The sequence below is a fragment of the Taudactylus pleione genome, unplaced genomic scaffold, assembly GCF_031769625.1.
Source record: "Taudactylus pleione unplaced genomic scaffold, aTauple2 ptg000479l, whole genome shotgun sequence".
Lineage (NCBI taxonomy): Eukaryota > Metazoa > Chordata > Amphibia > Anura > Myobatrachidae > Taudactylus > Taudactylus pleione.
In genome coordinates, this window is record NW_028284881.1 from 1948081 (window position 1) to 2020169 (window position 72089).

The following is a 72089-nucleotide window of genomic DNA, read 5'->3' on the forward strand; positions in this document are numbered from 1 at the left end:
TTAGACTTCTACGTCTAATGGGCATGTCAGCATCTGAAATTCATTGGCAACTTGTTGATGTGTACGGTGATAATGTCATGTCACGGAAACAGGATTGATAATGGTAGGACAAACGTTCAAGATGAGTAGCGATCCAGATGACAGTTAGTACTGGACCATCCTCCCTACAGCCCTGACCTGGCACTGAGTGATTTCCATCTCTTTGAACTATTGAAGAAGCAACTGGGTGGAAGATGATTCTCCTGCAATGGTGAAGTTCAGCAAGTGGTCATGCTCTGGCTTCAGGTGCTTGACATTAATATCTTCTGTGCAAGGATAGATCTCTTGGTGTACTGTGGGAACTATGTGGAAAAATAATCTGTACCATGGTCATATTATTGAATATACTTATATGTACATGTTGAATAAATTGACAAAATAAAAGGTCTTGTTACCTTATTTATTGAACCACTTGTGTGTGTGTGTGTGTGTGTGTGTGTGTGTGTGTATATATATATATATATTATAATATACCACTCTCTGTTGTGTGGTCATGCTCTGATATATGCATGTCTTTGTGTGAGTTGTGACCACAAAGTCAACCACCCAAGGCGTGCAAGAGTGGTATATCTATCTTATAAAATGGCCCCTGTTGTGACTAAATAGTTCTAATTATTTTTGTTCAGTATAAACTACTGAGAGAGAGGGCAAGGGGCCACAGTTAAGTTGCACGTGTGATCAAAAAAATGAGGTAGGAACAAGCACATTTACAGAGGAGAAGATCCTAACAGAACTCTCAAAACTGAAAGTGGATAAATCAATGGGGCCTGATGGGATACATCCAAGGATACTAAATGAGCTTAAAGGGGTGCTGGTTACACCATTAACAGAATTATTCAACAAGTCACTAGCTACTGGAGTAATTCCAGAGGACAGGAAAAGAGCAAACATTGTCCCATTGCACAAAAGTGGAAGCAAGGAAGAGGCAAGCAACTACCGACCAGTGAGCCTTACATCAGCAGTAGGGAAATTGATGGAAACACTCTTAAAAGAAAGAGTCATAGATTATCTCAAATCCAGCAATTTTCAGGATCCCAAACAGCATGGATTTACTGGGGGGAGATCATGCAAACAAATCTTATTGACTTTTTTGACTGGGTGACTAAGGAAATAGATAAAGGGGGGGCCATAGATATAGCTTATCTAGACTTTAGTAAGGCTTTTGACACTGTTCCACATCACAGACTGTTAAATAAACTGGAAAGCACGGGATTGGATACAAAGATAGTTGAATGGATAAGATCATGGCTGCAGGATAGGAAACAGAGGGTTGTAGTAAATGGAGGGCAGTCTCAAGAGGGAAATGTGGAATAGCCTCCCATCAGAGGTGGTAGAGGCTAAGACTGTAGAGCAATTTAAACATGCATGTGATAGACATAAGGATACCCTTCAGGAGTAAGGATCAATAAGGGTTGAGGTAACAATATGATAGATGGGCCAAGTGGTTCTTATCTGCCATCAAATTCTATGTTTCTATGTTACATGGAGATGATGTTCTGTGAGAGATTCAGCTGTGGCTTTGTGATGAGGTTTTGATTACAGTGAAAGGGAGATCACACGTGAAATGTGCGTGTGTGTATATGTGTATATATATATATATATATTTATATTTAGCAATGTAACACGGCACTCCGCAATGTATGATATACTTGCCCCTCAGGAGGCTGAAGAACCCACAATGTATGGTAAAGCAAACTATGGCACTCACAGGACCTAGAAAGTAAGACTCCAACAACAGGTGGTCCATGTTTGAGATTTCAGTCTAAATGACTTTTATCAATATATACGTTATTGATAAAAGTTGTTTAGACTGAAACGTTGAAAGTAGACTTGCTGGAGGCTTACACCTAAGGTCCTGTGAATGCCGCAGTTTGCTTAACCATATATAAAATATATTTTAGTACACAAAGCAGAGGCACTCACGGGTCTTGCAAATGAAGAATAGGACAACAGCGAAGTTGTTAGTTCAAAGTTTCAGTCACCAAAGACTTTTATGAAGAACGTTCTTGATAAAAGTCTTTGGTGACTAAAACGTTGAACTAACAACTTAGCTGTTGTCCTAGTCTTCATTTGCAAGACCCGTGAGTGCCTCTGCTTTGTGTACTTTATTGTTAAGGTGCTCCATACCTTTGATGGTACCAGGGCAAGTTTTTTCTGTATATTGAGGAGTATATATATATATATATATATATATTCTATCTCAATTAATCAACGTAGAACTCACACATTTTTGGCACGTTCCAGAGGCCCCCCAAAGAGTATGATACCTTTACACTCCTTACCCTTCTGCAGCCTACCCACCTCCTAGTGAAAAGAGCAGAACCGGGGGGGGGGGGGGGTGATGATGTGATTCATATATTTAAATATACAGTGCAGGGCTTAGGAGGCCACTAGCCTGTGGCGTATGATGAGGTAAATGGCTGTGGAGGCACTAGCTAGTATCGGAGCCAGATTTGCAGATACATATATGAACCTGAGGGTTCATGTGGGCATTATACAAAGGTGCAGCAGTATATAGTGCTGGTAATTTGGGGTGTTTTGATCAGGGATGTGTGGAAATGGTAGACAGGTGAGGCAGTGCCTCACCTGCCGTACACTTTCTACTCCAGAGTTTTGACTATAAAAATGATTAGAATCATACAAAGAAGATATTTATAATATTTTTGTTACATTTTTATTATAATTTTTATAGTTAAAACTCTTGAGTATACCTAAGTATGACAGGAAAGGCTCTGCCTCACCTGACCGCACATCACTGCCAATAGCATACCCTATTAAGTCAAAATACAGAATCTGACACAGGGTCTGAGAATTTTAGTGGGCGTTCCTGGGAGATAATGGGGGTGGTGACGCTGCCATTGGTGTGTCACAGAAACTGCTGCATTCAAAGACACACAGCTGACTGCACCTGCCATAGGCATACTTGCCTCCCCTGCCTCCTCCTTCAGCGGGTCTGGGAGTGGAGGAGGGCAGGGCACATCTGAGGAGGGTGGGTCTGGGGGCAACACAATCACGTCATCGTAGCCCTGGCCCCGCTGTTGCAATGACAAGATTACTGGATGGGAAGTGGTGGGCGAAGCCATGATGACTCAATTCAACGAGAATTGCGTCATCGACCGTTTGTACCTCCCACTTCACTGAGGAAGTGGGTGGCCGGGTGGCCCTAGTCCCCTGGGGCGTTGTCCACTTTTCCAGGTGCCCGGGAGTGCCACCCGATATTTGGCAGCCACCCGGCCATACCGAGAGGGTAGGCAAGTATCGATGTTGCGTCTAAAGACCCACAGTGATGGAAATGCTTTGTCTTAGACGCTGCAAATGGGCATCTCAGGTGTTTGAAAATCGGATGCAGCATTAGCATAAGACGCGTCTGTGTCCACTTCAGAATAAGGCCCATAATGTGCAGCAAGAGTTCTTAAATGCACGTTAGGCTCAAAAATGACCTTTGCTTATCTGTACCTAGTAAAAGGAAATATACCTGTTTTAGATGTTTTATACTTTTTTTTTTTTTTTTTTAGTTATTCTAAAAGTGGTCATTGCTTAAAATCATGCTGTAATACAACAGAATGTTACAGATGGAATGTAAAATAAAACAAGTTTGATGTATGATTATGTCATATAAAGGTGTATCTGACATCCCAATTTGGAAGCTTAGTTACATGACTATTTTGTGCTGCTGTAAATGCTTAGCTGCATAGGTTACATGTGTCTCGCTCATATTCACTCTCTCTGCAATTTTATATCTCTCTCCTTCGCTCATCCCAGTAATGAAGATCTAGTGTAGAGAACCCCCCCCTCTCAGTTCTGTGCTACATGGACCATGTAACCCAACCCATACAGACCAAAACAGAAACCTCTTACTAGCACATTACCAGTCTATTTTTACATCCAGCCGCAGATGGACTCTGGGAACGGTTTGTACTGATTCTAATCCATCCCAGAACACAACAATTTTATCCAAGAAACAATGTAAGTATTGTATGGTCACCTTTTGTAAATACATTTGTTATGGGTGAAATTAAAATACTGTATTTTTCGAGGCCTTAGTTTGGATTAAATTTAAAAAGGATGAAGTCCAAAAAATTAATACATTCACAGTAATCAAATGTTTCTGCCACACTGAAATAGCTTATATCAACCAATCAAATTCTAGCTATTAGGTTCCCAACCACAGTCCTCAAGGCACACTAACAGTCCAGGTTTTAAGGATAGCCATACTGGAGCACAGGTGACATAATTAGTACCTCAGTTAATTTGATTTAACCATCTGTGCTCAAGCCTGGATATCACCAAAACCAGGACTGTTAGTGTGCCTTGAGGACCGAGGTTGGGAATCACTGTTCTAGAAGCTACATAAATAAGAAGAATCTGATTGGTTGCTATTGTAAATCAGGGAGCGGATCAGAAATTATTGCTGAAGGGTTTGATATAAGACAGAGTGGGGGACGCCTCGCTTGATGATGCGCGACCCATTCGTGTCAGAGGGGGAGGGGTGGTACAGAGCAGAGGGCAGGATGGAACAGAGTGGGGAAGGAAGAGCAGGAAGAAGCAGTGAGGGAACAGACCATGGTGAGCTGGGTCACTTTACTAGTAAATACATATTTTTATAATGTTTATGATTATTTTAAATATAACACTGTACCATGGAATATATGGAGTATGGGCCTGATTCAGAGCCGGACGCTATTTGCGCTCGCTCGTTCAGAAAAAGGGTCCGGCTATTTAAATTGAGCGCTCGCTCTTTGCGGTCTGTTGACGCCTCTATGTCTGAGCGAGCGAATGAAAGATGCTCTCGCTATTTTGTAAAGACGCCCCCATGCCGCTCGCATCATACGTCATCTCCGCTATTTATCAGATTAATCGAGTACATCGAAAGGCGTCTGAACTGCTCGCAGTGCTTGTGGTTGGATTTTCCTACCGCAATCATTCGAACAGTTCAGGCTAAGAAACAACCAAGTGACGTGGTCGATGACGCTGCTTTGTTAATTATGCACACCCTTAAAACGCCCGTTTTGACCGTTTGGCACGCCTACGTTCGGATCTCCACTCCCCGTTTTTCAAGCACCTTCCCGTGTTACCACCCACAAACGCCTCATCCTGTCACTCAAATTAGCAGGCACTCACAATTTTGCGAACACACATTTTCCGACCGCACTGACTGGTTGGCGCATGCGCATTACGACCCATATGCATGCGCAGATGTGCAAACATCGCTCGGAGCGAACGAACGGCCGCTTACGAGCGGCTCTGAATCAGGCCCAATGTTTGCAGCTAGATCAATAGACTATGGATTTAAAATTCTATTCATGAGTGTAGCAGGGATATAATGTGCCCTGGGTCGTCCCTGCTCTCCCTGGTCATGTGATGTATTGACTTGACAACAAGGGGGTGGGACCACCGGGATCAAGGTGTAGCTGAGCGTGTGGACCATCCTATGGATGTTCCATTTCAGACACCCTGTTTGCCAAATACAGGTGCCATTGGGCAGCACTTTTGTAGAAGAAACTGCTTGCACAATGTGTATTTAATACAAGCTAGGATACCCGGCGTTGCCCATGTTGAAGACTGGACCCTGAAGTACACCTGCAGCCTTTATTTGTTTACATTGTCCTTGCCTATAACCCCATTCCATTGATCCCAAAAAGGACCCCACTGTTTGCTAACATGCATGCAAACAGTGGTGTTACTAACATGGGTGCAAGGAGTCCGGTTGCTATGGTGCCTGAGCTGCCTCTGTGGCCCGTCGCTCCCCCTGCACTCAGTCATGCACATAAGGTGGACTGGCCTAATCAGGACCGTTGAGGTGGGCCTGGTGTCAGCGATGTTGATTTGGTGCCCAGCCCAGTGGCGGCACATGATTGGCTGCTCATCCGCAAGCTACAATTGGTTCGCGACCAGCACCAGATTCAAATTGCAACGGTGCTGTCTGTCCATGCCTGCCGGGGCGCCAGTTGTAAATAGTTGGCTACCCGGCCCCAAATCCACACCTGCTGGCTGCTGATGGTGCACGGGGAGGTGAGAGGTTGCTGGGGGGGCATAATGTGTAAGAGGCATTACTGTGTGGCATAATGTGTAAGGAGCACTACTATTGTGTGGAATAATTTGTTATATGGGGCACTACTATATTGCATAATCTGTAAAGGGCATTACAGTGTGGTATAATGTGTAAGGGGCATTACTGTGTGGCATGTATGAGGGGCACTAGTGTGGCATAATGTGTATAAGGGGTACTACTGTGTGGCATAACCTGAAATGGCTCTGTGTGGGGGCAAATGCATGTTTTTGTTTTTTTTACCCCTGGGGGACCCTTTTAAGATCTTGCTATGTGGCCAGAAAGTTCTAGTTACACCCTTGCATGCAAACACAGAGGCTCTGGATTTAATATGAACTTGCATGAGTCATCAAGTTTGCTCGGACTTAAAAGGATACTTTTGTAGCCTTCTCTCCGGTTTTTGGCATGCTGCCAATTTACACTGGAGCCAGCCACAGAACCTATGTAATTTAAGAGTGTCCCCATTTTTAGGGATTGTGTAACAGTGTGTGGCACTGATAAAGTTCAAACCTAGGCAAAAACTAATCCTCGTCAAACTACACCACAATGCCAAATTTGGTGGAGCTAGGTCCAAAACTCTGGCCTTGCATAAAGGACAAAGAACCAGACAGACAGACAAGCTTTCTCGCTTATGATATAGATGGTGCTTGTTTCTTGTGTTTGTGCTTATTGTGTGTGTTCATGTGTAAGATGCTCCGCTAATGTACATGCTAAAAGCTGCCAGCCAACTGCTGTTTCAAATACTTTTTAAATCCTATTTCAAGGTTAAAATAATTAGTAAATTCTACATCTAAAGCAAGAAGTTTAAATCTACCTTTGCAGGGATCATCATTTAAGGAGATCATCAAAATTCAAGATAAGTTGGCTATAGATGTATTCATGGGGGCAATTATTTTCTTAGCACGCAATCTCCTTGCCATCAGCATGCTGCCTACTTCATCTTTATATTCCCCTAATTTTTATGCCTTACTCTTATTATTTTTTAAAACCTTCATACTGTCACTGCAAAGATGGTCTGAGGCCTGTAGTTGTGCATGCTTACACAGTTTATTGCATTATGCAGCAAAGTACGTGCAGTAGTTAAGACAATTGCAGTATACTGCATGTTGATGTGAATACACCAGTCTCATGTGGCTAATCACATGCGTTCATATAAATGGAAATCACAATGGCCGTCAGCTATCTCCAGTCCTGATTCAGAGGTGGACTCGGGAGTGAAGGGTGCTGTATCTTCGGTAGCAGGGGATCTGAGAAGGTATGTAAATTATGTAGGTGTTGTCTTTTGAAATGGGACACCCCCCCCTCCCGTGGCTTCTCAGTTCCACTGCATACGTCAGAAGACACAGCGTCAGATCACCATCGGGAAACATCAGCGGATCATCGGACATCTGAGTAACCCTAAAGTTGCTCAGAATATTCCTCCGTAAGTAAGCTGTTGAGGCCAGTGAGTCTGTGTCTGAAGACGCAGTCAGTGTCATCAGCACGCCGGCGATACGCCTCCATTTTAGATGCTCCTTCCCATCACCACTCATAACATTTCGCTGACAGAAACCGCAACACAGTAACCAAAACATCGATCAATAGCAACTGAGTCCCCACTTGTGTCCAAGTCTGAATCAGGCCCTCAGACACATAAATGCAGAAGACCAACAACAAAATTGTATATAGTCAGACAAAACATCACAACCCTGTCTATCACTGTATATTTCCTTCCTACTGTATTTAGATTACACAGGATTCCAAACACAAAGGATGGAATGATAATGTACAGCCTGTACGAGCTGGCGAGAGCCATCTGTGCTATAGTAACAATCTGGAGGAGCAGCTGTCTGACTATGGAATCATACATTCTGCTGAAGCTACATATGCTTTACTTTTGCCTTTCCAGAATGCCGAATGTATTTTCTCAAAAATGTTTTAAAAGACTTGGGGCTAAAAGTAATAGCCTTTGAGCCAGCGTTGCTGCGGGAATGCATGCCAGTATGCCCGGATTTTTAAAGCAGCAAGCATGTTAAAGGCTAAACCAAGCTTGAAAATGGCCGCTGTGGCCATTTTCCCGTCGTTCGTTCATGCGCAGTACAGGGAAAATGGCCGCCGTGGGGGCGTGACCTGGAAGCCGAAGAGGAAAGCCGCATGGTGTCGGAGCTCCGTCAAGACTGAGCCTGTTAAACCACTTCCGGACGTGCACGGTGCTTTTCGGCTCCCTCACCGCTGCAAAACATCTATGCCCCCTAGGGCGAGTGTTCCTGGTGCCTAGCGAGAATCTGGCCCTCGGAATCGGGCTGCCGGATCTCGCGGCCTACTGGAGCCGCGGTGCGTAGTGCCGGGTTCAGACTCTCACTTCCAAGCTCCTGCATCGCGCCTGGTCCGCTGCCGAACCCCGTGACGCCGGCCTCCAAGGCATCAGCCGGTGGATCGCGAGCAGCAAGGGGAACATATGGGGACGCCGCTGGACGGGTCCTCGCGACCGCACATCACAACACAGCCACAGAAGGCAGACGCTGGTGCCCTTCAAGGCCATCTTAAGGACGGCGCCATTTTGTAGACACAGGAGATAAGGTACTGTGTTTCACCAGTTCAAATCCTACACTGTAGGATGAATGTGCAGCTGCTTGTAGGCAGAAATTCTGCAACTCTATATTTCTTTTAAACCTGCCTACAGCTGATGATATATTTGGCAATACCTATATACGTATCCTTTACTTTGGGAAATTGTTGCAGTGCCCGTTTCTAGCACCAGATGGTGCTTTAGCCCTATTCTTCAAGTTACGTCACAATTAATTGAAATGTAAAAGACCTCCTATCTGTGGTCACAGCCATTTCTAAGCAACATGCTCTTCAGTACTATCATAACCTGGTGAAAATTAAGTCCAATCTCTACATGGATAAATTCATGGCTCCGCAACCCACCCCTAAGACAAACCGAGCCAGGGGCAGTAACAAGCATACAGATCAACCTACAGACTCTGTGGAAGACATGCAACATACACATAGTTCTGAACCCGCTACTACCCATAACACAATAGGCCCGGTTCCTGCTCCTCTCTCATACGCAGAGATAGCTAGGGCCATTAAAGAAACAGTGGAACCACTACTGCAACACCAAGCAGATAAATTCATGGGAGCGCTGGCTGATATTAAGACGCAAATGTCCTCTATCTCACAACAAGTGCGTGAAAATGAGAATAGGATTGGAGTCAACTTCCATGAGCTTTCAGAACTAAAACAACAAGTTGCCACTATGTCGACCACTCACCAACAATTATTATCTAAGGTAGACGATCTGGAAAACAGGTCCAGACGCAACAACCTGCTACTTCTGGGTCTTAAGGAAACAATTAAAGGCACCGATCTCACTAAATTTCTCCAAACCGATCTCCCTTAGTTACTCGGCATCTCAGCTGAACTAAATAATTTTGAGATCGAACGAGACAATAATTAGGTCCTTTTCGAGACTCTAACACCTCGCGCCCTAGGGCAGTTATTTTCAAGTGCTTAAACTTTCGTCACAAGGATCTCATATGGTCGACTGCCCTCTTCAGTGGGACGGCCAACGTATTCTCTTGTTCCAGGACTACTCTGCGGAGGTTGCCAGAGCACGCAGAAATATGTTCCCTGTCTGCTCTCAGCTCATCAAGTCCGGGACTCGCTTTGCTCTTTTATTCCCAGCTAGACTTCGCATTTTCTCCTCTCAAGGCCCTAAAGATTTCACAGAAGCTGCTGACGCCCAGGGTTTTCTCAATGAAGAAAAGTATCCTCAGATCCCTCCACAATGGATCATAATGACTGATCCAGGGAAGGTGTCCCATACTTATTTTGATGCTTTTATCAGGTTTCACTCTACCCTTCAAAACATGTTTATAGTCTGATTTAGGATTATAATTACATACATACTTGTGATGTTGCTTTACAGTAATTATTAATACTACTGTTTTTTCAATTGGCTGAGATCAATGACCACAGTTTTGGTTAGAGGCTCGCATTTGACTTTCAATCTCTGCATATATGTGTTTATCTTTACTTTCTTTTTATGTCTATGTCTATCTGTCTATTTGTTTCTTTACATCGTATGAATCACAAAGCTCATGACCTTTATAGCTTATTTGCAATTTACACTAAGGGCGACATTCATATTATCTTGACCACGCTTAATACCAATCGGTATTATGGGGAGTACATTAACATTTATACTATACTTTTTACTATTTACATTATCTAATTTCCACACCTTGCGATGCCTTCCCACCTTAGGTTTTGTACCTGGAATGTCAGGGGGATTCACTCATCAGTGAAAAGAAAGCGCATACTGACTTATCTTAATAAGCTTAAATCTGATGTCACTTATTTGCAGGAGACCCATTTAACTCCCACAGAACATGCCAAGCTAAACACATTACATCACCAGGTATTGGCGTCATCATCATATGGTTCTAAGTCACGTGGAGTGGTAATCCTAATACGTAAGGGTATTCAGTTTGATGTTCATTCTTCTGATGTAGATCAAGAGGGACGATAAATTCTTATGGATGTTACGCTAGATGGCACTAGATATTGTTTGTGTAATGTTTATGGACCCAATGTATATGATAAATCCTTTTTCTTAGGATTGATTAACACACTATACTCTTTTGCAGATTCTAAGATTATATTAGGGGGTGATTTGAATCTGATTGCTTCCCCAACCTTAGATAGAAAAACTTTCTCTCATTCTTCCCCCAAACACCCAAAAATAGGTTTAAATTATATGGCTACAGAATTGAATTTACCAGATGTGTGGAGAACGAGGCATCCCACTGACCTAGAATACACGTATTACTCGGCCACCCATAACGCCTTTTCTAGGCTTGACTATTTTTACTTATCTAACTCAATATCCCCAATGATTCTTGACAGATCGATTGAAACTATAGCTATTTCAGACCATGCACCAGTGTGGGTGGATGTACAGGGGAAATTCATTTTGAGTTCACACACCCAATGGCGATTTTCGGCAAAACTAGCCTCATCTCTCAAATTTAAATCGATGCTAGAGTCAACTTGGGCCAATTACGACATGAATAACCAAATACATAAAGATAACCCATGTTTATATTGGCAAACCACTAAGGCGGTGATAAGGGGGTAATTATCTCCTTTATGACAAAATATAAGGTTGAACAAGACGCCACTTATAGATCTGCACAGACGTCCTTAACATCTGCATTTCAAGCTCTAAGGGCTTCACCGTCACCGGTGACTAGAACTGCATATAATGAATGCAAATTACACTGTGACCAAGTCCTCACTCAAATGGATGATAAATACGTATATTCAGGTAAATTACGTTTCTTTAGATACGGCAATAAACCTAGCCGACTCTTATCAAATATGCTGAGAGGAACCAAGCCACATAATAATATTGCAGTGCTCAAAGATGAAAGCTCTGCCACACAATTCAATGGCAAAGATATTGCGAATATCTTTTTCCGTTACTATCAACACCTCTACTCCCAAGACCCAATAGATATCACTAAAAAAGAGGCTTTTTGGGAGTCACATATTCTGCCACAGATTTCATCTGTACAGGCTGATGTTTTGACTGGTAAAATTACACATGAAGAGGTAGATCAAGCTGTTAGATCTCTCAAGATGTTAAAGGCCCCAGGCTCAGATGGTTTGAGTGGGGAATTTTTCAAAGCATTACGTCCCCAAATCACGGAGACTTTAACCAATGTATTTAACTCTATAATGGATAAGAAATTAATCCCTCACTATTTTAATTTGGCCACTATAAAAGTTTTGCCGAAGTTGGGTAGAGACCCCCTTTTACCTTCGTCATACAGACCCATTTCTCTACTTAATGTAGATTATAAATTATTGGCAAAAATTTTAGCAGAGCGGTTGAAGTCGATTCTCCCATCCATCATACACCCGGATCAAACCGGGTTTATTTGTGGCAGAAATTCTGTCACAAATATTAGGAAGGTCCTCTTGGTGCTGCAATCTTTACAGATGGGTGAGGCGGGTGGTCCCAGGTTCTTGTTGTCTCTAGACGCAGAGAAAGCATTTGATCTGGTAACCTGGGATCACCTGTTTGAATCTCTGCGTCGGTTCGGCATACCCACCCTTTTTGTTGAGATCATACGATCCTTATATACTTCTCCCCTTACTCAGATTCTCACTAATAGATATTTATCACCTGTATTTAGTACACAGAGAGGGACGAGACAGGGTTTCCCGCTCTCTCCACTCCTGTTTGCAATTGCGCTAGAGCCACTGGCGATAGCAATAAGACAAAAAACGGAGATAAAGGGTATTACTATCAGAAATCAAACATGTAAATTGTCTTTATTTGCAGACGATATGATGCTTTTTGTATCCGATCCCCTACGATCCATCCCTACACTTCTGGATCTAATTACCACATTTGGCTCATTTGCAGGTTATCGCATCAATGTGAGCAAATCTAAATTACTCCCTATTAATACATCTACATTTCTAGCCACATATCCCCATGTAGCCTCCCTTTTCACAATTGCAACACATAAATTAAAATATTTAGGTATATTTATACCAGCCCAATTATCCTCTTTATATGCTTTTCATTTCACTCCATTGCTAAATAAATTAAATTCCCAACTCCAGAATTGGAAAGATCTTAAACTCTCTTTACTAGGACAAGTAACTGTGATAAAGAGTGTGGTGTTCCCGAAACTAGTTTATCTTTTAAAGAATTTACCCATCACTTTAACAAAGGCGGATGTACTGAAGTTTACGCAGATCTTCTTTAAATTTATTTGGCAGTACAAGAAACCTAGAATGCCACGTTCCCGAGCTTATATACCGAAAAAAAGCGGAGGGCTGAGCGCCCCAAACATCTCTGCTTTTGCAAAGGCTGCTATATTCCGATACATAACTGACTGGCTGTTACATACCGACCACTATACTAACCCTGATTTGGAGGAAGCGTTATTTCACCCATATGCCCCAGCAGCTTTGTTACACACCCCTAAAATACACATTCCTATGATATTTCGTTCTAATATTTTATTCTGGGACACTTACACTACGTGGCTGAAGGTTAACACACACCTGGGGAAGAATCCTTTTTCATCCCCGTACATCCCCTTATGGGGTAACCCATGTTTTCTCCCTTCACTTGACATTCCTCTCTTTAAATTGTGGAATCAAAAAGGTATCATGTCCATCAAGGATGTGTTTGATCCGGGTGGCAATTTGCTCTCCTTCGTACAATTACAAGATAAATATGATATCCCTCGTTCACAATTTTTTATGTTCTTACAAGTACGCCATTTTATTCAATCCTTAGATAACCCTTTATGGACCTCAGCTAACACAGACACAATGGGTCGCATCTTACTCTTATGTTGTTCAACCAAATTTAGAATAGCTCATCTATATAAATACCTGATTGAAATTCCTATGTGTGCTTGGGCAACAGTTGCGGAGGCTTGGCACACAGAGATACCCGAATTGTGGGACTTGGAGCCATTTATTGTGAATCTAGATTGTGTTTTACCCTGTCTTAAGTCGGCAAGACTTCAAGAAATTCACCTTAGAATTTTAAATCGTACATATATATCTCCTACCCAAAGGAAACATTTTGTGCCATTGGAAGAGGGAAATTGTGTGAAATGTAACTGCCCTAATGCCTCTCTCTCGCATAACCTCTCGTACTGCAGAAAAATCCATAGATTTTGGAATAAAATTTTGTACTATCTAAACACTACGATACATCTTAAATTATCCAAAAATGCGGCAGCTCTTATTTTCGTGGAATTTTCAATATGGGAGACTGAGTCCTCCTTAGACCCATGGAAACCTGCTCTAAGAGTCATGGTTACAGTAGCTAAACAACTTATCCTTAAGTACTGGATCTCGAAATCGGCACCTACACTAACGGAATGGAAAACTGCGCTGCTGGAGGTTATTTATGCGGAGAGACGTATGGCTATCTTTAATATCGAAAGAGGGGTGCGGATTTTCTCCAAAAAATGGGAACCATATATACAATGTCTGCCAACCCAGATTCAAAATAACATATGGAAAGTCTTTGATCACACGGAATGGTTTATGCTAAGAAATACCACTTAAAATAATTCCTGTTATTGCTATTTATGTGTCTCTCTCTGTGAATCTCCTCGGACAAGGTATCTCTCACCTTTTGTCAGTGATTTCCCCTCCATTTCACCTTTCCTTCTTTTGTTTCTTTTACTACTTTATTCTAACCCTCCTTTTTTCTAATATACTCCTACATTGACACAGATTATATTGATATAGCGATGGACTGATATACCGATGTTGATGTGATAAATTGTTAATTCAAAATTCAATCGCTGCTTATACTGGTTCTACAGATTGTGCAGTTTGAGTGACATTGATTGTATATTATCCTGCACTTCTATACGGTGTATTATATTGATTTCCTATACAGTATTTGTAATTTTCTATACTATAATATATTCAAGTACTTTGTTTCTTTGTACTCTGAAATAATTTCAATTTATATTTGTACTACTTTCTAAAAAAGTTTGAAAAGATCAACAGTAATTTGTATATTGTTTGTTCCAAGAAACAGACTAGTCGCTTATCAGATAATTTCATTTTATTTAATTTTATTTAATTCTTGGATTGTGCAGTGTATAATTGCTTTATTGCTGTTCAATAAAAAGATTTAAAAAAACCCCAAAGAAAATGGCCACCATGGCCATTTTGCCGGTGACCTGCGCATGCACTCTAGATTCCGGGCACACACTAGTGCTCAGTGCGCCACCGGCTGCCGGACAGAGAGGAGGGGGCCCGTGATGGAGACTGCACACGGGCCCCCTCCTCTCTAGAAACGCCCCTGCCCCACAGGGAGGGTTAGGTTTAGGGTGCGGGAAAGAGGGGTTAGGGTTAGGCACCACTAAAGGAGGGTTAGTGGGGGGGGACAGGGAAGGGTTAGGGTACAGACCCAGTTGGGATGTGGAGCGTTCGGGCTTGCAGTGTCGGTATTTCATCTGGCAGCACTACAGCGGGGTGATGGATGACTCCCATGCACATGTAATCCCCACTGTGCTGAGGGCGGTTGGGTGCTTTCCAGCAGCCTCCAGAGCGCTGGGCAAGCCTCCAAAGTGGCGAGGACAGTAGCTTGACACAGGGGCCTATTCATTAAACATAAAAATTCAATGGAGATAATTAGCTTTAGAACTCTCATGGAGTTCTAGCTAATTATAGGTGGAATTCATCATTCCACCTCTCCATAAGTATCTATTCCGAAAAGCTGTCATTTTTGCGATGACAGCTTTTCGGGAAATAGAAACTTTTCCCTGCCTACACTGCCTTATCGCATCTGGAAACAGTGCTGCGCATGCGCTGTTACATCTGTAAAACCAGCGCATGCGCAGCACTGGCTACAGATGCGTTAAGTTTCGTACCCCCCGATCCCCCCCACCCCCTCCCCCCTCCGCTCACCTTCCCCCCCCCCGACTTACCTGTCCGCGCAGCAGCCTCCGGCTCCGTCCTGCTGTTATGTCATGTGGTTTCCCAGCAGACCACATGACAGATTAGAAAAAAAATATATATTTTTTTTCTTTTTCTAAACTTTCTTGTGCTCTGCTGGGGAGCACACATGACAGACCAGCCTCCGGAGCCTGAGGACGGAGCAGAGCGCCGGAGGGACTCGTCGGGGGACCTGCACACGCTGATACAGGTAAGTGGATTCTGCTATTCGCCACCTCACAGTGGCGAATAGTAACTGCATCAAATTCCGAAAATTGATAATTTTCGGAATTTGATGAATACCATAATTTCCACATCCCCATACTAATGTATGGGGAGTGTGGAAATTAACGCAGGGGAACTTAGCAAGGAGATATCTGTGATATCTCCTGTGTTAAGTCTGTTCATGAATACCAAAATAACGTTATTTAAGGAAAATGTCCTTAAAAACGTTATTTTAGTGTTGATGAATAGGGCCCACAGTCATGTCACCAAAATGGGACACCAGGCGGCGTTACCTCACACACATGAAGCCATGCACTTTTGACCTGCACGAGGGGTCAGAGAGTGCCAGGTATCACCACACCCGGTGATACCTCTGGACACCATTATACAAAAGGGTTGATGCCTTGACAAAGCTATATTGGTGAAACGCGCATCAGCCTTTGTTACCCGCCACTTGAACATTGTGCCTATTTTTATCTGTTATAAGTTTCGGACATGTGATATACAAACCAGTGAACAGGGTGAAATACAGTGATATACTGTCACGCTGTTAAAGTCTCTCATGCAATCTAATACTGGTTGAACATGTGTTACAGGCTGATTTAATGTCTTATGTGAACAATCAAACAGTGTATGCAGCAACCAGGGTCACCATCAGGGGGGGACTGCCCGGACTGAGAGGAGACCCGTTCTTGCTGCCAGGACACCAGCCCTGAAGGGGGCACCTCCTCTACATTGTCCTGGCTTCCATTGTCCCCCCCCACCCAAAGCCGGCCCCCTGCTATCCTTCATGAGAGTGTTTGTAGGGCAGCCTGATGGGTGTGCCATATGGAGTGGGTGGAGATGTGCTGCAGTGCCTATTAACACCATTCTGATTTGTGCCTGCATGTGGGGGCATGCTGTGGGAGGAGTGGGAGCCGCGAGTGCAGACTGGGAGTGGAGGCAGACGCGGCAATGATGGATTACCCTGCCCACCCCTCATTTTTCTCCACTACCCAACAATGCTGACTATCAGGATGGAGGGACAGCTCAGAAGTTCTGAGTCAGAACTGACAGGGAGCTCCAACAGAGGCGTCCCAATTCAGAACTCACAAATAGCTGCACTCTACAGGCATAGGACTCTGGTCTCTGTTTCCATAGGGGGCACAACTCTTCCTGTGCATATGCTGTGCCCCCTGTGCTGTGCCAAGCCTGTGTGTGTGTGTGTCACTATGTCCCCCACCCCAGGTCAGTTTGTGTCACCATGTCACCCTTCCCCACTAGGCTCCAATGTCATACCCCCAGGCCGCATTGTGTGTCTACCTGTCACCCCATGGTTCAGTGTGTGTTTCCATGTCCCCCCAGACCCCTGTATGAATTTCACCATGTCACTCTCCCAGGCCCCAATGTGTGTCATAATGTCTTTCCCCCAGGCCTCAGAGTGTATGCTTACATGTCCCCTCTAGTCCTCAGTGTGTATGTCTCCTTGTCCCTTGCATTTCGGTGGAGAGAACAGAAAGACCAGCAAAAAAAGAAAATAAGTAATAAAAGATTTTAAGCATATCACAATCATAAAGAGAAATAGGAGGTTGGTTCTTGCATCCACGCCGCTCTGTCTCCTCCTCCCATCCACACCACTCTTATCTGATCTGCGCAGCTCTATCTTCTTCTCAGACCTCCGTTGCATAGACTGTATGTGTGTATTCCAATGAGCACACAATTCTGTGAATTAGCAGCTCCTCCATTTTGTGAGTGGCAGCAATCTCACTCTGCGAGAGTGCTGAGTCTGCAGTTAACCACATGGTGTGATGGCATACCATATCTGTATTGCGGAAGGAACATGTCCATTTAGGCGTCAACCTTAATGATCGTAATTTCAATGCTTTTTGAAGTTTGAGTGGCAGAAATTTAATAGGTTTTGTGAAATTTCAGATCATGTCTAAGAAACCTTAATGGGACATGTGAAACCATAAGGTTTTTAGTCTTTGGAATTTAATTGCTTTTTTAAAATGTATTAACTATCAGGGTTTGGAGGAGCAAACCAGGCCACCTGCAGGGGAGAAGGGCAACAAAATGGTACATCCACGGCTTGTGTCAACCCAGCGGCACTAGCCACACTCCAGCATCCTGCCGCTTGTGTCTTCTCAATGGCACAGGTCGCACCCCAGCGACATCCACCGCATGTGTCAACCCGGCCACACTAGCCACACTCCAGTGTCCCGCTGCTTGTGTCATCTCAGCAGCACAGGTCGCACACCAGCAACATCCACTGCTTGTGTCAACCCAGCAGCACAAGTTGCACTGTGTCAACAGTCGCTGGTGCCATCTCAGCGGCACAAGTTGCACTTTTGCGTCATCTGCTATACTGCTCAGAGACTGCAACCACTCCTGCCCTCAAGGCTGCTACACAGCGCAGTGGCTGCATCTTCTACCAGCCTTCAAGGCTGCTATATTGTCTTGAGACTGAACCACTTCCAGACCTCAAGGCTGCTACACAGCCCAGTGGCTGCATCTTCTACCAGCCTCCAAGGCAGCTATTCCACCCAGAGACTGTAACCACTTCCACCCCTCAAGGCTGCCACACAGTCCAATTGGCTGCATCCTCTAAACAGCCCTCAAGGCTGCTACACAGCCCAGTGACTGCATCTTCTACCAGCCCTCAAGGTTGCTACTCAGCCCAGTGGCTGCATCCTCTACCAGCCCTCAAGGCTGCTACACAGCCCAGTGGCTGCACCTTTCTGCAAGGGGTACCCCTATCATCTTCTTTGCTCAATCCTGAGAATCTTCTACTATTATATATATATATATATATATCAATTAGTGCATCTCCTGAGACATTGCTGAGGTCGGGGCATGTGGCAGACAGTGTATCTCCAGGGATGTAGCCAAGGTTGGGGCAGGTGGCACACTACATCTCCTGGGACATAGCCGAGATCAGAGCAGGCAGCAGACAGTGCATCTCATGGGATGTAGCCGAAGTTGGGGCAGGTGGCACACAGTACATCTCCTGGGACATAGCCGAGATCAGGGCAGGCAGCAGACAGTGCATCTCATGGGATGTAACTGAGGTCAGAGCAGGTGCAGACAGCGCATCACCTGGGATGTAGCCAAGGTCTGGACAGGTGGCAGACAGTGCATCTCCTGGGATGTAGCCGAGGTCAGGGCAGGAGGCAGGCAGTGCATCTCCTGGGGTGTAGCAGAGGTCGGGGCAGGTGGCAGACAGTGCATCTCGAAGGATGTAGCTGAGGTCAGGGAAGGTGGCAGACAGTGCATCTCCAGGAACGTAGCCAAGGCCAGGGCAGGCAGCAGACAGTGCATGTCTAAGGGAGTAGCCGAGGTCGGGGCAGGCGGCAGACAGTGCATCTCATTGGAAGTAGCTGAGATCGGGGCATGGAACAGACTGTGCATCTCCAGGGATGTAAACAGGCAGCAGACACAGCAGGAACAAGATGTTTTTAGAACTGCAGATTTTGCTATTTTTTTGTTAGTCCAGGTCTCCGTCTGATATCGTGTCGTGTCTGCTTCCATTGGCACATTGTGTTAACTTTCACCCCATTTAGGGCACACAAATGGAATGTTAGCAAAAAGCCTCTGGTTCGTGGTAGTTATTAGTTCCTTGCAGGACCAGATTAAGGTCTGTGGGGGCCCCTGGGCAACAAATGTGTTGGGGCCCCTATCAATAAAAGTTTTATATATATATATATATATATATATATAAAGTCTGTAGAGCAAGTGTGCACACTCCTAGTAGCCAAAAGACGGGTGCACAGTTCAATAAATATAGAAAAATTTCTCTGCAGCCACAAAAAAAACCCAGCACACCATGAATTCCAAAAATATTCCTTTAGTGTAGAAATTCGCGATGGTATGAACAAATACAAACACATATAACAAATGTGCTAGTGTATCCAGCAGTAGTATACAGTCAATCAGGCTCCTTAAAGCTTTTTCAAGCATTGTGAACAAACAGCGAGGTTCCCATCATATAATAAAGGTAGCTGCAGTGTTATCATGCATAGTCACCACCATGGAACAAACGTGCTGTAGTCCTAAGGAGCCAATATGTCACAGCCCGACAGCTGTTTCGGTGCTTCCTCACACCATCACGGGGCACAGAGTGATAGCACTGCAGCAAACCCAACACAAGATATACACAACAATAATACCTACACCTGTGTAGAAAATCCGCACAATCACCCACCTGATGCATCTCAATCCCAGCAAATGGCATAATGATCCGACTTCCGTCTAATCGGCAAACCAATGTGCCGGAAAAGATGTCTGCGGTTCATTCCCCCCCCCCCCCCCCCGGAACACATGCTTGCGTTCCAATTGGGGGAAACGGCTTGAATAGCTATACCTAATTTCTGGGCTGTGAAATATGTTGCTATATTAACCAAGACACTGACCTAGCATCCTGGTTAGGAGTTGATCAGGTAGAGAGTGATCCACATGCGGACTTCCCCACATGTGTGACAGATACAGACAAACAGAAATAGCTAGCACACATAAAACAATGGCAACATATCATACATAAAGTAAACAAGAAAATATTTGAAGAGAAATAGTATTAGGTTGAAGAAAACAAGACAGGTTCAATTCCTCATTTAAACCATTTGGTGACATAGATTTAAACTCATAGATCCATCTGGTTTCCCGTTGTAGAAGTAATTTCTCCCTGTTGCCCCCTCTTTTTAAAGGCGGAACATGATCAATGGGTATGACACGAAAGTCCATGATACTATGTTTCATTTGTACGAAGTGTCTTGCCACTGGAGGAGTGCTTGTGTCAAGATTATCATATGCCTTTTTTATCGATAACCTATGCAATGCTATGCATTCCTTAAGCATTCTTATAGTTTTCCCTATATATAAGCGTTTGCAAGGACATACAATGATATAAATAACATACCTGCTTTCGCAGTTTAAACAATATTGAATTTTTATTGCTCTACCAGAGTTGTCATCTTTAAATTCTGTGCCTGTTAGCATAAATCGACAGTTAATGCAGCCGGAACATCGAAATGCCCCATGTTTTAAAGATAGCCAACCAGCTTGTTTCCTCAATCCAATGTCTGAGACAGTTATTGCATCTTTAATATTATTACTGCATCTGTAACAAAACATGAGCAGCTCTTGACACACTTTACCCAATATAGGATCCGACTGCATTATATACCAATGTTTCATGACTGCTCTTTTAACTATATGAGATCCAATAGAGAATGTGGTGGAAAAAATCATGCGATCGGAATGTTCAACACTTTTTGTTTTGGCAAGCAACTCACTCCTATCAAGTTTTAAACACTTCTCAGTAGCCTCTCTAATCTCTTTATAGTCATAACCCCTTTGTAAAAATTTCTCACCCATATGTTTCAATGCTGACGGTAATTTGTCTTTGTCCGAAACAATTCTTACTGTTCTCAGCATCTGGGAGAAGGGTAACACTCTCTTGAGTGGCATAGGGTGAAAACTATCTGCAGATAACAATGTGTTCCTGTCTGTCATTTTGGTAAATACAGTGGTCTCATACCGACCTGTAGATATATCAATATTGACATCCAAATAACTTATGACCTTGTCACTAAAGTTTAATGTGAACTTAATGTCATCACTGATGTTATTGAGACTATCAAAAAATGTGAACAATTCCATCTGATTGCCTGTCCAAACTATAAAGATATCGTCAATGAACCGAACATAAAATTGAATATAATTGGCCAAAGGATGTTGCAAAATTAATCTCTTCTCAAAATCATACATGAAAAGGTTGGCATACGATGGGGCCATATTGGACCCCATCGCAGTCCCTCGTGACTGTAAATAAAAAGTATTGTCAAACATGAAATAATTTTTATGTAGTATGATATTGATAAGTAAAAGCAAATAATAAATAGGTGGCCCTACATAATGTGGATTATCAATGGCAATATTCCTAATAGCCTCCATCCCTGAATTATGAGGGATATTTGTATACAGGTTCACTATATCTAGCGTAACTAGAATAGTACCCTCACCCGGTAACGGTAAGGTAGTTAATTTATTCAAAAAATGAGTCGTATCTCTCAAGCAAAATTCCGTGTTTTGAACTAACGGCTGTAAAATAAAGTCAACGTACTGAGACAGAGTTTGACATAATGACCCACGTGAGGAGATGATTGGTCTCCCAGGTGGGTCATGCAGGGTTTTATGTACTTTCGGTAAGATGTACAAAAGGGGAACAACAGGATACTCTTGTATCAAAAAAGCTGCTGTTTGTTCATCTAACCATGAGGTAGTTAGACCCATATTGATTACATTATCTATTTCTTTTTTTAAATTAATGGTGGGATCACTCTTTAATTTTTTATAACAACCCTCATCTGCTAACTGTCTATAGACCTCTTGTATATATTTCTCCCTATCAAGGATTACTATACCCCCGCTTTTGTCGGCGGGGCGAATGATAATATCATTATTATCCTTTAGGTCTTTTATCGCATCAATTTGTAATTTTGACAAATTGGAAAATTAGGTCTTTTGTCGCTTAATGACTGGTATGGTGTCTTTCTTAACTAAATTAATGAAGGTGTCTATATACGAATTTTGACTATAGGGTCAAATGTACTCTTTGGTTTAAAGTCATATTTTATATTACTGGCAGTTCTAGAATCAAAAAAATGTTTTAATCTAAACTGTCTCTGAAACTTGTATAAATCTATCTCTAAGTCAGATGGTTTTTGCTGAAAGGTTTTAACAAACGTTAAGCCTTTGGATAGTACTGATAATTCAACATCAGTTGGAATATATTTGGATAGATTAAAAATGACGACTTCTTCTTGTTTCGGTTTCTGTTCCTGTTTAGCCCTTCTTTGGGACTTGAATCGTGTCCCTCCCCTTCTGCATCTACGTCTTTTTGTAATTTGCTCCGATTTCCCACAGCTTCCCTTAAAAAAGATTTTTTAGAGTGTGAATTGTCAGAATCACTCTGGGATGTCTGTGAATCTAGATCCGTAAAGGATCTGTGATTGCAATTTTTCTTACACCCAGTAGTCATCCTCCAGGGACATCTAACTTCATTATCGGTTAACCATTGATACACATTGTGATCTTTATAGTCCTCCCGAACCCGTTTATATTTATTCTTTTTGAACATTAGTAAATCTGATTTGAAATTGCTCACAGCTGTTTCTAAAGGTCTGTAGGGGCCCCTGGGCAACAAATGTGTTGGGGCCCCTATCAATAAAAGTTTTATATATATATATATAATATATATATATATATATATACATATATATACTGCCCTGATGAAAAAGCTGGATTAAAGGCTTTGAAACGTTGACATTACACACATGGTTGGAATCTCAGTTTGTGCCAGGAGTGCCGCTCTGCAAGCAAGACTATATATATATATATATATATATATATACACAAACAAGATAGTCCGGCACTCACAGCATTCCAAGATCCTTATACGCTCAGGTGCCTCCCACTGAAGCAAAAGTATACAACACGGAAGGTTTCTAGAGAGGAGGGGGCCCATGTGCAGTCTCCGTCATGGGCCCCCTCCTCTCTGTCCGGCAGCCGGCGGCGTACTGAGCACTAGTGTGTGCCCGGAATCTAGAGCGCATGCGCAGGTCACCGGCAAGATGGCCACGGCAGCCATTTTCCCTGTACTGCGCATGAACGAACGACGGGAAAATGGCCACAGCGGCCATTTTCAAGCTTGGTTTAGCCTTTAACATGCTTGCTGCTTTAAAAATCCGGGCATACTGGCATGCATTCCCGCAGCAGCGCTGGCTCAGGTGGCAGACAGTGCATCTCGAAGGATGTAGCTGAGGTCAGGGAAGGTGGCAGACAGTGCATCTCCAGGAACGTAGCCAAGGCCAGGGCAGGCAGCAGACAGTGCATGTCTAAGGGAGTAGCCGAGGTCGGGGCAGGCGGCAGACAGTGCATCTCATTGGAAGTAGCTGAGATCGGGGCATGGAACAGACTGTGTATCTCCAGGGATGTAAACAGGCAGCAGACACAGCAGGAACAAGATGTTTTTAGGACTGCAGATTTTGCTATTTTTTTGTTAGTCCAGGTCTCCGTCTGATATCATGTCGTGTCTGCTTCCATTGGCACATTGTGTTAACTTTCACCCCATTTAGGGCACACAAATGGAATGTTAGCAAAAAGCCTCTGGTTCGTGGTAGTTATTAGTTCTTTGCAGGACCAGATTATGGTCTGTAGGGGCCCCTGGGCAACAAATGTGTTGGGGCCCCTATCAATAAAAGTTTATATATATATATATATATATATATATTGCCCTGATGAAAAAGCCGGATTAAAGGCTTTGAAACGTTGACATTACACACGTGGTTGGAATCTCAGTTTGTGCCAGGAGTGTCGCTCTGCAAGCAAGACTATATATATATATATATATATATATATATATATATATATACAAACAAGATAGCCCGGCACTCACAGCAATCTAAGATCCTTATACGCTCAGGTGCCTCCCACTGAGGCAAAAGTACACAACACGGAAGGTAGTGGCACTCTGAGACTTGAAAGCGGTTAGCAAACGTATAACATTTATTCCATATGCAGGAACATAGACCAACATTTCGGGGCACCACTGCCCCTTTGTCAAGGTGAGTAACAAGAAGTGTGCTAAAATCCTACCTTAAATACCATCGAGGAGCCCGCCAGTGTGTAAGAGTGCCAGGAAACAGAGCGAGTGTGCGGCTGCCATGTCCCGGAGTGATGACGTCATCCCGCTGATGACGCCCGGTTGTCCGGGTAACCAGGGACTCGGACCAGCCTGTGTAATAAAGAAGACAAGTACCCGTGATCGATAACACATGAAAAACATGTAAAGTAATAAAGAAAAATGACATCATAAAATGAGACAGAATGACCAAAACAACCACCAATATCTAAAATGCATAATCCCGAAGACAGAGGAAGGAAAATGAGGCTGTGTCAATAAACAAAGAAATGATCACACATAACAATGCTCGGCCTTTAACAAAAATAGGGCTGAACCTTAATAAGTAAATCAGAGGCTCACAATGCAGATACCGATTTACTGTAAACACAATGTGATTGTTAAAGCAATTTTCTTTATAATGTGGCCCCTTCCTACGCGAATATATACATGTTCAGTGAGGAGAGATTCATGTTCTTCAATCATCCTGGGGTCTCTAAATACATATTGGCTTTTGCTCGCTACATTGACGATCTCTTTATGCTGTGGACTGGCGGAAGGGATCGTTTCATCGAATTGATGGAGTACATTAACCATAAGAATTTCCCTATTAAACTTACCTATCAAATAGACGAGTACAGCATAAATTACCTCGATGTCCAAGTGATCATCAATAATGGACATATTGGCACTAAAGTGTTTTCCGAATCTACGGACAAAACACGCTCCTGAGGGCTAATCACTCACGTGCATTAATTAAAGGACTTCCTAAGTCACAAATGATCCGTGTGGCACGGATCACAAGCGATCGTGAGTCCCTTGGCACTGAATTAGATATAGTGATCAACAAGTTCTTAACCAGAGGCTATAAATTGAGCACCCTGCTTGAACAAAAGGAAGAGATCATGGGGATGCCCAGGCCTCAGCTGTTATCATCTGAAGTGAGGACCAACAAGGAAATCATTCCTTGGGTTAGCAAATATAACACCACTAGCCCTGTTTTATCGAGGGCGACTAGAGCACTTTGGCCTATAGTCTCTACAGATAGGGACTTAAAATGTTTCAAAGGTAAACGACCAGGGGCGGATTGGGAAATGAAAGTGGCCCTGGAAAAAAACGTGAAAGTGGCCCTCGGTGTGCGCGCCGAAGGCGCACGTTGAAAAAGTGGGTGTGGCCTTGTGGAAAGGGGTGTGGCCTAATGCGAAACACCATACCTCCAAGCCACTCCCCCTGTTTCAGTCATAGTCATACTGGGGGCATGCCTACCGCTCCAGGAGCTGATAGCCATGCCCACAGTCCCTCTCTCCAGTGAATAAGCACAGCGAGCATGTGAATGAGCATTTTCTTACCTATATGATTACTCTGCAACGGGGAATCTCTGAAGAAATTGATCCTCCCTGGATAGGCAGTGTCTTGAGTTGGTATTTGCTATTCACACATGAGATCCCATGGTCTGGAAGCCGCCTGTATGTGTCCCAATAAAACCAATGTCATTATCATGCAACAGAGGTTCAACCAGATAATAAATGTGGGTTTCCCATATCAAACAATTTTATATTAATAAAATATATTTGCTCTTTTGGTACCATTTGCATCAGTAATATGGTTTCATTAGAATTGTTATCTTACTGAAGATGACTGTGCCCCAGTGTTTCTTCTAATAGTATCAGCGTTCCTACCGTCCTATATGTGTGTCTCCAGCACCAGCGTCTTGGTGTGTCTCCAACCTATCCCCTCATGTGTTTCTTCAGCGCTATCTCCCTGCGCCTCTCCAGTGCCACCCCCAATTCTCTCCGGCACCATCCACCCACCGTGCCATCCTCCTGCGTCTCCCGAGCATCATCCTTCTGCGTCTCCTCAGTGGCGTCCTCCTGCCCTAGCACAGATTAGCCCTTCTTTCTCACACACAGATCATCTCCCCTTAGCACAGAATACCCCGCTCCCCACAGACAGATCAACCCCCCATCCCCACAGACAGATCATCATTTCCCCCACCCTTAGTATAGCAGACCCCCCCTTCCCCAGATAGATCATCATCTCCCCCACCCCTAGTATAGCAGACCCCCCTTCCCAGACAGATCATCTCCCCCACCCCTAGTATAGCAGACCCCCCTTCCCAGACAGATCATCTCCCCCGCCCTTAGTATAGCAGACCACCCCTCCCCCAGACAGATCATCATCTCCCCCACCCATAGTATAGCAGAGCACCCCCTCCCCACAGACAGATCATCTCCTCCACCCCTAATATAGCAGACCCCCCTCCCCAGACAGATCATCTACCCCGCCCCTAATATATCAGACCCCCCTCCCCCACAGACAGATCATCATCTCTCCAGCACAACCCCTAGTATATCAGAGCCCCCTCCCCCAACAGACAGATCACCACCCCCTAGACTGCAGCCAGACCCGATTGTCTCCTCTCCACTCTGCCCCCTCCCCAGGCTGTGAAATGAAACTTAAACATGACACTTCACAACCTGGGGAGGGGAGAGTGGAGAGGATGTGATCAGGCTGAAAGACTGCTCTGACCGGCCGGCGGCCCCCCATCCCCGCGGCAACTTACCCTCACCGCGGCCACGCTGTCACCCGTGGTCCAGCGCCACTTCACCTCACTCCGACTGTACGCTGGGTGGAGCCTTGATAGGATGCTGGCCACTGGCCTCTCTTCTCGTGAGAGAGGCTAAGGCACGGCCAGGCAGTACTGATAGGCAGCCAGGCTGCTTGTGTAAAACACACAGGAGCCGGCTGGGTGACGCGAATCATGGGGCGGGGCCTCAAATAACAAGCGGCCCCACAACCAATCGGCCCACCGGGATTTTCCCCGCAAAAAGTAATGCCCAATCCGCCCCTGTAAACGACCCATGACTTGCTTCACTCGTGGTAGGAACATCAAAGACATGATTGTTCACACGGACATCACCAACTTTGCACACACCCCGGCTTCACAAAATTTTCTATCTAAGGCGCCTGGTTGCTATAAGTGTCTATGATGTACTACATGCCGCAATATGATTACTGGATCCACCTTCAAGCATCCGCATATTGAACAGCAGTTTACCATCAAACATGTTCTGACATGTACTTCAACGTTTGTTGTATACATCATTATTTGCCCTTGCGGACAATACTACATAGGGAAGACCATTAGGTCCCTACGTGAGAGGATGGCGTTACACCGCTCAGCCATCAAAGCGGCTTTGAGTGGCAAGATTTCAGATCAGCCTGTGGCCCGACACTTCGCGGCGCAAAAACATGATCTGATGAATTTCAGACACATCATAATTGATCACGTGCCTCAGTCTCTGAGGAGGGGCGACCGAGCTAATAAGCTCCTTCAAATGGAAGCCAAATGGATGTATAATTTGAACACCATTAGCCTAATGGTTTCAACGAAAGGATCACGTGGAGTGTGTTCTGAGTCTTGTGACCTCCTGTATTGGACTATCAGTTGAACTGGTCCTTTAACACTATCCAATGGACGTACAATGTATATATATTAATAGCTTATAGAGATCGTGCCTTGCCTTGTTGGCATGATCCATCTACTATCATGGTCCTATAGTTAACCTTATGGTGTAATCTCCTCATCCAGGAGAACGTGTCTATGTTATTTGCTTTAACAATCACATTGTGTTTACAGTAAATCGGTATCTGCATTGTGAGCCTCTGATTTACCTATTACGGTTCAGCCGTATTTTTGTTAGAGGCTGAGCATTGTTATGTGTGATCATTTCTTTGTTTATTGACACAGCCTCATTTTCCTTCCTCTGTCTTCGGGATTATGCATTTTAGATATTGGTGGTTGTTTTGGTAATTCTGTCTCATTTTATGATGTCATTTTTCTTTATTACTTTACATGTTTTTCATGTGTTATCGATCACGGGTACTTGTCTTCTTTATTACACAGGCTGGTCTGCGTCCCTGGTTACCTGGACAACCGGGCGTCATCAGTGGGATGACGTAATCACTCCGGGACACGGCAGTCGCACACTCGCTCTGTTTCCTGGCACGCTTACACACTGGCGGGCTCCTCGATGGTATTTAAGGTAGGATTTTAGTACACTTCTCTTTACTCACCTTGACAAAAGGGCGGTGTTGCCCCGAAACGTTGGTCTATGTTCCTGCATATGGAATAAATGTTATACGTTTGCTAACCGCTTTCAAGTCTCAGAGTGCCACTACCTTCCGTGTTGTGTACTTTTGCTTCAGTGGGAGGCACCTGAGCGTATAAGGATCTTGGATTGCTGTGAGTGCCGGACTATCTTGTTTGTAGCTTTTTGGGATTTGGATCCCTCTTGAGTCAGGGCACACGTCCGTTTACAATCATATGACTCCCTTTGGGAGCAAGCAGTGAGTGTTTTGCTTTTAAGGATCTGCGTTACCCGAATCATTATTTTTGGAAGGATCTGCTAGTGCTGCATCATTATGGATATTCATCTGATCCCAGAGGAGGCACAAGGGTGTCGGAGTTTTAACATCACAATCGGGGACATGCATAGCTTCACTGACGATGATGTGGAGAGACTTTTATTTAAAGAACAATTATCTATGAGCGATATTCAACAATGTCCATCAGTTGCTCAAGTTGAAACGCAGAGAAATCGACTTCCTACTACATGGAATATCCCTCTCAGATTACCATAGGGAAAAAATGATCCTGAGGGGTTTTAGAGTGAGGAATGTTCCAACCATTGGCCGGTTTAATCCGGAATTTTGCAAGAAGTGGGTTGGAATTCTCAACAAATGCAGCATGGATTTAATGCTGCTAGTAGTGGAAGAGGTAGGTCGCGAGTTGAAATCAACTAAAGATAAAGTTACAGCGTTTGAACATGAGCATCTTCTCTCTCTGCAGCAAGATAAGTCCCAGGATTGGATCCATAAATTACAGACACAATGTGATGTGTACCGCCGGGATTTAATTAAGTTTAAAAGAAATAAACACAACATAGTCAAAGAGGATTACGACACCAACAGGGTCTACAAATGGCTTATGGGGGGAGAGCCAGGAGCACATAAACCATATAATTTTAGATCTAAACACAGCTGGAGGAAACGCCGAGAGGCTCAAGCAAGAGAGCCGATTTCTTCTAACAGTGACGGTGAATTCGCCATTCGGGACTCGGATGGCTCTCAGGAAGTGACATCTGTCCCTTTAGGGGCACCGGCCCCTGTCATAAAAGGCCCAAAAGGCAGAGGCCGGCCACCTGTAGGGGGGGCCAGAACTCGAGGCTCCAAAGACCTGGAACAAAAGAGAACTTAATCTACAATTTGTCCACTAGACAGCTTAGTCCGGCCGAACTCAGTGTTTTGAATAAAGGGTTGTCCTTCATTCCAACAAATCATTACAATGAGCTATCCTGGAAAATTGACTTATATAAATTTGCCCGTAAGTTACGCTTACAGGAACATTTTCAGGACAGACCACCTGCGCCTGCTACTGTACATCAGAGTTTACCAATTCCAAATTCAAGTCGAAGTTCGATCCTCAATCAACTAACGCATCAATTAAGGCATTCACGCGTCTTTTGGACAATTCTGTTGTTAGATATAATGCTGCCACGACCACCAAACACCATAACCTGTCTAAAAGTGAGTGGAAAGCACTACGGGACTTGGGTTCATATAGAGACATGATCATCCGTCCCGCCGACAAGGGGGAGGGATCGTGATAATGGACTTGAGTGCTTATAGATCCGAGATTTGTGACCAACTGGCTGTCCCTGAAACGTACCAACGTCTGCCCACGGATCCAACTGAGGAATATAAGAGGGAACTAGATACCATACTCATGGAAGCCGTCTCTCAAGGAAAGCTACCTAAGGAGTTGGCTACAGCATTACAACAGGAATACCCAGTAGTCCCTATCTTATTCACGGTCCCAAAGATCCATAAAGATCTAAGGAAACCCCCAGGCCGCCCGATTATCTCGGCAAGAAACTCTCTTTTTCAACCGATATCTCAATTTTTAGACAGTGTACTTCAACCGTTGGTGATGAAGCAAGAGACCTTTATCAAGGACACCACCTGTTTTCTACTAGACAGAGTGGGTAATGTACCCAGAGGTACTTTGATGTGTGTGATGGACGTCAGTAGCTTGTACACCAGTATTCCCCATGCAGGGGGGCTTGCAGCCAAGAGGGAATTTTTGGTTAAAGAGAAAATGGAGTCGGTAGATCTGGAACTGTTCCTCTGTGTATTAGAACTCACTTTAAAGAGAAACTATTTTCTCTTTGATGGGGAATTCTTCCTCCAGCTTAACGGATGTGCAATGGGGAGTAAAGTGGCCCCTTCCTACGCGAATATATACATGTTCAGTGAGGAGAGATTCACGTTCTTCAATCATCCTGGGGTCTCTAAATACATATTGGCTTTTGCTCGCTACATTGACGATCTCTTTATGCTGTGGACTGGCGGAAGGGATCGTTTCATCGAATTGATGGAGTACATTAACCATAGGAATTCCCCTATTAAACTTACCTTCAAATAGACGAGTACAGCATAAATTACCTCGATGTCCAAGTGATCATCAATAATGGACATATTGGCACTAAAGTGTTTTCCAAACCTACGGACAAAAACACGCTCCTGAGGGCTAATCACCCACGTGCATTAATTAAAGGACCTCCTAAGTCACAAATGATCCGTGTGGCACGGATCACAAGCGATCGTGAGTCCCTTGGCACTGAATTAGATATAGTGATCAACAAGTTCTTAACCAGAGGCTATAAATTGAGCACCCTGCTTGAACAAAAGGAAGAGGTCATGGGGATGCCCAGGCCTCAGCTGTTATCATCTGAAGTGAGGACCAACAAGGAAATCATTCCTTGGGTTAGCAAATATATCACCACTAGCTCTGTTTTATCGAGGGCGACTAGGGCACTTTGGCCTATAGTCTCTACAGATAGGGACATAAAATGTTTCAAAGGTAAACGACCCATGACTTGCTTCACTCGTGGTAGGAACACCAAAGACATGATTGTTCACACGGACATCACCAACTTTGCACACACCCCGGCTTCACAAAATTTTCTATCTAAGGCGCCTGGTTGCTATAACTGTCTACGATGTACTACATGCCGCAATATGATTACTTTTTCCACCTTCAAGCATCCGCATACTGAACAGCAGTTTACCATCAAACATGTTCTGATGTTTGTTGTTACATCATTATTTGCCCTTGCGGTCAATACTACGTAGGGAAGACCATTAGGTCCCTAAGTGAGAGGATGGCGTTACACCGCTCAGCCATCAAAGTGGCTTTGAGTGGCAAGATTTCAGATCAGCCTGTGGCCCGACACTTCGCGGAGCAAAAACATGATCTGATGAATTTCAGACACATCATAATTGATCACGTGCCTCAGTCTCTGAGGAGGGGCGACCGAGCTAATAAGCTCCTTCAAATGGAAGCCAAATGGATGTATAATTTGAACACCATTAGCCTAATGGTTTCAACGAAAGGATCACGTGGAGTGTGTTCTGAGTCTTGTGACCTCCTGTATTGGACTATCAGTTGAACTGGTCCTTTAACACTATCCAATGGACGTACAATGTATATATATTAATAGCTTATAGAGATCGTGCCTTGCCTTGTTGGCAAGATCCATCTACTATCATGGTCCTATAGTTACCCTTATGGTGTAATCTCCTCATCCAGGAGAATGTGTCTATGTTATTTGCTTTAACAATCACATTGTGTTTACAGTAAATCGGTATCTGCATGGTGAGCCTCTGATTTACCTATTGCGGTTCAGCCCTATTTCTGTTAGAGGCTGAGCATTGTTATGTGTGATCATTTCTTTGTTTATTGACACAGCCTCATTTTCCTTCCTCTGTCTTCGGGATTATGCATTTTAGATATTGGTGGTTGTTTTGGTCATTCTGTCTCATTTTGTGATGTAATTTTTCTTTATTACTTTACATGTTTTTCATGTGTTGTCGATCACGGGTACTTGTCTTCTTTATTACACAGGCTGGTCCGCGTCCCTGGTTACCCGGACAACCGGGCGTCATCAGCAGGATGACGTCATCACTCTGGGACACAGCAGTCGCACTCTCGCTCTGTTTCCTGGCGCGCTTACACACTGGCGGGCTCCTCGATGGTATTTAAGGTAGAATTTTAGTACACTTCTTGTTACTCACCTTGACAAAGGGACGGTGTTGCCCCGAAATGTTGGTCTATGTTCCTGCATATGGAATAAATGTTATACGTTTGCTAACCGCTTTCAAGTCTCAGAGTGCCACTACCTTCGTGTTGTGTGTATATATATATATATATATATATATACATATACATACATGCGCACATATATATATACATGTGTATGTATATATTTTAACATTTTATATATATATATTAGGGGTGTGCACCGGCCACTTTTCGTGTTTTGTGACTTGTTTTTTTTTATCTGGCTCTTTCTTCGTGTTTTGGATCTGGACTGGTTTTGCCAAAGCCACCCTTCCGTGTTTTGGGTTCTGGGTTTTGTGTTTTGGATCTGTATTTTTTTTAAAAAGCATAAAAACAGCTAAAATCACATCATTTGTGTTTTTTTCTGCTCCTATGCTATTATTAACCTCAATAACATTAATTTCCACTCATTTCCAGTCTATTCTGAACACCTCACACCTCACAATATTGTTTTCAGTCCAAAAGGTTGCACCGAGGTAGCTGGATGACTATGCTAAGCGACACGAGTGGGCGGCACAAACACATGGCCCATCTAGGAATGACACTGCAGTGGCAGACAGGATGGCAGTTTGAAAAACTAGGCCCCAAACAGTACATAATGCAAAGAAAAAAAAGAGGTGCAAGATGGAATTGTCCTTGGGCCCTCCCACGTACCCTTATGTTGTAAAAACAGGACATGCACACTTTAACAAACCAATCATTTCAGTGCCAGGGTCTGCCACACGACTGTGACTGAAATGATTGGTTTGTTTGGGCCCCCACAAAACAAGCTGGCAGTTAATCTGTCCCTGCACAAACTGGCTCTACGGAGGCAAGATGTCATCCTCATCCTCCTCATCCACCAATTCCTCACCCTCTTCAGTGTTGTGTACATCCTCATCCTCACATAGTATTAATTTGTCCCCACTGGAATCCACCACCACAGGTCCCTCTGTACGTTCTGGAGGCTGGTCTTCCTGGAAAAGTTGATTATTCATTTTTATGAGCATCATCTTCTCCATATTTTGTGGAAGCAACCTCCTATGCCTTTCGCTGACAAGGTTCCCGGCTGCATAAACACTCTTTTGGAGTACACACTGGAGGGGGGGCAACTCAGGTAAAATAGAGCCAGTTTGTACAGGGGCCTCCAAATTGCCTCTTTTTCCTGCCAGTACAGGTACGGACTGTCTGACATGCCTACTTGGATGCTGTCACCGATGTAATCCTCCACCATTCTGTCAATGATGACAGTATCATATGCAGTGACAGTAGACATGTCAGAAATTGTTGCCAGGTCCTTCAGTCTGGACCATATGTCCAAACTTGGTCCTGCCTGCCCTGCATCACCGCCAGCGGGTTGCTTAGGATACTTAAGTTGTTTCCTGGCGCCCCAGTTGCGGGAGAAACTGAAGAAGGAGCTGTTGACGTGTCACGTTCTGCTTCAGCTGACAGTGTTTTCACCAGCAGGGTCTTTGCACCTCTGCAGGCTTGTGTCAGCTGGAAAGAGACACACCACATAGGCTTTAAACCTAGGATTGAGCACAGTGGCCAAAATGTAGTGGTCTGATTTCAACAGATTGACCACCCAGGAATCTTGGCAAAGTGAATGAAGGGCTTCATCCACAAGTCCCACATGCCGAGCGGAATCGCTCCATCTTAGCTCCTCCTTCACTTTCTCCAGCTGCCTCTGCAAAAGCCTGATGAGGGGAATGACCCGACTCAAGCTGGAGTGTCTGAACTGACTTCACGTGTGGCAAGTTAGAAGGGCTGGAGAACCTTGCACAACACGCAAATCATTCTCCACTGCACTTGAGTCAGATGCATACCCCCTTCTTTGCCTATGTCATAGGTGGATGTATAGGCTTGAATGGCCTTTTGCTGCTCCTCCATCCTCTGAAGCATATAGAGGGTTGAGTTCCACCGCATCACAACCTCTTGCTTCAGGTGATTGCGGGGCAGGTTCAAGTATGTTTGTTGGCACTCCAGTCTTCGGCACGCAGTTGCTGAATGGCGAAAGTGGGCATAAATTTTTCGGGCCACCCAAAGCGTTTCCTGCACGCCCCTGTCGTTTTTCAGAAAATTCTGCACAACCAAATTTATTGTGTGAGCAAAACATGGGACGTGCTGGAATTTGCCCAGATGTAATGCCCGCACAAAATTGGTGGCGTTGTCAGATATCACAAATCCCCAGGAGAGTCTAAGTGGGTTAAGCCACTGGGTGATGATTTCCCTCAGTTTCTCTGAGAGGTTGTCGGCGGTGTGCCTCTTACTGAAACCGGTGATACACAGTGTAGCCTGCCTTGGAACGAGCTTTCGTTTCTGAGATGCTGCTACTGGTGACGCAGCTGTTGTTGCTGCGTAAGGTGATACATCTACCCAGTGGGCTGTCACAGTCATATAGTCCTTAGTCTGCCCTGTTCCACTTGTCCACATGTCCGTGGTTAAGTGGACATTGGGTACAACCGCATTTTTTTAGGACACTTAAGAACACTTTTTCTGACGTTTCTGCACAGTCTCGGTATTGCCTGCCTAGTGAAGTGGAATCTAGACGGGATTTGGAACCGGGGACACACTACCTCCATCAATTGTCTAAATCCCACTGTACTAATGGCGGATACCGGATGCACGTCTAACACCAACATAGCAGTCAAGGCCTCAGTTATCCGTTTTGCTTCAGGATGACTGCTATCGTACTTTATCCTCCTCGCTAAGGACTGTTGGAGGGTCAATTGTTTATTAAAAGTAGTGGTGTTCCTACTTCCTCTCTGGGATGATGAACGACTCCCAGCAGCAACAGCAGCAGCGGCAGCAGTAGGCGTATCAATGCAGGATCCTCCGGAGGAATCCCGGATAGGAGAGTTAGTCATGCCAGTGACATGGCCTGCAGGACTACTTCCGATCCTGACTAAGGAGGAAATTGACGAGCAGGGAGTTGACGGGGTGGTTTGCAGGCACTTGGATACAACAGTACAAAGGGATTTAGGTGTCCCTGGACTACTTACGGTCTTAGCCAAAGTTTCTGAACTTGAAAGAAATTTTTTATGAACACGCTGCAGGTGACGTATAAGGGAGGATGTTCCTAGGTGGTTAACATCCCTACCCCTACTTATTTCACCTTTACATATGGTACATATGGCAAGACAGTTGTTGTCCGGATTTGGATAGAAATATTGGCAGACCAAAGAGGTGGAATGTTTGGTCTTCTGCCCAGGCATGACCGTGATGGGCTTTTTCATCCCACGGACAACAACTGTCTCCCCCGGAGCCTGATTTAAACAAATCACATCACAATCAGAATCCTCCTCGCCAATTTCCTCCTCAGCGCCAGCTACACCAATATCCTCATCCTGTTGTACTTCAACAGTGACATTTTCAATTTGCATATCAGCAAGTGGACTGTGGGTGCTCCTTTCAGCACTTGCAGAGGGCGTGCAAATGGTGGAAAGAGCCACCTCTTCCTGTCCAGTGCTGGGAAGGTCAGGCATCGCAACCGTCACCACACATGGACTCTCCTTGGGGATTTGTGATATCTTCTTAGAACGCACAGTTCTTCACTGTGCTTTTGCCAGCTTATCTCGTTTGATTTTTGTAGCGGGAGGAGGGCTTCCATCGTCTTGTGAAGCTGAACCACTAGTCATGAACATAGGGAAAGAGCTTAGCCGTTCCTTGCCACTTCGTGTCGTAAATGGCATATTGGCAAGTTTACGATTCTCCTCAGATAATTTAAGTATTTTTTTTAAGGTCATTTTCCTGAACTTTGTCATTTGGGATTTTATATGCCCTCTACTATGACACTGGGTATCGACCTTGCCAGACGACGTTGATGGAATTTTATCATCTATGTCATGACTAGTGGCAGCAGCTTCTGCTCCTTTGTTGATGCACGTGCGGCTACAGTGCACACAATTCACAACACAGAATTTTAAAAAAATGTTTAAGTGCACTTTGGAGGTTACACCACCCTTTAAGAGATGAGCCAGCTGGCCCTTTACTTATGAGACAGGCGCACGCTTGGTGCTGCTCCTTTGTTGATGCACTTGCGGCTACTGCAGATACATTTCACACACAAAGACAGGAAAAAAAGAAGAAATGTTTATTTTTTGTGGAGTGCATTTTGGGGGTTACACCACCCTTTAACCGACTTATGACACAGGCGCACGCTTGGCGCTGCTCCTTTGTTGATGCACATGCGGCTATTGTGCATACATTTCACACACAAACACAGAAAAGAAGAATTTTTAATTTTTTTTGGAGTGCACTTTGGGGGTTACACCACCCTTTAAGAGATGAGCCAGCCGGCCCTTACTTATGACACAGGCGCACGCTTGGCGCTGCTCCTTTGTTGATGCACGTGCGGCTACTGCACATACATTTCACACACAAACACAGAAAAAAAAGAAGAAATGTTTATTTTTTTGGAGCACACTTTGGGGGTTACACCACCCTTTAACAGACTTATGACACAGGCACACGCTTGGCGCTGCTCCTTTGTTGATGCACGTGCGGCTACAGTGCACACTTCACAACACAGAAAAGAAGAATTTTTAATTCTTTTTGGAGTGCACTTTGGGGGTTACACCACCCTTTAACAGACTTATGAAACAGGCGCACGCTTGGCGCTGCTCCTTTGTTCATGCACGTGCAGCTACTGTGCATACATTTCACACACAAACACATAAAAAAAAGAATTGTTTATTTTTTGTGGAGCGCACTTTGGGGGTTACACCACCCTTTAACAGACTTATGACACAGACGCATGTTTGGCACTGCTCCTTTGTTGATGCACGTGCGGCTACAGTGCACACAATTCACAACACAGAAAAGAAGAATTTTTTATTGTTTTTGAAGTGCACTTTGGGGGTTACACCACCCTTTAAGAAATGAGCCAGCTGGCCCTTTACTTATGACACAGGCGCACGCTTGGTGCTGCTCCTTTGTTGATGCACGTGCGGCTACTGCGCATACATTTCACACACAAACACACTAAATAAAAACAATTGTTTATTTTTTGTGGAGCGCACTTTGGGGGTTACACCACCCTTTAACAGACTTATGACACAGACGCATGTTTGGCACTGCTCCTTTGTTGATGCACGTGCGGCTACAGTGCACACAATTCACAACACAGAAAAGAAGAATTTTTTATTGTTTTTGAAGTGCACTTTGGGAGTTACACCACCCTTTAAGAGATGAGCCAGCCGGCCCTTTACTTATCAGACAGGCGCACGCTTGGCGCTGCTCCTTTGTTGATGCACGTGCAGCTACAGTGCACACAATTCACACACAAACAGAAATAAATGTTTTTTTTTGCACTTGGAGGGAGCACCCCTGATGGACAGATCACCCCCTGGACAACACTACAGCACCCCTTTAGAACTACAGCCTTTATGGGACACTGCACAACACAGCCCAGCCAGCCCCTATAGACTTTTGGAGTGGACACAGCCCCCATGGACAACTGACTGCACAACACAGCCCAGCCAGCCCCTATGGACAACAGCAGCACAACGCAGTCCAGCCAGCCCCTATGGACTTTGGAGGAGTGGACACAGCCCCTATGGATAACAGCAGCACAGCACAACACAACACAGCCCAGCCAGCCCTAACTCCCACCCTCTGTCTTCATTGTCCACAGACGGAGAAATGGCGCCGACGCGGGGACCTTTTATAGAATCCAAAACCTGCGATATTCGGAAGGCGGGATGATGACGTTTTGTCTCGATTTCAGTTCCCGACTCGGATCGGGGGAACTCGGGGGGGTTCGGATTTTAGAAATCTGAACCCGCTCATCCCTAATATTTATACACACATTCATCGGGCTGCCTGCCTGATGTGTGTGTGTGTATGTATGTATATATATATACACACACATATATATATATATACAGTATATGTATATATATAGACACACACACATATATACATATAGACACACACAGACATGGACACAGATACACATAAACATTATTGCTTACTTCAGAGGCAGCAGGCCAGCAGCAGCAGAAGGGGGCGGAGCCAAATGCAAGCAGGGGGCGGGGCTTAATTGCGGACCGCGGCAGGCGGTTCCGATAAAATTTTAAAGAAAAACAGTTCATCTTCGGGAAGGGGCTGACTGGCCAAGGACAGTATGGGGGCCCCCTATGTGTGGGGGCCCTCCCTATAATCCAGCCCTGGTTCTTTGAAAACTTAACTATGGGACAGAGGAATTTACTGTTTTTCATCTAGATCCATAGATTCCTTGTGCAGTGTAATGCTGTTTTTCCAGTCTCTGTCGCTGCCCAGTTAATTAAAGAGAAGAAGGGGTGTTCTCGTACATTACCATTTACCCCAAGCCGGAGGGACTGTTCCTTACACAGGAGCTTTATTAAAATTTCCTTTGATACAGGATCAGTAAGCCCTGAATATGTTGGTTCTTGTGTAAGAATCATTGTGTTTATCACAGAAGCTGACTCTCCATTAAAAAGGTACTTTCGTAGGGTGAGTAGATATAAAATAACACCAAATGCGAACCAGTCCACACCAGCACTGTATGGCTGGCAAGTTATAATTTCTGGAGCATTATAGCCATTGGTCCCACCAAGTACTTTGGCATTGGTTTGTCCATATGCATTATAGGGCCAGACCAAAGTCTGTGATCTTAACATGACCTTCTGTGGTTAGCAAAATGTTCTGCAATTTTAGGTCTCTATGAATAATTCCTCTTGGATGCATGAACTGCAATCCACAAACCAGCTCAGCAGCTATACATTTTATTGTGGTTGGGTCCACCAATGAGGTCTCTTTCACAAAATCGAACAGATCCCTTCCGCCAGCAAGTTCCAGTACACAGTATAGATAGCTCTCTGTGTGGAAGGCTGCATAACCATGGATCAGAAAAATGCTCTCATGTGACATTTCAAGGACCTGACACTCAACCAAACTGTTTTCACTGTTATTCTTTAAGATTCTAATTAATGCTGTCTTCTTCAAGATTTTAACTGCCACTCTTTTCCTACGAATAGCATCTGTTGCCAGCATCACTTTGCCATAACCTTCCTTTCCAAGTAGTGAGTGGAAAGTAAATTGTTAAAGGGATAGTCTCTGTGCTTTGGTGGCAGGTGGGCATAGTGCAGCTTTCTTCTGCAGCTTACTGAACCGGTGAGATTCCTCTGCTAATTGCTTTTATGAATTGATTTTTCTTCTTTTTTACAAATCCAGCAAACCTGTCCCAGCGTCTCTGTATAGCTGCATTGCGTGATTTCTTTTTGGTCATCTCTTTTTTTGGAAGATTTATCTGTTCTGCCCAATGACTGCATCCCTCCCCTGGATCTTCAGCAACGTCAAAGTTTCTCATGTGCTCCAAATCTGGGACATCTGCTGCATGCTCTTATGAACTGATCTCTTTTCTTATTTAGAAAACCAGCAAGCCTGTCCCAGCCTCCCTGTATACCTGCTACAAATGCATTTACCTCTCTCTTGGTTAGATTTGTCTGGCCTGCCTGGTTTTGGTGAATGATCTTGCAATTGTTTACATTACTATTCACTGTGATATTGGTATATTGCCATGGTTCCCAAAATTTCTTGAAACACGGCACCCCAGAGTATCATATTTTTTTCTTCGGCACCCCAAGGCCAACAGTTTCTTATTGAAAAACTATTAAATTAAGTAAATTGTGCTTACCGGTCATCCTTAGGGTTATGTGGTGTGGACAGGGTTGTATTTCTGTTTGTCCACATATTCTATGATTGGCAGCCATCAGCACTGGTTTTGCTTATCAATTGACCATGGATAATTTTAATAGGTTCAGGACCTCCAACCCGTGACCCCCTGCACGTGCCCTTTGGCACCCAGTTTAGGAACTACTGGTGCATTCTATTGCTACCTTAAAATATAATAATGATACAGATGTATCTTCCCTTTTGTATAGTCTGTGGGATTCTGATTCTAAAGGTAGCTTGGGTTATTCAGTAGCCCTCAGCTTTAAGACCCAGATTCTTCACAGCCTACACACTCTGGTACCAAAGGAGTTTCACCACAACTGACACAACACATATACAAAGAAAATTGTATCAGGTATAATGGTCTACAAAATCACGCTAAAGATACTGCTACATGCATGAATTTAAGCCTGAGGTTGAGAGTCAGAGGAGAGGTGGGCATCCCCAATAATATATAATATACTGTAATTAATAATCACAAATTATTTGTTTCATGTATCAAACAGGATTACACGATTGTTTTTGTATTGTTTTTTTTTTTCTCTTTACATGTAACACTCGAATCACTCCATTGAAGAAAGTGATCCTTATTAACAGGGGAGTACATCTGTTCTATTTATAAGCGCCATTATACCTGATACAGTTTTCTTTGTACATGTAATAAATATTGCTCTTACAGTAGTCTGAATCATTATCCACAATCCATAATAAATCTCAGATAAAAAAGAAAAAATGTACAATAGTGTAATACTGCAAACATAGAAAATCCTAGTAGTGTATATATAAAAAAATAAAGGTGTCCCCTTCCAATTGCATAATATATCCCTTCACCGATGTAAATTAATTTAGTTAATCCTCCAGTAACATTGAATTCACCATTGTGTGGATTCAAAACTCTTTCAGTAGAATATGTGGAACCTTTAAAAATAAACCATAAATGCTCCTTCTTATGTAGGTTATGCCATTGCTATCTGCTGAATACAGGGTAAAATGCTTCCAGTTTGCAAAGGAACACAGAAATTGCACAATAAATGATTGGAAACGGGTCATGTGGTCTGACAAATCATGTCTTCAATTACACCATGCAAATGGTAAGGTGAGGATATGGACACAGCAGAACTAAAGCTTGTATCCATGCTCGTACTGGGAGACTGGGGACGTCCCCGGTGGGCCCCACTGTTTTGTAGCCATGCCCTCTATTGCAGGAAGGCAGGGCCCAGGACCGGACTGGGACTAAAAATAGGCCCTGGCATTTAAAGAGCAAACAGGCCCAACTCGTGACAGCATCTGGCTCCTGGCATAGACTTCTCCCCTTACTATTCCTGGCCCCTCCCACTTCTTAGTCTATGCTCTTACAAATATAATATTAGAACAACATACAAGCACACATCATTCTCTGTATTAAAAATGTAATACCTACAACAGAGCTCATCCTGCAGGGGATTCAAACAAGTGCCATAGTCAGACATTACTGGTGTAGGTCACACACAAAGAAAAGGGAAGGCATTTTCCCAAATGACCAAGCCCTAGCTTAGCAGTTGTACAGGATTAGATAGTGTGCACTGCAGGAATTTTTTAGGGCAGAGGTGCTGAATGCAGAGGAGACATCTGTGCACACCAAAGCAGAGCTGTAACTACATATTTTAACAAAAGAGCATTTGTGCCGCAATCCACAGGTGAAGCAGGGAGAGCGCGTGCCTCCCTCTCCAGGTGTGGTCTCGCTGGGAAGGTATGTAACCACATAGTAGTATCCCCAATTCAAATTATGCCACACAGTAGTGACTCTTAGTCACGTTATTATCCTCTATTTCTATGGAGCCATAAGTGTTCCGCAGCGCCTTACAAAGTACATAAATAATAAGTGAACAAGAAACCAGTGACTTACAGTACAATACAATACAGGACAAGTATATGCTGCATTAGCGATCATAGCGCTCAAAATAAGCAGCAGGGAGTCAGCAATAAATTGTTAGAGCTCTTTTGAGGAGTAATAACTAAAAGAAAGTATATGGAGATGCACATGAGGGAAGAGGGCCCTGCTCATTAGAGCCTACAATCTAAAGAAATTATACCATACAGTAGTGCCCCTTCATTATATTACACCGCACAGTACTGTCCCTTATTCACATTAAGTCACACAGTAGTGCACCTTTTTCACGTTACGTCACACAGTAGTGTCCTTTTTTCATGTTACGTCACACAGTAGTGCATAATAGTCACATTATGTCACACAGTAGTGTCCCCTTAGTCACATTGCACCACACGGTAGTGTCCCTTCGTCACACTACATGGCACAGTAGTGTCCCTTATTCACATTATGTCACACAGTAGTGTCCCTTTTTCACATTATGTCACACAGTAGTGACCCTTATTCACATTACACCATACAGTAGAGCCCATTCATGTTATGCCACACAGTAATAGTGCCCCTTATAAATTGTGACATGCAGTAGTAGTGCCCCTTATACATTTTGCTACACAGTAATGCCCCTTATACATTATGACACACACACAATAATGCTTCTTATAACACATTATGCCACTCACAGTAATACCCTGGCATTTGCAGATGGCGTCTGTCAGCAGATCATGAGATGTACGAAGATGGCATCCAGTACATCCAGTCAGCTTCTCGTCCGCCATTGCCGCGCTTTTCATCCATCAGCCAGCCGCGTCATTACATCACTGCGGCCGCACGTAACACTCCAGTGACTCCACCATGTCCTCAGCATGGTGCCTCCGGGCAATCCTACTGGCAGCTCCGCCGCGCATCTCATACCCGGCCGCGTCACTAAGTAATAACATGGCTAAGGGCCGGATTAAGACTTGTGGGGGCCCCATCAATAAAATTGCCAGGGTGAAGAAAGGGGGAAGGGAGAGAGACAGAGAGAGTGAGGGAAAGGACAGAGTAAGGGAGAGAGAGAGAGAGAAAGAGAAGGGTCAGGGAGATAGAGAAAGAGGGACAAGGAGGGAGATACATATTCATCGTCACTTAATATTTACAAAAGCAGAGGAAAATTAAAATTTTCACCTGCAATTGTAGAAATTAGGTTTTTGGGTCATTCATCATGAAGGTAAAGCAGGATATATCACAGATATCTCCTGCTTACCTTCCTCTCTCAGAATGGCCCGCTGTCCCCATACGCTCTTGTGCACATGCGTGACCCGTAAGTCACACAAGCGCACTTGTCTCCTCTGAAAGGAACAGTGAAACACTTTGGGGAGACAGCTGATTTTAGGATCAGCTGTCTCCGCATTGGAGCAATGATGAATTGCTCCGGCGCTCGCGTAGCATTAGAATGTTAATTATCAGGGTCTGTTCGGACCCCGATAATTAACATCAAATAGACCCCTAAGAGAGGGAAAGGGGTGAGGGAGAGGAGACAGGGAGGGGGGGAGGGGGAGAGAGAGAGAGACAGAGAGAGGGAGGGAGGAAGGGACAGGGAGGGAGACAGGGTAATGGTCCTTACACACGTAGCGATTTAAAAGAACAATAACGATATCATTACTCTAATCTTTCAAATTGTTCTTTTAAATGGTCCCTACCAACTTAATGTTGACCAGCGATGCATGGCCACATATAGACGATAGCGAAATCGTCCATCCGGCGTGCATGCCGGTCAACTTGCTCAATTTTGAGCAAGTTACTATAGGGATCTGCGATCGATGATCACGGATCGCTATAGTAGTCGGTAAGTTGGTGGTGTGCTGGATGATCGATATTGATCATCCAGCATACCAGGGAGGGTGCATAAGGATCTGCCAGCGATATAGTATCGCAGATAGATAGCTACATGTGTACGGACCATAAGAGAGGGGGGAGAAAGTGAGAGAGACAGAGGGGGAATTCAATTGCAGACGAAGGGTGCGAATTGCCGTTGCCACGGCGTTTAAACGCCGGCAACGGCATCCCTTCTCGCACCCTTCACACGGTCAGCCGAATGCCTTATTCACTCAAAAGTGCTCGTTACTCTATGGGGTAGTGAACAATTTTGAGCGAAATCCCGGTGCCGTAAAGTGCGGCAGCTGCTGCGCAGATTCGACCAGGTGAATGTATTCGCTCCTAATTGAATTCCCCTCAGAGAGTGAGATAAAGGAAGAGAGAGGGTGGGGGAAGGGAGGGGAACAGGAGTAGGGGACAGAGAGAGAGAGAGAGAGGTGGAGGGAGTGAGGAACAGAGAGAGATTGAGAGGGAGGAAAGGAGTGTGTGCACGCTCTCTCGGAAGCACACTTACCCCACATACCAGCTTTTCTAAAGGGGGTGGGCACTTTGTGGCATAAGGCCCCGCCCCCTACTCACCCGCGAATCGCGGCATTATTTAATCAAAGGGGGCGGGGCTTCCTAAGTCAGCCGCAATCATCATTGGGTGCTGCTGCCTGGAGGCGGGATGTGGGAGCCAACCAGGGGGCATGCCTATAATCCGGCCCTGACGTGGCCGCACATAGTAACAGAGGAAGCAGGGCTCACGGGCAGCCCTGTATGTTGACAGCTCGCAGGAGCTGTCTCACTGTAGCATCCACCTGCCCGGGTGGACGCTGCCTGGGAGTGTCTTGGCGGCGGCCACATCATGACGCGCCTGCATCATGGTGTCATTACGCAATGACGCGACTGTGCATTTCAGAGCATGGCTCCGCCTGGAAGGTTATTCTCCCGGGTAAGCCTGCGCTCAGTCAAACCAGCCCTTGTGGCTATTGGCCCTCCTGGCATTTGCCAGAAGTGCCCGATGGCCAGTCCAGCCCTGGCAGGGCCTATGGCAATAGCACCATTCAGTAGAGCAGTGTGCAGTGCTGCTGCTTGTCGGGCAGTCCTCAACTGTTTTGACCCGGCGATGGCTGCAGGCGGCGAGTGGGTTAATGGTGACCAGCAGCTACTGGGGAACTGCACTACCGGGTAAATCCCTTGAGAATTTGCAAAAAGGGTCAGAGAAGCATGTGCTGAGCTCTGATTGGAGGAGCCCATCACATGCTCCTCTGACCCGTGGAGATCATGGCACAGCCTCATGGGAGTGACATTGTGAGGCTGCGCCTGCTCTGCTGGCTGACTGAGGTTGTGGCTTCCTGTGAGTACATACTGGGAGGGACTGGGAACTCCTACCAACAGATCAGATAAGTCTTTTGTGAGGGGCCTGGGCAATAATTAATGTGTGCTTGTTTGATCATTGGGGGCCAATGTGTTTTATTTCTTTTTTTTTTTTTAGTGTGGAAACCAGTGTCTTTTTTTATTTGGGGGCCAATGTCATTGTTTTGTTTTTTTTACTGTGGAAACCAGTGTGTTTTTTATGTTTTTTTTTTTTTTTACTGTGGGCCCAATGTTTACATTTTTTTAATTTGGGAACCAATGTGTCTTTTTTATGTTTTTTAAATCTGTGGGGGACATTGTTTTATTTTATTTTTTTTTCTGTAGGGACAAGTTGTTGTTTTTTTTGTTTTGTTTTTCTATGGGAGCCAGTGTGCTTTATATTATTTTTATTAATGTAGGGCCCAGTGTGCTATTTTTTGTCTGTGGTTGCTAATGTGTGTGTTTTTTCCTTTGGAGGCCAACATGTGTGTTTTAATGGCTGGCCACTCCTCTGGTTGGATGTCCACATCCCTTCCAGCAGCTAACCATTCTACTTAGTGGTCCTCTGTGATTGCATTCCCCTGGTGGGCCCTTCATGCCCCAGTCCGACACTTCATGGATCCATCTTGAATTGTCACAACTCTTCAGGCTGGCAGAGGCAACATTATGGTATGGGGCATGTTTTCATTGGAGTGTCTGGACCCTTGGATTCTTGTGGATAGTTAGTAGAATCCATGCCTTGAAAAACTCAAGCCCTATTAAGGGTAAATGTTGGCCAATGTGTTTTATTTCTTTTTTTTATTTACTGTGGGGGCCAGTGTGTCTTTTATATGGGGGGCCAATGTCTTTGTGTTTTTTACTGTGGAAACCAGTGTGTTTCTTATGGTTTTTTTTTTACTGTGGGCTCAATGTTTTATTTTTTTTTATTTGGGGACCAATCTGTCTTTTTTTATGTCTTTTTTTTTTAAATCCGTGAGGGGCATTGTTTTATTCATGTATTTCTTCTGTGGGGCCAAGTTTTTTTTTTTTTTATTGTTCTGTTTTTCTATGGGAGTCAGTGTGCTTTATATTATTTTTATTAATGTGGGGCCCAGTGTGTGTGTGTGGGGGGGGGGGGGTTGCCTGTGGTGGCTAATGTGTGTGTTTTTTCCTTTGGAAGCCTCTGTGTGTTTTAATGGCTGGCCACTCCTTTCTGGTTGGATTTCCATATCCCTTCCAGCAGCTAACCATTCGACTTAGTGGGCATCTGTGATTGCATTCCCCTGGTGGGCCCTTCAGGCACGGTTTGCAGCATTATTAATCATGCTTTTCAACCATTCACTGTGTGGAAGTATAGAAGACATTTTGTATCCTATAAGTGTTTTCAAGTATGCCACTTATACATAGAAAGTAAATGTACATGACAGGAGAGGGTTAATTCATTGTACAAGAGCCTGTCACATACACAGAAAAGCATATGTACATATATGGGAATGTTATTCAAATGTTAGGAAATCTTGAGACTGCCAGCTCATCAGCTTCACTGCAGTTAATGAACAACAGTGTTCCTTGAAGCCTAGAAATATGAGCCTGTTTGTTAAATAAAGCAGACAGGAGGAGATGCTTGTGGTTACATACACATTCATGTACAGTGTCTCTTTCCTTCACATGATCATATATAGGTTATAACAGACAAAACCCTGAGGGTGACCAAGAAAGAACTCAATTTATTACCCATAGCTAATGTTCAGAGTCGACAGCATGGAAGTTCCCACTGAGATGCCCAGCAGCATTGACCATTGGACAGACATGAGATCATGTTCTGGGGACAGAGTTGCCAGGACAATTTCCCAGGTGAGTAAAAACAAATGTTTTTGCTCTCCTGACACCTGTATCCCCATTGCAGCTGATGTTCTGTCCTGCTGGAATCAATCCTTGGGTATTAATTGGTCATCCTAAAGGTGTTGTTATTTAAAAATGTTATAGGGGCCTATTCATCAACACTAAAATAACATTTTTAAGGACATTTTCCTTAAATAACGTTATTTTGGTATTCATGAACAGACTTAGCACAGGAGATATCACAGATATCTCCTTGCTAAGTTCCCCTGCGTTAATTTCCACACTCCCCATACATTAGTATGGGGATGTGGAAATTGTGGTATTCATCAAATTCCAAAAATTATGAATTTTCGGAATTTGATGCAGTTACTATTCGCCACTGTGAGGTGGCGAATAGCAGAGTCGACTTACCTGTATCCGCGTGTGCAGGTCCCCCGACGAGTCCCTCCGGCGCTCTGCTCCGTCCTCAGGCTCCGAAGGCTGGTCAGACATGTGTGCTCCCCAGCAGAGCACAAGAAAGTTTAGAAAAAAAAAAAAGTTTTTTTTTTCTAATCTGTCATGTGGTCTGCTGGGAAACCACATGACAGACCAGCAGGACGGAGCCGGAGGCTGCTGCGTGGACAGGTAAGTCGGGGGGGGTCGGGGTAGTACACAAACTTAATGCATCTGTAGGCAGTGCTGCGCATGCGCTGGTTTTACAGATGTAACAGCGCATGCGCAGCACTGTTTCCAGATGCGATAAGGTAGTGTAGGCAGGGAAAAGTATCTATTTCCCGAAAAGCTGTCATCGCAAAAATGACAGCTTTTCGGAATAGATACTTATGGAGAGGTGGAATGATGAATTCCACCTATAATTAGCTAGAACTCCATGTGAGTTCTAAACCTAATTATCTCTAGAGAATTTTTAGGTTTAATGAATAGGCCCCATAATCTGTTATATGTTCAGTGAATGATAGGTGAATGTTTAAAGTCTTGTTTGTCTGTTTGATATGTAACAAACCTGTCCTGTGTTTTTAGAGTAACTTTGATAATACTCACTGATATAACTTTGGAAGAGGGCCCCACACAGTGATTTGTTTATGAAATAGAATGCCATGAAATTCCATTAGATTTAGAAAAGTACGCCATATGGGTACTAGGATTGGATACATTTACAGAAATGTGTTTTCACTTATTAGTGTCTGAAAGGATAGAAAGGGAGACCCTGTCAGACAGTGTGTTCAGAAATATGAGTTACATCCAATCAGTAGTGTTAATAACTAAAGCAGGGAAAAATCAGTGCGTGGCTGTCAGCCTATAGATAAACATTTGATATTATTCATGTGCATGGGAATAACCACCTCTAAAATAGGAGGGCCATTAGGCCTGATACTTGGGTCATAAGGGACTTTGACCACCATGCTAGACAAGGGAATGTTCTAGCAAAGCTTTATGGGAATCCCATATCATAGGATATTTGATGAAAATGTTTAAAATAAAAAATAAAAAAAGACACCCCAGAGACTGACTTGTTTAAACATCACAGAATGAGATGTGAGGAGAAGTAGAGATTATGTTAATAAATATAACATAGATGACATACTGTAAGATCTGATTGAGAAATTTAATAAGCTTGAATAAGAATATAGAAATTACCCCCTAATGCCCACTTACTTATCACTGCAGAGGAATGTTGCGTTTTATAAAACTAGTGTTTTGTTTGTACTGTTTTATCTTTTCTTCTCAAAATGTATATTTATAGTATTGCTATATTTATTTTGTATTGTGAAGCCGTGCTGTGATAGAGTTGTTTTGCTGATGACAATGGAATGCTGGATTTCACAGAAAATAACTGCCGTGCTGAAATTGAATGTTTGCTTGTGAATGAAATGGGCCTATGTGTATGTTATAAAGGAGAGTCAAATTAACTTATGAGAAAGTAGAGTTGTTTGGATCAATTGTGTTGATCAGATGTGACATTTGAATGATTGTGCGTGGTAAAGGTGTACTAGGAATTGTGGAGAAGGTGTGCAGAAATTTAAAAGTTTACTATGCTAGATCTGAGTGAGTTGCCATTTTTTTTATGGGGACGCCCATAAATAAGAATTGGAATTGCAAGATTGAAAAAAAGGATTGATTTTGAATGCTTTAATAAAAAAATGCTTTATTTGATATTTTCTAGGAAAACTGATATTGTAACTTGTGAGATCAAGAGAATGCAGAGACAAGCTGTAATTCTAAAAAAAATAAAAACACCACCAGTAATTATATTTGATTTCTACAGAAGGGATTAATAATAGTAAAAGTGATGTACAATTTCCCTAACAAAATGTTTTATCAGTTCAGTTCATGATTTCTTTAAACTGTTGAATGATGTATGCTTACAAATTAAGATGTTAATTGTTTTAGACAAACCAGTAGAACATGATCTTACAAATCTAAGAATATAGGCAGAATAGGGGCTGTTGTTTCGATATGACTGGACTGAACTAATTAGAAGCATGCAAAGGAATGTCAATGCAGTTACGCAGTTCAAGTTAGCTTTACAATAAAAAAAGAAAAGTCCAATAATCCACTACAGATGTTCCAGGTTCTGGACTGTAAGGGAATGTGGTAACCCACTATAGAATAGACATTCGCCTCAGTTGTAGAATATCATGAGAAACTGTTGAAAAAGACACAGATCAAGGGATTGATAGGTACTATCACCCTTTGGACATGTCAGGATGTTGAAACTAATTTTGTTTACAGGCATGCAACTAGAATTACACTGATACTACTTAAAACATGCCGGACATTTTTGCATGCTTCTGACTGATTTGATTAAGGTACTCAGACCAATCATAAAGAATACTAGGAATAAGTAAGACAAACGGAAATAATTCTTGGTCCAAAGCCCCAGGTTGGCTTGGCCGAGAGGGTGTGTCTGGACACAGGAGGAATTAAACAAGTCATACAAAAAGTGTTTGTACTAAAAACATTTAAACAATTGAGAGGATTTTTAGGTCTTATTGCATATTGATGCACTTAAAAGGTAATAGTCAGCAGGGATCATTGATATTCACAGAACAGCAGGAATTTAAAAGCAATATTTCAGATCCAGCAGCAGTCAGTTAAGATTGAATCCAGATGTCACTTCGTTTCTCATGTATTCAATAGAAGAGAGGAGGAAGGGGGTGATGCTGGCATATGAGAGATGAACAGATCAGCACAGGGTCCGAGCTGATCCGAGCCTGCACATCCCTAATGCAAATATGTGTACGTTTAGCTAGCAACCACAGGAGACTAGTGTGACACAGGAAGATGGAAATTATGAATACTTTTTTTTTTTCATTTTTCACTCTCCTTTAATGATTATGATTGTTTTGAATTAATTAAATCTTTTTTGATAGGTCATGTTTATTGTAAATTATACAGATTATGTAGATTGTATTCAATTTTTTGTTTGCTGCTTTTCAAATGCCGACAAATTTAGTTTTAAGTAAGGTCAAAAGCACATATCAGAGAAAGTACCCCAGAAGAGGAACTGCTCGATATTGGCGGCCAGAAACATTGAACCTGATTCTTTAAAAGTTGCGGTTACAGGTTCCTCAGCGAAAGAAATAATAACTTGGAAAAGGCTATGTGTACGACTTCAGGTGATGGATGGATGGTTGAACACCACCTCTGTCTGCCACGTGCACTGTTCCCAGTCTGAGCCCAAATACTTCATGGAAGCACTCATCAGTTTAGAGATGCTATGGTAAAAATAGCCAAGAAGCACTGGATAGCCCCAGGCTTCAGTTAGGCTGCTTAAGCCTACCCCTAATTGTTGCACAACCCAGGAAAAGTGATGAAGGTACTAGAAGAAGAAAGAAAGGAGTACCTCGCAGATGTTATTCCTTCCAGAAACTAAAGATTGATTTTATATAGTTGGTTAAGTGTTGGGTATGCTCTATGCTCAGACCTGTTGTCAAATTGACTATGGTTTTGCAAGGTAGCAAACACAAAAGAACACAGAATAATAGAAACAATAGGAAAATAAATTACAGAAGTAATTTGTACATGTGAAGTACTTGAGGTAATAGAGAGTGACAAAGGTACACATTTTATTGAAAACATTTTTAGAATGTATCTTGGAGAATCTGAGAATAAATAGGACCCAAACAATGATACAGTGTAAAGACTGAACTATACAGTCAAATTGAACTATGAAATGTTTGTTAGAATGTTTGTTTTTAATATGGTTGTTAGTCAAGAACATTCCCAGTGTGAAATGTAGGATGATAGCTTATGGAATACTATTTAGTATAGCTGTTAGAACAAGATGTGACTTCCTACAAGAGTTACAATATGAGCATGGTGACTTGATTCAATATGTGATGCATATATAATAGAAACTAACCAAAGTCCACCACCAGGTGTTCTCTTATGTTCTAGATCCAAATTCAGATACCAGCACCTACAGACTGCAACCAGGTGATTGGGTCGTGATAAAGAAGCATCTAAGGAATAGTCCTAGGACCCAGATACGAGGATCCTTATCAAGTTCTCCTAACTACTCCGATGGCAGTAAAGGCGGCAGAAAAGAAAATTTGGATACACGCCTTACACTGCAAGATCTTTACACAAGGGGAGTTGGAGTAATTTGAAGTTATGAATAGATATATATGTTGCTAGGCCCTAAGCCAGACAAAGGCTTGTGAGGATGTACTGTATACTATGCTTCGTTCTTGTTATAGTTTTGTTTCTAGTTTTATCAATATCCAGACCCAGTGTAAAGAATGGTCACAATATAGAAGCTTTAGCCAGACTATTTAATACTATTACAGATAAAATATTTGATGTGTTTGAAATAATTACTAATGAATTGAAATTCCAGGTGAAGGTTTTGGGACAGTTTAGGCTGATCCTTAAGTATCTCACAGCTACACAGGGAAGTTTGTGTAAAATAATGAGACCTGTTTGCTGAAATTATATAGCTGATAATTTATCTGACCCGTTATATGTACACTTGGAGAAAGTTCAGAAATTGCAAGACCAGTTTAGAAAGACGCATAATGATCCAGAGTATGATATCAATAGTAATGGATGGTTTACACGGTTGAATCTGTCAAATTGGTTCAAGGGAACAGAAGAATAGTTTTCAGGTATTTTCATCTCAATAGCTAAAGGACTGACAATACTAGTAATCATTTACCTGATTGTCAGGATAGATATATGGCTAATAAGGAAAATACTTACACTTGATTGCTGTTCTAGGTTTAAAGCGTCTAAAGAAATATCAAAGACAGCTATGATCCTGCTACATGAACACACCCATAACTTCAGTTTAATTTGAAAGACAAAAGAACCATTGCTTTGCAGAGACTTATGTGAACAATGTATGGCAGTAATTAAAGGCTTTTACAAGAATACGGATGAAAAGAAGGTACAGGACTATAGGAACTGAGGCACTCATCGCCAGTCTTGAATGGGCACTGCCCCATGCAGCTACCTCATAAGGAGGGATAACTTTTTGTGTGAAGTAGGGACCAGATACGTAGGGGGCGGGCCCTGGCTAGGTAAGCTAGAAAGTCAATAGTGTGTAAGATTTGAATAAAAAGGAGGGAAAATGTGGAAGTATAGAAACCATTTTGTATCCTGTGTTTTCAAGTATGCCACTTATACATAGAAAGTAAATGTACAGGACAGGAGAGGGTTAATTAATTGTACAAGAGCCTGTCACATACACAGAAAAGCATATGTACATATATGGGAATGTTATTCAAATGTTAGGAAGTCTTGAGACTGCCAGCTCATCAGCTTCACTGCAGTTAATGAACAACAGAAGTGTTACTTGAAGCCTAGAAATGTGAGTCTGTTTGTTAAATAAAGCAGACAGGAGGAGATGCTTGTGGTTACATAGACATGCATGTACAGTGTCTCTTTCCTTCACATGATCATATGTAGGTTATAGCAGACAAAACCCTGAGGGTGACCAAGAAAGAACTCAATTTATTAGCCATAGCTAATGTCCAGAGTTGACAACTGCTAAAAGATATAGGGCCTCATTCAGCTTGGATTGCAGGTCTGCTTTCGCATGCACCCGGTCGATGTTTATGAGTATGCACATAGTAATGTGAACGCAGCGGATACGCAGTGGTACAGAGAAATGATTGACAGCAAGTGCTGTATGGGGATGAAGGGGGGTGGTCGAATGAACGCAGACGTGCCTGTGCATTTGAGTGCCATTACAGGGGCGTGCATAAATTAAGCCCCAGCGACGGCATACGGAACCAGATCTCTACATGGTGAGAGGAAGCTTTGCAGGTTGTCAGTCATGTGAAGCTCAACCACAACTCTGCGTATGAGTCCGATGTTACTGATGTTTTCGCTGATTTGCGGATGTATGTAATGGGAAGTGGGCGGCTTTATAAGCTGTTGGGCATCTTGGTATAGTGCTGCGATCGCACTGCAATCGCATTAATTTGCATATTCGCAATGTGCAGGTGCATGCGATTGCAGACGTGCGATCCAAGCTGAATGATGCCCATAATACCAAGTGATTGGAGAATGGATAATGTATTCCCACAACACACATAAAAGCATGACGGAAGAATATTATACAATAGACATGTGAGCCTACCATCAATAGTAGGGACATAAATGTAATCTCTTTAAAAAGTCATCAAAATGTTGACCAAAGAAGCAATCTGATATAATTAGATTTTTTTCTTTTTACAGAAATCATTGAGACAGACTGTAAGAAGCAGCTTGGTAGTTACCTTTTCTCCTTGGTTACCCCCAACTCAGCCTGCATGCCAAAAAAAGTGGCTGTGTCCACATGCCACCAGAAGCGTGGCCACTGAAAAAAATGGGGGTGTGCCCCTTATGCTGTGCCCTCTGTAGTAGTGCCCCTTATGCAGTGCCCCTGTCAGAGCCGGCCCTAGGCACAGGCATTCCAGGCAAATGCCTGGGGCATTTGGAATGCCTAAGGGGCATCAATCGGCTCAGAACTATTAGCGGTGCAGCAGGTGTATTGTACCGGGTCCCGTGACAAAGAAAGGGCCTGCATTGCTAATAATGAGTCACACTGACTCATTCTTACAGTACTCTGTGCTGCTGCTGGCCGTGGGCAGTGCGGCCGGAGGAAGAAAGAGGGTCCCTTCCCTTCTTATCCTCGCTCTGACCAGGCTGTCACTATACAGCAGGGGTGGGGAACCTTTTTTATGCCGAAGGCCGTTTTGATATATATAACATTATTTGCGGGCCTGGTGCAGGTCATGCCCACTCTGCGTGATGTCACACAGGGGCGGGGCCACAAATTACAGTGATTACAGCAATTGCTGGAGCATTCTGAGGATGCTCTGGGAAGTTGTAAGGGCAGCAGTCTGACCGTTTGAAGCATCCTAAGGACATTCCAGGTGGCACTGCTGCATAGATTCTGGCTGCAGGGTGCCATTCTAGGCACCCTGCTAGCCAGATGAGGTTAGCAGAAACAAAGCTCAGAGGGCCAGACCAAATGATTCTGCGGGCCTTATACGGCCCCTGGACAGGAGGTTCCCCATCCCTGCTATACAGCCCCAGACACAGACCCTGCCCCTGAGTCCCCGTCCCCTCCGCACTGTCTATACTACATGCACACTCGTTTCCCTGCTTGAGACCACGTCCCCTAACTGCGGGTCTCCACCCCCTGTCTATTCTACATGCACACTGCTTTCCATGCCCGAGACCATGCCCCCTAACTCCGGGTCTCCGCCCCTTCCTCTCCAGTCTATCTGTCATCTCACAGTTTCTTATATTTCCTCTCCTTTCCTGTGCATTGGACCCCAGACCCAGCAGGGACCACACATCCTTTTCCAGGACAGGTGAGTGCCAGTGTCATCTAGGGGAGTGGTATGTGTATGCAATGGGAAGGGGTGTATTTGTTTTTTTCTGGGAGGGGGGTTGGAGTGTATTTTACTCTCTGTGGTGGTCATGGTGTATTAATGTACTGTGGGGGTCATTCAGACCCGCTCGCGAGCGCAGGACGCTCGCAAGCGGGTCGATGTTCCCCCACTGCACATGCGCATGACGGAGGGAGCTCCGTCGTGCGCATGCGTGAGACCCGGCAAGCGATGGGCTCTCCATCGCTCCGGGTCTCGCACCAAAGGGGTCGTGCTGTCGATGTTGATTGACAGCACGCCCCCTTTGGTGGGCGTGCCTGCCAGACGGAGGCGTTCTGAAGCCGGCCCCACTGACATCACTAGTGATGTCAGTGGGAGTGATTTTGGCTCTGATAGAGCCAAAATCACTCCTGGGCTTGCGACAGCGGGACCCTACCGCAGGGTCTCGTCGCAAGCCCGATGGTCGCGATGGTCAAAGACCATCGCGACCATCTTTTTGGCTGCTCGCATATGCTGTGGGTGGTCACCCACAGCTATGCGACCAGCCAGGAGGCCTCTCCATTTTCAGGTAGGAGGGCACTGATTCAGAGCGAGCACTCTGGTCAGAGCGTTCAGCTCTGAATCAGGCCCAGTGTGTGTGTGGGTTGGGTGTATTCATTTTATGTGTATGTGTGTAAGGGGTGTGTTTATATTATCTGTGTTATAAGTTATGTGTGGATCACTGATCACTGTGTTTTATGAAGCTCACTGCTGCGCTCTCTGCATTATATGGCCCTCACTGCTGCGCTCTCTGCATTATATGGCCCTCACTGTGATGCACTCTGCACTATATGGCCCTCACTATGACGCACTCTGCAATATATGGCCCTTACTGCTGCGCTCTCTGCATTATATAGCCCTCACTGTGACTCATTCTGCATTATATGGCCATCACTGTGACGCATTCTGAACTATATGGCCCTCACTGTGACTCATTCTGCATTATATGGCCCTCACTGCTGTGGTCTCTGCATTATATGGCCCTCACTGTGACTCATTCTGCATTATATGGCCCTCACTGAGACTCACTCTGCATTATATGGCCCTCACTGTGACACACTCTCTGCACTATATGGCTTATATGGCCCTCACAGTGACGCACTCTGCACTATATGGCCCTCACTGTGACACTCTGCATTATATGGCCCACACTGCTGCGCTCTCTGCACTATATGGCCCTCACTGTGATGCACTCTGCATTATATGGCCCTCACTGCTGCGCTCTCTGCACTATATGGCCCTCACTGTGACTCATTCTGCATTATATGGCCCTCACTGTGACACACTCTGCATCATATGGCCCTCACTGCTACGCACTCTGCATTATATGGCCCTCACTGTGATGCACTCTGCATTATATGGCTCTCACTGTGACGCACTCTGCATTGTATAGCCCTCACTGTGACGCACTCTGCATTATATGGCCCCCACTGCTACGTACTCTGCATTATATGACCCTCACTGTGATGCACTCTGCATTATATGGCCCTCACTGTGACGCACTCTGCATTATGCACCCTCACTGTGATGCACTCTGCATTATATGTCCCTCACTGAGACGCACTCTGCATTATATGTCCCTCCTGCTATGCACTCTGCATTATATGGCTCTTACTGTGACGCACTCTGCATTATATGGCCCTCACTGTGATGCACTCTGCATTATATGGCCCTCACTGCTACTCACTCTGCATTATATGGCCCTCACTGCTACGCACTCTGCATTATATGGCCCTCACTGTGATGCACTCTGCATTATATGGCTCTCACTGCAACGCACTCTGCATCATATGTCCCTCCTGCTATGCACTCTGCATTATATGGCTCTCACTGTGACGCACTCTGCATTATATGGCCCTCACTGTGATGCACTCTGCATTATATGGCCCTCACTGCTACTCACTCTGCATTATATGGCCCTCACTGCTACGCACTCTGCATTATATGACCCTCACTGCGATGCACTCTGCATTATATGGCTCTCTGCGATGCACTCTGCATTATGCGCCCTCACTGTGATGCACTCTGCATTATATGTCCCTCACTGAGACACACTCTGCATTATATGGCCCTCACTGAGACGCACTCTGCATTATATGGCCCTCCCTGCTATGCACTCTGCATTATATGGCTCTCACTGTGACGCACTCTGCATTATATGGCTCTCACTGTGACGCACTCTGCATTATATGGCTCTCACTGTGACGCACTCTGCATTATATGGCCCTCACTGCTACGCACTCTGCATTATATGGCCCTCACTGCTACGCACTCTGCATTATATGGCCCTCACTGCTATGCACTCTGCATTATATGGTCCTCACTGCTACACACTCTCATTATGCGCCCTCACTGCTACGCACTCTGCATTATATGGCCCTCACTGCTACGCACTCTGCATTATGTGGCCCTCACTGCTACGCACTCTGCATTATATGGCCCTCACTGTGATGCACTCTGCATTATATGGCTCTCACTGTGACGCACTCTGCATTATGCGCCCTCACTGAGAAGCACTCTGCATTATATGGCTCTCACTGAGATGCACTCTGCATTATATGGCCCTCCCTGCTATGCATTCTGCATTATATAGCCCTCACTGTGATGCACTCTGCATTATATGGCCCTCACTGCTACGCACCCTACATTATATGGATGAGGGGTACTGTGCTGGGAAAGGGGTGCATAATGAGGCCAGGGGAGCTATTCTGGATGTAGGGTGCTGGATGAGGCCAGGGGTGCTGTGCTGTGAAAGTGGTACTAGATGAGGCCAGGGGTGCTGTGCAGAGAGGGATGCTGTGAGATGGGCAGCAACTGGATCAGTGTGTGCTGTATGCGTGTATCTATCTATTGCGAGACTGTGACGCACTCTGCATTATGCGCCCTCACTGTGATGCACTCTGCATTATATGTCCCTCACTGAGACACACTCTGCATTATATGTCCCTCCTGCTATGCACTCTGCATTATATGGCTCTCACTGTGATGCACTCTGCATTATATGGCCCTCACTGTGATGCACTCTGCATTATATGGCCCTCACTGCTACTCACTCTGCATTATATAGCCCTCACTGCTACGCACTCTGCATTATATGGCCCTCACTGTGATGCACTCTGCATTATATGTCCCTCACTGAGACACAATCTGCATTATATGGCCCTCACTGTGATGCACTCTGCATTATATGGCTCTCACTGCAATGCACTCTGCATTATATGGCCCTCACTGAGACGCACTCTGCATTATATGGCCCTCCTGCTATGCATTCTGCATTATATGGCTCTCACTGTGACGCACTCTGCATTATATGGCCCTCACTGTGACGCACTCTGCATTATATGGCCCTCACTGCTACTCACTCTGCATTATATGGCCCTCACTGCTGCACTCTCTGCACTATATGGCCCTCACTGTGACTCATTCTGCATTATATGGCCCTCATTGAGATGCACTCTGCATTATATGGCCCACTGCGATGCACTCTGCACTATATGGTCCTCACTGTGACGCACTCTGCATTGTATGGCCCTCACTGTGACGCACTCTGCATTATATGGCCCTCACTGCTACGCACTCTGCATTATATGGCCCTCACTGTGATGCACTCTGCATTATATGGCTCACTGCGATGCACTCTGCATTATATGTCCCTCACTGAGATACACTCTGCATTATATGGCCCTCACTGAGACGCACTCTGCATTATATGGCCCTCCCTGCTATGCACTCTGCATTATATGGCTCTCATTGTGATGCACTCTGCATTATATGGCCCTCACTGTGACGCACTCTGCATTATATGGCCCTCACTGCTACACACTCTGCATTATATGGCCCTCACTGCTACGCACTCTGCATTATATGGCCCTCACTGCTACGCACTCTCATTATGCGCCCTCACTGCGACGCACTCTGCATTATATGGCCCTCCTGCTATGCATTCTGCATTATATGGCTCTCACTGTGACGCACTCTGCATTATATGGCCCTCACTGTGACGCACTCTGCATTATATGGCCCTCACTGCTACTCACTCTGCATTATATGGCCCTCACTGCTGCACTCTCTGCACTATATGGCCCTCACTGTGACTCATTCTGCATTATATGGCCCTCATTGAGATGCACTCTGCATTATATGGCCCACTGCGATGCACTCTGCACTATATGGTCCTCACTGTGACGCACTCTGCATTGTATGGCCCTCACTGTGACGCACTCTGCATTATATGGCCCTCACTGCTACGCACTCTGCATTATATGGCCCTCACTGTGATGCACTCTGCATTATATGGCTCACTGCGATGCACTCTGCATTATATGTCCCTCACTGAGATACACTCTGCATTATATGGCCCTCACTGAGACGCACTCTGCATTATATGGCCCTCCCTGCTATGCACTCTGCATTATATGGCTCTCATTGTGATGCACTCTGCATTATATGACCCTCACTGTGACGCACTCTGCATTATATGGCCCTCACTGCTACACACTCTGCATTATATGGCCCTCACTGCTACGCACTCTGCATTATATGGCCCTCACTGCTACGCACTCTCATTATGCACCCTCACTGCGACGCACTCTGCATTATATGGCCCTCACTGCTACGCACTCTGCATTATATGCCCCTCACTGCTACGCACTCTGCATTATATGGCCCTCACTGTGATGCACTCTGCATTATATGGCTCTCACTGCGACGCACTCTGCATTATGCGCCCTCACTGAGAAGCACTCTGCATTATATGGCTCTCACTGAGACGCACTCTGCATTATATGGCCCTCCCTGCTATGCATTCTGCATTATATAGCCCTCACTGTGATGCACTCTGCATTATATGGCCCTCACTGCTACGCACCCTACATTATATGGATGAGGGGTACTGTGCTGGGAAAGGGGTGCATAATGAGGCCAGGGGAGCTATTCTGGATGTAGGGTGCTGGATGAGGCCAGGGGTGCTGTGCTGTGAAAGTGGTACTAGATGAGGCCAGGGGTGCTGTGCTGAGAGGGATGCTGTGAGATGGGCAGCAACTGGATCAGTGTGTGTGCTGTATGTGTGTACATGTAGCTATATATGTATCTATCTATTGCGAGAGGGCTCTATTTACTACAATCCACATATTGAACGCGGATTGTAGTGTGATATTACCGAGTGAATTCACATTGCGAATTCAGGCAATATCACAGGGATTTACTATAAATCCCTTGCAGGGACAGAGCTTGCGATAAAGCTCTGTCCCCGCGGATCCCATCTGCACTCTAGTCGCTGTATTTTCGGAAAAAATACAGCGACTAAGAGCCCGCGCATGCGCCGACCCACCTTCGCTGCTACCCCCCACCGACACTAAGCCCCGCCACCCGGCGCTATGCCCTGCCCCCACGATCGCGGACCCCCACGACCCCCCCTCCCCCCCACGACCCCTCCCTTCATTACACTTACCTGCATCCTCCTGGCCTCCGGTGATCTTCTCCGGGCTTCCCGATCAGGTGATCTCCCATACTGCACTGGGCCCCGACCAACTGATGACCGGGCAGCAGTGCACCGTGGGAGACCAGCTGACCGGAGAGGAGCCATCACCGGAGGCCCGATTACCGGTCCTTGGATTCAGGTAAGTAAAAAAAAATGTTTCATTTTTTTTTTCTTTTTTTTACAGCAATCAGCTTGCGGTCTATTTAGACCACATAGCTGATTGCTGGTACCGGCTCCCGCCTCTGCTCTCCCCGTTAGAGCAGAGTGGGAGCCCAGTAACCGGGGGAGACCCTGGATAACGCCACCTCCAGGTGGCGTTATTATCACAGGGCTTCCCCCGGTATTTTTTTTACAATTTATTTTTAGTAACTCTGGTCGGATCACATTTCCCATTACAATTATGGGAAATGCGATCTGCTTTACTAAAAATAAGTCATAATTAGGGGTTGGAGTAGAATTTTACTAATTCTACTCCAATTGCCCTATAGTAACTACAGGTGAAACTAAAATAATGTGAAAAGGGTGTGAAAACACCCTTTTTCACTTTATTTGAGTAAAAATAATGTTAATAAATAGAGCCCAGAGAGAGAGAGAGAGATGTAATAGATATGTTAAAATGGTGGCAAATGAATCACAATTGTATGTCCTCTACCAGACTCCTAAAGGAAGGAAGAGGAGGAAGAAAAGGTATGATGTATGAAGAGGTGGGGGAGAGTGTCTGCTGAGTGTAGTGTGGTGGGATTATCTGCTAAGGGGCTAAGGAGTACCAGGCAAAATCTTGCCTAGGGCACCAAATTGGTTAGGGCCGGCTCTGGTCCCTGTAGTAGTGGCCCTTATGCAGTGCGCCCTGTAGTAGTGGCCCTTATGCAGTGACCCCAGTAGTGCCCCTTATACAGTGCCCCAGTAGTAGTGCCCCTTACACATAAAACACACAGAACATAAAATTATAGCTACCCGAATCCCCGCTCCTGCGCCCACGGCTGTCCGCTCATCCCGTCCCGCTCAGCACTATGGGAGAGACATCATTACGTCTCTACCTTCACCCACTGCTGGAGCCGGAAGGCAGAGCTCATGAGTGAGGCAGCCAATAAGAGTCTGTCTGACTTATTGGCTGCTAAAACAATGTTCAGGTGGCATTCCCGGACCCCCAGAAGAGGGGGTAAGTCTCCTGGCCAGCGCCATTCACCCACATTTTTCCTTTTATTGTGATTTTTTTTTAGGACATGTATACTGATCTAAAGGTGTCCATACATCTGCGACAGATCGCCACGATACAGGGATGCGATTGGAAACTTCCGATCGCCCACCATTGATGTTCTGCGATCTGTTGCCGGATCACAGACATTTGACATGTTAAATGTCCGCAATTTGACAATTGCGATCATCTTTTGATCGCGATCATCAAATTGCCAAAATTCTGCGATCCTGCGATGCCGGGTTGCAGCATCGCGGGATCGCGGCAATCCATCTCTGATGTATGGGGCCCATTATCTTGTAATAAATCAATATAGTATTTAAGTCTGGTGTCACTGGAGTCCGGTACAGGCTGTAGGCCGCTCTTTTTCTTTTTGTATCTATTACCTATAAAGGTGATGATCTCTCAGGTGCTACTATAGCGCCTGAGAGATCATCACCTTTGTTTACATTGCGATTTAACATTTGGGTCAGGGGTAAACCTGGATTTTCTCTCAGGCAGCTTTCCTATATGCAGCGCTTTACAGCTCCCCATCACTTTGTGTTTTGCTTATACATTTTGTATTCTCTTGCTATGTCAGCCCTCATTATGCTGAGGCCCTTTAACATTGCTAATAGATGTTTCTTGCTGTAGTTGTTCACAAGAAGAACAATTAGTCTATTGTATGCTGGGTGCTTAGAAGTCGCAACGACTGAGCAATATAACAAAACAATATAAATATAGAAAATAAAATGCATTGCAAAGTATGATTATTATATTACAATACATCACAGTTTAGAATTTGTGTAAAATTCAGACTTGTTTTCAGTGGAAAATTACCCAGCTGAAAAAAAGTCATTAGAGAAAGCAGACTTGTCATATCTAATAACATGATTGTATATTTTTAGACAGTGTGAATGAATGTGCCAGGGTAGGATTTCCTTTATCTGTGCTGAGGTCATGTATGTAGAACAAACAGTATGACAGCTCTGAGGGCTTTTATAAAAAAAACCCTAATAGTGCTTTGTGTAGAAGTGCAGAGAATCAGCGCCTGTCATGCTTTATCCCTCAGCTGTTTGCACCATTTTATCTTCATGTTGGGAGTCCTATATTATCCTATATCAAGTTATCAACTACCTATATGCAGAGATGGGAAGACAGGAAAAATGACAGGAAGAAATTTACTATCATACTTGAGTGACTGAGAAGACATGACTATGATTGTGTACCATATGTATGGCTCATATCTTAAAAATATGGAAATCAGTGTTGTAGACTAATGTCTAGGGCAGTGGTTCAAAAAACTTTTTTGGCTTATGGCACCCTAGAGTATCAGCATTTTTCCACGACACTCCTGAGCCAAAAGTTCCTTATTGAGAAATTCAGAAAAAAATGAAATGGAGTAAATTGTGCTTCTATGTCACCCTTAGCTTCTGTTATGTGGTAGTTGACAGGGCTGCGCTTCCTTTTGTCCACACATTCTTTTGATTGGCAGCCATTACCACTGGTTTTGCCTATCACACTGAATAAAATTTATTTTATTTGGTACTGGACCACCAACCCAAGGCACCCCTGTAAGTGCCCTGAGGCACCCCAGGGTGCCACGGCACACAGTTTGGGAACCACTGGTCTAGGGTGTTACTGAGAGAAGAGCAGGTTATCTGTCGGGTGATATAATGGGAGAGCACAGGTGACATGCTTTTTAGACTCTGGTTTGGGGTAAAGAGAAACTGTGTACAGTAGGTATGAGTTTGATCCATGGCTGTTAGGGAATGTGCGCACAGGTAGGTGAACATTTATGACTGATTCAGTGTTTCCACTTTCAAACTGTTAGATTTCCTGTTCTCTATCTGCTTTTTTCCTGGTTTTCCAGGTCAAATTCCCTGTATAAATTCCCTGTCAAATGTTGCACATAAATGCTGTCGTCATTACATAACAGAGACAACAAAACGAAGGGCCTGATTCACTGCGGATCGTAACTGCAACAGCGTAGGCAGTCGGCCGATTGTTGCGTACTGCGCATGCATTGCAGTGTGCAATGGCAGCGTTTGGGGGCGGGAACGCTATTGGACGGCGTGCATAAATTAGCCATCGCAATTGCATATGCAGCTTGTGTACTTACTGCGTGCGACGAGGTTAGCAATTTCTGAGTAAGGTCAGCCCTGCTGTAATTCTGCGTGAGGGGCTGATGGTACTCGATGTTCCCGATGTGTATGCAGGACTGAAGGGTATTACGGATATGAGATAGCGCTAGTGGAAGGCAGTGAGCGTCTCTATGCTGGCAGTGCGACGGCATTGTGATACCATTCATTAGCATATTTTTGCAGCAGACCTTTATGCGATTATGGAACTGCGATCGCAATAGCGATCTGTGCTGAATCAGGTCCTAAGTACAGAACACAAAAAATCTAAACTTATAAAGTCAGGGCAGGAACACCAGGAAAAATATCCCACAAGTGGAAACACTGCTGCAAACAAGGAAAAAACAAAAGTAGAAACTTAGGACTGATCAGGGGCGTTTTTAGGGACAGGTAAGCTGTGCAAGCGCACGGCACGCTCCCCAGTATCTTCTCAAGGGGGGAGCTCAGCCTAATGTAGACCACTTGTCCATCCGCTGGACAGTGCATGCAGAAGGTTGTCTAATTCTGGGTGGATGATGACTGTCACTGTCTGCCCGCAGCAGCGCACATCCCTGGCTCTCTGCAGGATGGCAGTTGGGGATTTGTAGGGGGTACGCTACACTCCCCTCCACTGCAGCAGCAGTCACATAGACTGAAGGAGGGGGGTGAATGGAGGAAGGGGGGGAGGGGTGTCTAAGGATACTTTGCATGTGCAGGCCTTGGGTGGGGACAGCACCTAATGCATTAATAGGGAGCACTGGGTGGGCAGGAGGTTCTGACATCCTTGGTTGTTAATATAAAAGATAGGGTGGCTGGTGTTGTAATGCAGGAGATGTGTAGGGTACAGGTTGCAAAACTGCGGTGCAAGGTTGTTTTTTATCCATGTACAGGTAAAGGCTGCAATCGTGGATGGTCCTTGATTACTAATAATACAGATGACTTGACTGCTGCAGATCCTCTTGTAGGTCATTGTTGTCAATCACGTTGTAACTTTATAAAGTCACTCTCCAATCTATTTATCACTAAAGTCTTTGCCACTTGTAAATTACATCCATTTTCAGACATTCCCGTGCAACTTGGTGTTCACAGTAAGCAAGGTGGTTTATGCTGGCACATCTGTTTCCCAGGTGTTGTGGCAGCAAGTGTCCTTTCCGCAGACTTGTCCACCATGCTGCACATAGAACATCTCTGCATATTATGTTGGTGACATTCTTTTGTATTTAAATAAAACAAAAGATGCTCCAGCAGCTGTTTATAATTTTAGTTAATATGTCCAACATATAGGGGACTAGCAATGGAGTATCTATAACGGGTGTATGGTGTGTGGTGCATATGGGCCCGTAGGTCCAGGGGTGTGCATACTGCCCACTCTGTCTGTACCCATATTTAATACTCCGGAGACCTGAGTTGAGGGCACTGTACTGGAAAAGGTCGTGGTGGCCATTTTCCCAGAGATTTCACATGTCCAGTAAAAAAAAAATCCTTGGGAACATAGCATGGGAGCCATGTACCTGGAGACATTCGCATATGCAGTAGACTCAGGCAGTGGCGGAGTCTACTCGCCTGCGCCGGCCGCTAGCGACTGCACACAAGCCCCCTCCTCCTTTAATATGCCCCTGGGGACTAGGTTTATAAAAGAATGATATTAGGTGCTGCAGCAGGCATAACTCGTCATATAGGTTTGGCATATGTTCACCCATGGTGATCTAATTCAGTAAAACTTCCTAGGTGAAGCAGCAGTAAGTAGAAGACATTACTATTTCAGTTTGACGCCACAGCTGTTGAATAGTGGAACACTATCACATGGTATTCTTTTGTCTTGTACTTAGTTGAATTTACATTGAAATCATTTGTAAATTCTTTACCATTAATTTTATAAAACAGCAATATATAATATCCAGGTGTAACACACTCACCGAGTTGAAAGTTATTCCAGAGATGTCCACTCTGATCTCTTCAGGCAGAGAAGTGAAGGATGGACACTTGTACAGGTACTGACATGGGGAAATACTAGATTCGCTAAGATTACTTTATTTAGTTGCAATAAATTGCATAGAAAAGCAATAAATGTAAACAATTAACTTTTCGGGTTATGACTCAGGGCCTGATTCAGAGCCGAACGCTATTTGCGGACGGTCGTTCCAAAAAAGGGTCCGGCTATTTAAATTGAGCGCTCGCTCTTTGTGGTTTGTTGACACCTCTATGTCTGAGCGAGCGAACGAAAAATGCGCTTGCTATTTTGTGAAGACGCCCCTTTGCCGTTCGCAACACACGTCATCTCCGGTATTTATTTGATTAATCGGGTACATCGAAAGGCATCAGAACTGCTCGCAGTGCTTGTGGTAGGTTTTTCTTACCGCTATCACTGCGAGCAGTTCAGGCTAAAAGACAACCAAGTGAGGTGGTCGATGACGCTCCTTTACTAATTATGCACTCCCATTAAACGCCCTTTTGACTGTTAGGCACGTCTGCGTTCGGATCTCCACTCCCCCGTTTTCAAGCACCTTCCCGTTACCACCCACAAACGGTACATTCTGTCAATCAAATTAGCAGCCCCTCGCTGTTTTGCGAGCGCACGATTTCCGATCGCAATGACTGTTTTGCGCATGCGCATTATGACCCATACGCATGAGCAGTTGTGCGAACATCGCTCAGAGCGAATGAGAGCCCGCTTACGAGCGTCTCTGAATCAGGCCCTCTGTTGGAAATACAACAATAGTGATAACAACAGTTCACACATACATTCGCCGAAGCTTTATTGATCAGGAACGCTTCTTTCTTCAGCTGTGAAATAAATGGATTAACGAAATATCTTAATGCTTATATATATGCAACAATTATAATGACTCTACTCTCATACCAGGTTGAATTAATATATAAGTCCCAGAATGTCCTTAACCTCTGGCCAGTAACCCGTTACGTTGGTGCACATTAGAAGCTAAGCAGGTTGCTCACAATATCCTATTACTTAAGAAACAATGGGCCTGATTCAGAGCCGGACGCTATTTGCGCTCGCTCGTTCAAAAAAAGCGGCCGGCTATTTAAATTGAGCGATTGCTCTTTGCGGTCCGTTGACGCCTCTATGTCTGAGCGAGCGAACGAAACATGCGCTCGCTATTTTGTAAAGACGCCCCCTGGCCGCTCGCATCATACGTCATCTCCGCTATTTATTTGATTAATCGAGTACATCGAAAGAATTTTCCTCCTACCGCAATCATGCGAACAGTTCAGGCTAAGAAACAACCAAGTGACGTGGTCAATGACGCTGCTTTGTTAATTATGTACACCCCTAAAACGCCCGTTTTGACCGTTTGGCATGCCTGCGTTCGGATCTCCACTCCCCGTTTTCAAGCACCTTCCCCTGTTACCACCCACAAACGCCTCATCCTGTCACTCAAATTAGCAGGCACTCGCTATTTTGCGAGCGCTCGATTTCCGACCGCAATGACTGGTTGGCGCATGCGCATTACGACCCATACACATGTGCAGATGTGCGAACATCGCTCGGAGCGAATGAGCGGCCGCTTACGAGCGGCTCTGAATCAGGCCCAATGTTCTCAATAATATTACTTCACTAAAGGATGCTATCTGCCAATGTTGTTGTGGACTTGTATGTTGCAAACCCAGGTTTGAGGATTTCTTTAGTAGTCTACAGCTGATGCTAATTATCTTTATCTCAAACTGGTGTCTGATGAAACTTCGGACATCAATATAACATACTGAGGGCCTGATTCAGACCCGGTCGCAAGCGCTTGCAACCGTGTCGATGGTGGCTCTGTCATGCGCATGCGCGAGACCCGGGTAGCGACGGGCAATCCGTTGCTCTGGGTTTCGCACCAAAGGGGGCGAGTTGTCGATGTTGAGTGACAGCTCGCCCCTTTTGGTGGGTGGGCCGGGGGGGTGGCTGCTCAAACGTAGGCATTCCCATGAGAACGCCTGCCGTTTGGGGGGGCCCCACTGACATCACTCGTGATGTCAGTGGAGAGATTCCAGCTCTGTTAGAGCTGAATCTCTCTGGGGCTTGCGGCCACGAGACCCTACCACAAGGGTCTCGTCGCAAGCCCAACGGTCGCGATGGTCTTGACCATCACGACCATCAACCTGGCCGCTCGCTATAGCTGTGGGTGGTCACCCACAGCTATGCGAGTGGCCAGGAGTCTGCACAAAAAAAATAAAACCGCCCTGATTCAGAGCGAGCGCTCTTTCAGAGCGTCCGGCTCTGAATCAGGGACACAGGGCCTGATTCAGAACCGGACGCAAGTGGCCGTTCGCTCGTTCGGCGTACGAGCGGAAAAATGTAAATTCAAGCGCACGCTTGTATGTTCGCTCACAGCTAATCTTCCGCCCCATAGTCTCCCAACCCCTCCTCTAGCTAGCGAACGTTCGAAATAGCGACCATCCGTCTCCTCTTTGGTTGCAGGGAACGCTCGCAAAAGTCAAATCCGGAAGTGGCCCTGTCAGTTTTCGATTGCCTGCTATTTCATTCAGGAAAGATACTTGAGTCGATTAATAGCAATCACTATATTAATTAGCTTAATTGTTATTCACATGTTTACAATCCTTTTTTTTTTTCAATGTCAATAAACTTTATTATTGTTAGTGTGTGTCATTGCTTCCGCAGAATACGTACGGTTGGCCCAAGGGGATGGTTTTTCAGAATTAAAAGTTTGTTTGAATGCTACTCTTGTTTAGCGTTTTTTTCTAGCCTGATTTTTCTTTTTTTTATTAATATTTAAATTAGCTTACGCATGTCACTGCATCAAGCCTATCATAACTCACATTATATTTGTGAGGGTGTAGGTCACATGACTCATACAATAACCAATAGAATGCTTTTTGTTAATTTACAAAGTACATTAGCCAATCAAAATTTTTCTAGGCCCTTTATTAAAACTGTTTTCTGTAAAAAAAATCATTGCCATCATGAGAGCTGCAGCATTTTGTAGACGTGAGCTCCTGGTCCTCACTGATGTGATGGACCGGAGAATCACACACCAGCCGCACCCCATCACTAACATCCGCAAGCGGCTGGCCTATGCGGAGGTGCGGCGCCGCCGCCTGCGTAGGATCGGCTACCGCAGGAATATCGGCCAACTGGAGAGGAGGTGGTCCGATCTGGGGCGCAGATCCCCACGCCTGTTGGCCAATTTGCGTCAGCAAATCGAGGAAATTAAGTCTTTTTTTAATTATATTTAAAATGTAAGCATACCTGCGTGTGCATGTTTCCCGTATAGCCCTGTTTCTTTATTTTGGACATACCTGCGTGTGCATGTTTCCCGTATAGCCCTGTTTTTTTTTTAGTTTTTTTGGTGTGTAAATTTTGGATTCTAATTATTAAATATGTAATAATATAAATTTTTCAACATCATTTAGGGGCTGAGCGCAGACTACGACGTCTCCAACGTCGGGCTCGTCCCCTATCCCCCACTCCCACCCAAACATCCTCTCCCCACTCTTCCCCAAATTCCCCCTCCACCCCAGACCTGGCAGACCGTGAGGCCTCTCCCTCTCCTCACATTCCCATCCCTCCAACTTCACCCTCCCCTCCACCCCCCCCCCTCTCTTTTCCTCACCCTCCCCTCCACCTCTCTTTTCCTCACCCTCCACTTCCTCACAAATCACCCCTCCTCCATCCGTGCAGCACTGGCCCACCTCTGAGAGGACGATTTCGGGGCTCCTGGCCCAGTCAGCATTATGCCCGGTATGTTTCCCTTTTAAACTATGGTTGCTTTTGCATTTTTTTTTTTTTTTGGTGATGTTGTCCTTTTGCCTGTGCAGTTCCAAATTGTAAAGTAGTTCTAATGTTTTGGATATATATCTTTGTGAAACAATGTCTAGGATGTTTTCCCCTTACACATATGACACATGTCCAAACACTCATACTTGTGTCTTTCTTGTTTACGGTACCAACAAATGTAGTATTTTTGCGTAGATGTCCCTATTTTTTGTTGAATTTTGTTGTAAAATGTGTTTTATTTTTTTTTACAACAATCTTTGCATTTTTTAAACCCACAGAGGACCAGAGGCGTAACGAACAACTGTATGCAGGCTTGCAGAGCTTGAGGGGCCATGTAGTTGGCTTGCTAGTGGCATTGGATCATCTGTTGGCGCTCCTGCGCCACTAATTTTTGTTTTTGCACCCAAAAAATGTTTAAAAAAATAAAAGATATTTTGATTTATTTAAGTCTCATTCCTTGTCTGTAAATTTTAGATTGTTGAACCTTACATAAGTCTACTATTTTACCATGAGGTTTGAAGTAATGTAAATTGGATTGTAGAAAGCTCAAGTAAGTATGTAAGCTGGCACATTAAACACCTAACAATACCAATAGGTTTGTAGAATTAACGGCAACAATAGTTTGTTCTTTTTTGGGGGTAACATAAAATTTAAACCAAACCTGCTTAGGCCTACATTGGCAAACAGACTGATTCACCATAATACCTTTGGTGTTTGTTTTTAGCCACAAAGCAGGGTAAAAAAGATTACAATTTAACACATTACAGGATTAGCCATTAAGCAAATTTGCCTTTTTTGGACCAGGTTACACTTGCTTGTAATTTACCCAGGAAATGTTTGTTTAACGGTAAAAAAAAGTTTAATGCACACAAAAAAACACACCAAGTGATTTGTCACAATCAATTCACACAATGAAAACACACAAATTCCAAAACACACCCAAAACAACAAAAGTAAAAAAACAATCAGGAACTGTTTGAAGAAGTAGCATGCCAACATGATTCCACAAATGAGGCGAAGAAATCATTGTTCCCGAAGTTATATCCAATGTGTCCACATGAAGTCATTTTTTGGGATCAGGTAGTAGGCAACGTTTTTTATGGTAATTTTATGGAATAAAAAAAAATAAATAAAATTGTACATTAAAATCTTACATGTCTACATTGTGTCAATTAACTTAATTTTGGAAAATAATTACCTAAAAATTCTGGCCACAATGTCATCGCGTATGGCCCCCCCCACATACTGACCTCCGACCAACCTCGGGGAGGCCATCCTCAGGCAAGGCATCCTCTGGCTGCATTGGGACACCACTCCTTATGGCGATGTTGTGAAATATCCCACACAGGACCACAATTTTTGAAACCATAGCCAGCAAATACATGAGCTCGCCACCAGAGCGGTGGAGACATCTGAATCGGCATACAGCGCTCCACCACCTGCCTGGTGGCTGTAAGTGCGGAATTATACTCACTTTGTGGCCCTGGTGTGGGAACCAAATAAGGAGTGAGCAGCCAGGGCGTGCAAGGGTAACCACTGTCTCCTGTGAAAATATAAAAAAAAACATCAGAACCATTGTGTAACAAGCTTTGCATTGGTTTCAACAGAAGGTTTCAACTTACCCAGAAGCCACGCATCACCAGCTTGTAGGTTGTTTAATTTGTGCCAAATCCCTGATTGCCGGATGACGAAGGAATCATGTGCACTGCCGGCGAATTTGGCATTCAGGGACAGAATCTGGAGGGAGGCATCACATACCACCATTACATTCAGTGAATGAAAGTGCTTGCAGTTCCTAAAAATAGCCTCCAGCCTTGCTGGAGGCTGAAGTGGTATGTGATTGCCATCCACAACCCCTATGATGTGTGGGAAGCCAGCTATTTGGTAAAAATTCGCCTTCGCCACATTAAGGGTACCCATATCCAATGGCATTTTAATAAAATGATGGAGGTGTTTAAAAAGGGCCTCCATCACTGCCCTCAGGGTCCTTGAAAAGGAGGATTGGGATATTCTCGCAACTATTCCCACAGTGGTTTGAAAGGATCCTGAGGCACAAAAATGTAACACCGACATTAATTGAGTAAGTGGTAGTATTGCTGTAGGACTGTCAATTTGCCATTCAAGATCACTCTCTATTAATGAGAGAGTGTCTATGATGATTTGGGGCGGCAGATGGTATCGCCTTAACACCTCGTCATCTGGCATTCCAAAAAGGGTGACACGTGTTCTATATATCTGGGGCCTTGCACGCCTACGAGGCCTACGCCTGGGACGAAGTTGAGGTTGGTCGGGTTCTGGAACCATGGCCAATATAATACGACCAACATCAACCTGAAATGGTAAGCCAGGTAGTTATTGTTTTAGACAAATGTGTAAAGAAAAATATACTTATCTTTTCTCAGAAATCCAAAGATGCTTACAGGCCTGGGACGTGTCATGTGCAGAACAACCTACATTTCAAAAGTAGAAAATATGTTTAAGATGAATTAAATAAAATGATTGGAAACAAATTGTTTTCGTGAA

General features: G+C 44.4%; 1 pseudogene; it reads right to left on the reverse strand.

The window, feature by feature from the left end:
- Nucleotides 1-207: 207 nt before the first annotated feature.
- LOC148502899 (protein kinase C delta type-like) lies at nt 208-42954 on the reverse strand (annotated as a pseudogene).
- Nucleotides 42955-72089: the final 29135 nt, after the last annotated feature.